Raw genomic sequence first — 72,089 nt, 5'->3', positions numbered from 1 at the left:
ACTGAATTTTTGTGGCGTTATAGATCATGTACCATCAAACTGAGAAGATAGCAGATTTGTTTAAATACAGAGTAAAGAAGAATCATAGCTAATTTGTGGCAGTTTCTGGCACACAGGGCCAATTTATTGTTATGGCCCTTTAAGAGAGATTTTTTGTGAACACTGTCCAGTTGTCTTCTTTCTCTGTGATTCCTCTTCCATCATCAATCCCTCATCTTTTCTGGACAACTTCTTTTCAGCTCCTTTGTCTTTCCTTAGGTTAGTTATCTGTTGTTTTCTTTTTCTTCCTTCCTAGATCTCATTGTGACCATGTGTCCTTGGGTAGGAAGGCCACCACTTGTTGAATCCGATTATCGCCTTGCTGTGTTCTCCAGAGAACCTCTAAGTTGTAGGGAAGAACCAATGCTGTGGGACCAGGGTAGCATGTCATGTCATGGTTCTGCAAGGAACCCTTCATCTTCCAGAAATGCCAGTACAGCACAGTTCAGTTGAACTTTAGCTAGGTTTTTCATGTTCAATGAAGCATGTGGGACACTTGGGTGTACGTGGGACACCTGTTTTCAGCTCCTAAGCCTCACGTTGTATCCAGAGCTTTTCTCTCCTCATGTACAAGGGTGAAGTACTTGCCATGGTCCAAGTATACAGTTTGTTTATTCAGGAGTGGGCACTAACAGACTCTGCAGAGGAACAGGCCTAGACAGAAGAGCAAACACAGCACGGCCAATGCTGTAACTACTGCTAGCAGTGTGACTCTCAGGAAAAAGCTGCTTTGTTCATGTTCTGAGACAGCTGAGAGACCTAGGCTAAGAGCAAGGGCCAAACCAGCCCCAAACCAGGCGGAGTACACAAGAGCTATTTCCTTCTGAGTCTGCACAGCACAAAGGAGATGTCACAAAGACAAGTGACTTGCTTGAGGCTCCACAGAAAATCAGTGGTGGCATTCAGCACTGAATCTCCTGAGGCAAATGAGGGCTTATGTTTCGAACCACAGTGCTGCTCCGTAGGCCTTCTATCAGCTCATTACATAATGTTAGTCTTATTAACATTGACCGGTTTTATCTAACCAGAGCCAATGAACCTTAGACTGCTTCGGGGAGGAGGGATGCATTACATGATAATTACAGGATGCTAGAGCTGTCCAAGAACATTTTAAGTTGAATGTATTTGATATTATGCAGATATAAAAAGACTGCAGGTGGCTGCTCTCTCAGCTTCACCTTTTGACTTTTGGACTGTGCCTCTACAGAGGATTTTCAAACATTTCTATGTGGGGACAACAGACAATGGAAGGCTGCCCAGATACAACTTGTGTCCTACTGGGAGGAGAAGAAATGACCATGTTCATGTTCAGCTTCTCTGTGCATGAGTATTTCATTTTGGCCAACAGACATAGAAAAGAAATAAACAAAAGAATTGCACTTTCAGTAAAAGCTCCTACTTAAATAGCTTGTTAGAACAAAGGGCTTCAAGCCATCTCAGTAATAAACAATAAGCTACTGATTGACTGTAGAAAAAAAAAATTAAAATTGTGGAAGTATCTTACTGTATATAGAAGGATTTTTAGTTGACCTACCTAAAAAGGCACGTATTATCCATTAGGTTTTGTTTTATTTTTTTTAATACTGCTAGGGGGGTGGGACTGAGAAAAACTGTTTTGCATTGCCTTTTATTAAGTGATGAATCTCATCAATTGTGTATGCTTTTATCATACTTTATTGTAGGGATAATTTTAAGTTTTATATGAAAACTTCTGCTATTAGACTGATCCAGTCTAGACATTGATTTCAGTGGGCATTGGAACTTTCTTAAATATATTCCCGAAAGGTTTCTTTCATCACTAGTAAACTTGGACAGCAGACAAATGAAATGGATGAAAAATACGTATTTAGATCATGGCATGTAAGAAAGGGATCTCAGTGCAATAGCCTGTCACCAAGATACTTGCTTTTGAAGTAGTTATTTATTTAGAAAATCCTTAACTCGCTGTAAAATGTATTATTACTGAGAAGCTTCAAAGCAAAACATTCTTCCTTCCCACTGTTGATTATTTGATAAAGAAAGGATTCTTAACATAATCATATGGTTAAACTGATTATGTAAAATAGCTTTTTAGCAATTAATATTTGAGTGAAAGCCTGCTCTGAAGTGAAACTATAATGGATCTTTGTTACACTATCAGATTTCATAAAGAGGCTGTTTAGCTAAGCTTTTTCTGTACAAATAAAACAATAAAAAACAAGTGTGAAAAACTCATCATTTTAGGACTTTTCTGCTGTGGAATCTCAGTCTCTTTGCTGATAGTGGGGCAGATTTCTCTGTAATTCCAAATCTTTTATCTTGGAATATTTTAACATAATCAGTGCTTTTTCACTGTGATCATAAGGTTTCATTAATTTTTTTAAAGCTGTTAAAAGAGAGAGTGGTACTTTGGCATGGATTCGCAACAAGCTTTGATGAGTTCCAGAAAAGTGACTGTTATACAAATACAAGGAATGAAAAGAACTTGTTATCTTTAACAAGAGCTTGATTGGATGTAATAAAAGTTCCTTGTTAATTTACTGAAGTTAGCAGCTATGCTGGTAATGAATTTATAATCAACAACATTTGATCTTCTGCGGAAGCTTTTGCCCCTTTCTCCCCCCAAAAATGTTTCTGGAGAGAGTCCAGATAATTTCCTTTAATAGGGATTAAAACTTTAAAGGAGTGTTGCTTTATAGTGACCCTTTTTGGCAGTTTATCAGAACACTTATGCAGCTGGTAAATGTAACTACAAAATTCTGTGGAGGGATGACTATTTTTCCTTAAACAATCTCTCTTCTCCCCTCCCTGCCATGGGCAGCACATTGTTTACAGCAACACTGACAAAATAAAGAATCACAAAAATGAGTTACGTGAACAGGAAAGCTTTGATTCTATGGGAATAGCTCCAAAAATTTCTTTTGTGTAATGCATGTTAAATGAAGTCATTATCCTAGAACTTTGAAATAATTCTACCCAAATAGACATAACTTGTTGTTTTTTTTTTTTAAGTAATTATGTTACATTTAGAGTTCTGAGAAATTGTCTGTTTTGAAAGGGAATTAGGACTGACATTCACATGCGTACTCACACAAAGGCTGTTGAAGTGTTGTGCTGCATTTGTAGAGAAGTTTTCCTGTTGACTCATTTTGATTTTACAGTCCTTTTTACAAACTGGTATTGTTGGAATTCAGTGTTTTAGTGGGGAGGAGGTTGTACATCTGTTGCTGTTTTGTTAATTTTTTAAAAGTCTCTCAATCACCTCTATATTCCCTTAAGTTCCAACCCCTGCCAAGTACTATCCTGGTCTACAGGGGTGAACACCAATAGCATAGCGACAGATGGACAGGGTAGACAGACGGCCCATATAATCCATCCTATGCTGGTTTTATAAGTCTATAAAAATGCAATAAAGAAAAGGGTCTCATTAGGTAGAGGCAGGGGGCTGATTGATTTGCAGGCCACACTCAGTTTATAGCTGCCTTCTGTGTGAAAGTCCACCTTACAGTGTGAGTTTACCCTGTTTGCCATGGCTTGTTTAGTTAGACTTAATTTACTTCTGGTAATGTTGAGCATTATTCATGTTTTTGTGGTGACTTTTACCCCAATTTGGCACCTAAGTATGGACTTACTCTCATTTTACTCTGTAGAAATAAAACCCTTAAGCCAGAGGTCAGGAGAAAAGCTGAGTGAAATGCTCCTACCAAGTGTGGGTTGTCTGAGAAGGCAGGAGCTGTTTAATTGAAAGGGAAACTTAATACTATCAAAGCTCTCATTTCAACTTGCATGTATTTTTCTGCATTGCAACAAACACCACCTCCAAATATTGGAAGGGCTAAAGGAAAAATACTTTGTACATCCTCAGTCTCACTGATTCTCAAAACAATACAGTTTATCTTTTGCTGTGGGAGTCTTTCTAGGGAAGAGGTTTTTTCCCGTAGAAGAAATAAGAGCACGTGATTTTAAAATTATAAAAAAGGCCGTGGGACTGAGAGAGCTGGCTGCATTAGTGATGCGGCTTTCTTCAGATAAGGCCCATCATTCTCAATGTTGCCAAACACTGCTGCAGGTGGATTCAGGGCGAGAGGCAAGTGTGCCTGGCCCCTGCACCGCAGAGCACAGGAGAGGCATGTTAGCACCGAGCAATGGGTAATCTGTTCGAGTACCTAGTCGTGGTCGTGGAGCAGGCAGTTCTTGACATGTGGGGAGCAAGGGCCAGTTCTTGACTCGGCTCCTGACCCTGGGCAAACTGGATTATCTCCCAGAGCCTCAGTTTCCCAATCTGCAAAATGAGACCGAGGACCATTGCTGTCAAGAGGTTAAAAGTATCTCTGTTTCAGATAAATATGGAAGAAGTTTTTATCTTAGATAAGACTGGGAAAGCAGAATGTGTTGCCCATAGACAATGTATTTTTTGGGAACTCCACCTAAATGAATGATGAAAAATTCCTGAAGGTGAACTGTTGATCCAGTCTTACAGAACTGTGGATATTTTTATTCATGTACTTGTTTAATATTTCCTTGAATCCAATCAAGCTTCTCCTTTGTCTATGAGTTCTAGCGATTCTTGTTCTGCATTAAATATTTTCCATTATCAATTTTGAAGTTGTTGCCTCTAAGTTTTATTGGATATTACTCATTCTTAATAAGAATAGCAGTTCATAAACATTTGTAATAATTTGAAGAAAGGACGAGTCTTAAATTAAGAATGCTTTTTAAGTCCAGTTGGTGGAAATTGTTTCAAAGTGTTCAGGATAATTAATGTTCCAAAAAAATTTCAACCTTAAGAAGGCTGTCATTTGGATAGTTGAAAGTTCTCACTGTTTACATTCATGACATTTTAATTCATTTTTTTTCTTTCTTACTGGATATCTAAAAGCTTCTCTTTAACCGTAAGAGAATAAAATGAGAAAATTGGCAAACTTAAAAATAAATAAATGTGTTCCAGCCAATAATGCTTTGCTAAATTGTATCATCATGCCAGAAAAGATCTGAGTCTTGAGTTCAGAGAATTTCAGTTACCATTACAAAACCTTCCATGGTGTTTAAAGTGTTTAAAGTCCATTGGGAAAAATCTGTCTGGGTATTTAGCTCAATCTCTATTATTTTTATTATCATCAGTATCATCATCATCATCAATCTCTATTATTATTGTTGTTGTTGTCTTCCCCCCCCCCCCCCCCACTTCCTTTTTATTCAAAGAAGCAAACAAACAAGTAACCCCCATGTGATGCAGTTAATCATACAACTCATCCCTACCCTTTGATACTACATATTACCCCCACGGAGTTGATTCTTCAAAGCCATTGACTGGGTTTGAGGAGCCAGTTTCTGTTAATTTTAATGGGGATTAGACATCCATCCCCTAAGGCAGCTTTGAAAAATCTCCACCAGATTCTTTATGGCTCTTCTTGGAGGCAACAAAATGTTTACCCAGTTATGTAGCTGCATTTCCCCAAACACTGCTAACATAAAGTTAGAGATCATCTTACTTCCTCAAGTTGAAAGAGTCCCATTTTTCTGCTCAGCCAAATTTTCTATTTAATTTCTATTGAGTCCTCTGTATGACATGGTTTCAAAGGGGAATGACAGTTTTGGAAAGGAACTAGTAGATCATCCTTTTTGCATGCAAGGAAAATGAAACCTTGCTTTTTGACATGCACCCTGTAACAGTTTATATCCTGTTCTCCTTTTCTAGACATTACATTGACAGCCTTCTTCAGAAAACTGATTTATTTCCATCCTGCTCTGAATGATGTATTTGAAACGTGCTTCACCTTAAATATGCAGGCTTTCAAAACAAAATTACTGAACCAGACAAGGGGGAGGGAACAGGAGAATTCCCTATTCCAACAGAACTGAAAAGCAGCAAACCCAAGTACATTTTCCATTCATTGATACACATACCCCAGATGTAGACTGAATTCCCTTTCTCATGCATTGCTAGCCTTCCATCTCAATAGGCTCTGGGAAATAGTAAGAGCAAACATCAACTCTTATGTTAGGCCATCTTCCTTAGAGGTATCTGCTCTGCAAACATTTCCTTTGAAAAAAGTAAGAAGTTTGCCATGTATATAAACAGAAGTATCCTTAGTTATAGCAACACGGACGGCTGCTAAATTGAGTTTAAATTGTCCTTGTTTAATTTATGTTCTGTGCTGTCTTCCTTGTATATATCCCTTAGTTATGTTTTTGTCAGTTGTGTTTCTTTAAATGTATTATAAATCTGTATTTCCCTCATAAACCAGTCTGGAAAAGGGCATCTGTACTGGAAACTGGTTTTAGTGACTTGACACTTTGGCTCTTTTATGTTGTGAAACGAGTTTTAATTTTCTTAACATAGGCCAGGCATGGTACATAAACCTCTTCCCCCCCAGGGAGGCTTTTATGTTTGATTCCTTTAGTGGCAAAGCTTTTGAATTTCTCCCCTTGATTGACTTGATTATGATCTTCCCAGTATATATCCTTCATGTTGATGAATTCCTGGTAGGGATCCTCAAAGGAGTTTACAAGCCTCAATGCTAGATGAAACAGAAGAATTAAGTTATCCCTGCAAAAGCTGCTACTAGTGAAAATGGGAAGTTGAATATTAGTGCTGCAGATTTATTTATTCTTCTGGTGTCTAATTCAAGATACTGGGGAAAGATTCATTTTTAGAGGCTAGGTGCTCTGAGGTTCCTGCCAGGTGACTCTGAATCTGCACAAATTCAGAACCCAGTTTGGAAATGTATGTCAAAACGCCTGTAAATGTTGTTCTGGCTTACTCTGCTCTTGTGCTTTGTTAATGCTGAGATGGAGTAGGTCTAACCATCCTTGATGAAGGTCTACTCACTTAGCAGAAAATTGCTGGTAGAATCCCACTGCTGCAGGGAGCAGCTAATCCAACAGTCCATAAGAGAACTAAGCAGTGTGTAGCTACCATGGGGACATGTTACAGCCCTGAATACCCATTTTGCTAAAAAGGATGCTGTTTGAAGGATATACGTGGCAGGCAATGCTTCTGTCCTCTGTTACTAAACATGTTACATCCAAAAAGCCTAGATTTTGCATTGGGAAATGTGTTCAAATCTTCAGAATATGATTAGCTTCCTTAATAATTGGCTCTTGTGGGTCGTTGCTGCCCAGCTTCCATTTGGCTGTAAGCACTGTGCACAAGAAGGCAGCTCAAGTCATCTTGAAACTCACTTTGTTCACTGGTGTGGACTCGGCCACACAGCACCAACCAATTGTCCTACTCAGAGTCTTTTTTAGGTGAAAGGCAGATTACCTGAGCATGGAAAGTGCTGTTTGAACTGACCACAATGATATAAGGGTGATAAATAATATACAGTGACTATGTACCATATCTATCCATTTACTTACACATATGTTCATGATAGGTGTGGCCAGGGGTACTCTGAGATGCTGCTCCTAGAGCTGAGACAACTCTGGAATATACATGCCAAGAAACAAAACCAGGGCAAGGTATTTTGACCCTAATATAGTTTTCATTGTTGGATTTCTAGTGTAAATAAAGATTCACAATTTTTTATATTCAGGGAAAAGAATCTTTACTGACTCTGTCTAACAGTTAGTAAGCCATCCTGATCAAAGGGTGAGTAATTTTTGGTACTTGGCTTTACAGTCTTTATGCATATATAACTTTTTGAAAATTAGCGCTTTTCTAACTGATTCAAGTTGGATGTCACAAGTAATCTAGCAGGGACCTAAGAAAATTTGGCAAATAGGTAGTGATAAGTCTGGGGGCTGCACCTTTAGCTGTAAGATGCCAGCTTTGCACAGGAAGGGGCTTAGAAGCATTTCCAGTAGGAGACTGGAGATAAACAGACCTGCGTCTTCCCCTTTTGTGCTTTCACAACCATTCCTTGTTTTTGTTTCATGTAAAATAAATAGAGAGCTGGTGGAATGGGGAAGAGAATCGGAAGTGTAAAAGTGAGAAAACTCATGGGTTGAGATAAAAACCAGTTTTAATAATAATAACAACAACAACAATAAATAATTGTAAGGAAAAGGAGAAAAATATAACAGAGCAGAAAAATAAAACTGAAGAAAGAAAAGTGATGCAAATGAAAACAATTGCTCACCACCAACCAACCGATGCCCAGCCAGTCCCTGAGCAGCAGCCCCCCCGCCAACCTTCCCCCCAGTTTTATTGCTGAGCATGACATGATATGGTCTGGAATATCCCTTGGGTCAATTGGGGTCAGCCGTCCTGGCTGTGTCCCCCCCCAACTCCTTGTGCCCCCCCCAGCCTCCTTGCTGATGGGGTGGGGTGAGGAGCAGAAAAGGCCTTGGCTCTGGGTAAGCGCTGCTCAGCAATAAGTACAACATCCCTGCGTTATCAACACTGTCTTCAGCACAAAAGAAACATAGCCCCATACCAGCTACTATGAAGAAAATTAACTCCACCCCAGCCAAAGCCAGCACATTCGGAAAAGGAAACTAAATGGAGAAAGGCAGGATGAATGTAATTATTTTTCACCATTTTTTTTTCCTTATCAGAAAGCTATGGTTGGGGCTTTTTCACAAATTAACTCAGATAGACTAGAGTTAATAAGAAAGAACTGGAAGGGCAGGCAGGAGAGACAGAGGTATAACTCGCCTGAAAACAGGCATAAATTTAGGCCTGGACATCTATGTGTATAAATTCTTTTCTAAACACATAAAATAGAAATAATACAGAAATGAAACACAGGAAAGCATGAATCCCTCACAGCGTAGAGCTCTCGCTCCCTCCTCCATTGGCTTTAAGTCTCTCAGCTGTCGTTTGTCATTGTTAGAGCTGGCTGAAAATTGTCCAAATTTTATGAAAACTGTCATGACCTTTTTTCCTGACTTGACAAATAAAAGGATGTTTTTTCAGGGTGGGGAGAAGTGTTATTATCTCTAGTGAAAGCAAGTTTATTTTTTTAAAACTCTTTTAATGGTTGTTGTTTCTATTTTGGTAGATCTGTGTGTATGGAAAATGATGCCAGAATGCTAACACTGCATACTGCCAGAAATCAGTTCTGATTTGCTTCTTTCTTGCTGTCCCATTATAAAAGTGAAATGATTAGGGTTTTAATTATTGATTATCTTATTCACATAAGTTTCTAATCTAACACTCTGGACTCCTGTGTGTGGTCTCCTGCAGCAGTATTTTCAAGGACTGCTGGCAGAAGAGATTTTTTTTTTACCTGTTTTGAATTTGCTGCTATTCACTAGGTCAAAGAAGGAGAAAAGCAAGGATTTGTTAAGATCTTGGGGCGTAGCTAGTTTCTGGTGGTAACTTTTTGACCTTAACATAGCGTCATGCTTACATCACAACCTGTTTTCCTGGGGAACTTCTTGCTGACTTTTGCTGCGTAATGAGGCAAATCCATGCTACAGAAAATTGGGATTGTTCTTCCCCAAATCAGAGGCGATTAATTCTATGAATGGTTCCAAGTGAAGATCAGAACATATCTAGTACAGAGCTATATTTTCAGATGGCAGGATTAATACATGAATGTGAATTGCATAAAAATAATTTCAGTGAGAAAACTCTTGAGTTAGCCCCAGTTTTTGGAATTTGCAGGCAAGAGAAATGTACAGTATGAGAAAATACTTCTCCATGCAGTTTCTGGTGAGGTTCTGATGTTTCCAGAGCTTTGTAGATATTTTCAGACCCCCCCCAAATGAAATCTCATGATCCAGATAAGTTCTGGGATTTGCATTTTTGGAGTGGGACCACAATGAAGTTTGAGATGTCTTGTTTGTTTGTTTCAGCATGTGCTGGGGATGATCTGCTCGATGACAGTGAAACTTGAGCTGTAAAAGCTGGGGATTGGCCCAGTGTAGCTCTTATACATAGGACTGGTAGATATCTGCTGTCTGCCCTTTTCCCCAAGGGCATCATGCCATTACTATGCCATATATATTGACATTTGTGAACAATTTAAGGGAATATTTTTGTGCTGGAACGAGGCATGTGGCTGTGAATATTTCATAGTCCACTCTGATGGTTGTGTGGGGGGAAATATGTCTGGAAATAAGGTTCACCCTACAGAGGAAGTATGCCAAATGTGGGAGCCAAGACCACAGCAGAAAGGCTTGCATGCAAACAAACAATGAAGTGTGGTGCAGGAAACTGCTCAAGAATTTGCAAAGTCAATCAACTGTAGTTGTTCAGCAAGACACAAGGCAAGACTGGTGTGGTGGTTTCTTCACCCTTTCTTTTCCTTTGTAGATCCTTTCCTCATGTTTGCCATCTGCACAAGTGTAAAAGTTCTTTCCCCCTCCTTTGCTTCCTTCTTGCTTACTGTCTTCTATCAGGAGTGGATGTCTATGTCTCAGAAGGGTAGATTTGAGGAAAGCAGAATAACCACTCACAAACACCCAGCTCTCTAAAACCACAGGTGCATTGTAGGAGTTTCAGTCATTGTTTTGCATCATTTTATTTCTCTTTTTATTCTTCAGGCTAACTTTTTAATAGCAACCTTTGCCAATAAGATGACAGAAAAAACCACTGTTCTCCAGTAGCCTTTAGCATTTTTTATTTGGTGTCCAAATTTTGGCTGAATTTGTGGAAAGAGAAAATAATGAGGAAAAATGCAGATGAAGTAAGGGAAAAGCTTCAGGGACTGGACTAGAATGTAAATGAAAGAAGTAAGATCCTGGGAATAGTCAGTTCTAGAATGGCTTTGACCTTAATAACAAGTGTGAATTGAAAAATACATATTTATTATTGCCTTGCTTAATGATGTAGTGTATTAACAATTTAACTGTCACCTAGAGGCACTTTCCTGAATAGCAGGATGGGCTAATGGGACTAGTGCTTCTCCACTGTACAGTGTGACACTGCACATTCTCCCTTCAGCTATGCTCTTTTTCTTTGGCATGAGTTTATTCAGTGATCATCTATCACCACTGCCTTTTTGCTGATATGATCAACTGTATAAATAAGATGTTTGGAAAGGAATGTGCTTTGCAGTCTGAGGGGCAGAGGAACTGAAAGGCAAGTAGGACTGACAAGCCTAAGGGAATGATAAGGCCTGTTAGCAGGAGTGATAGGGGCAGGGAAGAGAGTTACGGTGAATGGTACAGGGCTGAGACAGCTGGGCAGACCACGAAGCAGAAGGCTGAGTGCAAAACAAGAGTGCGGCTTCAGGGGTAAAGGCTGTACTGGACAGGAGGAATATCACATTGATATACGCTGGATGTGAGATTGAATTAGCTGTGGTGGTGACATGGGGATTATATAGTGCTACAGCTTCTGCTCAGTCACATGGATGAAACATATGCTCCACTGGGCTCCCTGCAAGTACAGTAGACCTCCCTATTCCCGCCCCCCTCCCAGTAAATCTGCCTCTCATATAATAAGTTAACAGGTTTTTAGAACTTCTGAATTCTTTCTTGCTGGGTTTATCACCAACATTTGGCATATTTTGTTAAGGAAGAAGTTAAGAAGGTTCATTTTTCATTGAGAAAATGAATATTTGAAAAACGACTCAATACAGAGATTATGGAAACGCCCACCAACTACTCCTGTAGTTCTCTTCCCCCCATCCCTGTTCTCCTTCGTGGGGTAGGTGAGCTGTATCTCTCAAGATGCAGCATGGACAGGTGCTCCTGTGGTGTGTCATCTCTCTCAGAGTAGGTTGTGCGTGATGGGAAATGTGATCTGATGAGGGAGACTTACAGAGGAAAGTGGGATCATAAAGTACTTGGACTTCAACTCTCACAGGGTACCAGAGAGATCCTCCCTTGTTGTAATACGTCAGCTGTTGGTTTTCTTCCCGAGCTTCCAGATTTTACATGGAAAGCTTTTGCAGTGACAGAATGTTTAGCTTTTTAATAAAGACACACATTCTGCACAACTTTCTAGCATTCTTGGACTCTCTTCTACCATATACGTGGGTAGGTATGGAATGTTTACATGGCTACCACTGATCTGATTCCCAGGGCCCACTAAAATGGAGTGTATTTCAAAACACTTGGCTTCTCTTGGGTACAGGAGAAATTAATGGTAAATGCCTCCAAAATGTGAGAGCTTTAACCCTTTGGTCCTTTAAAACCCAATTCCCATTGGTGCTAACTTCCCTTTCATTGCAAGATAATGAACCTTCACTTCTGTTATGAATCCTCACCTTCAGCGTGGGTTCTCTGCATAGCTCCCGTCGTGGTCAATTATCCGGTAGGAGAGGCCCACAACAGCAGAGACTATGCTTAATTATTATTGTGGGATCCTTATGCAATGTGCAGTTGCTGAGGCTCATTTACAATTCTAACACATCCAGTACGCCCTGCATCAGGAGTCCTGTGAACTGGACAAAAGTTAGAAAATGGCAGCGCTGTTCCTGGCCAAAAGCTCATTAAGATAGACATCTCCTGCTAGTGAACACATCATCACAAAGATGACACAGACAGCTCACTCCAAATGAGAAACATTCTTTTGTTCTGCCTTACTAGGGCTTTCAGATAAAAAGAATTTGAGGCTACTCAAAGGGCCAGCTGTGATATGAAGGGAACAGGTTTAAAATAGCTCTCAGGGGCAGTAAATGCTTAATGATCAGATCTTTCATTGCTCTTGAAACATTTGAGGAAACTCAGCCAGCTAAAATTTTTGTTGATTATTTTAACAGAGGCCCTTTGTTCATATTATCATGCAGAATAATTAAGCCAATGCAAGCAAGTCTGCTTAGCTATATACATAATTAAAATGTTAGGCTGTGATTAAATAGACTATATTGGCACAGAGAGCACCTATTCACTTCATAAAAGAGTTCCATCACTGCCTTAAGCTTATTGTCACCCTATTTTATTTGTTATTATTTTGGAAAAATGAATTTTATACAAGATAGGTAGTGGAAGATGGTGTGTTTCCAGTGAGGAGTTAATGAGATTTTATAATGGAGTAAAAAGATACAAGCATATCCAAAGTAGTTAGCTTATAGGGCAAAATTTAAGACATAAAAAAAGCACATCAGTCTATTTTAACTTCCTTAAAAGCTCATTTTGAAGTGGTTAAGTCAAATTTTGTCATTTCCTCCCTGATTTTGGCATCTCCTATGCAGTAGTCCAACCTTCAAATTGAAAAGTTTATGATTATGTAGCACCTGAAGCTTTGTCAGAAAGGAAAACCCGTTGATCTATAAAATATTTTAATCAAAAGCACTTTCAACTTATTGGACTACCTGTTTTAAGTCAAAAGCTAATTGTCAAACATTACATCATTCTGAGGTCTCCCAAGCCTAATCACCAACTTTCTTTTGGGATTCTGTCTCAGTTGGCAACTAGTGAAAATAACAGTTATGCTGTTGGCAGGGGCAGACTGGCTTTTCACAAGTTTTTGCAGAAATGGGCCAGGATCTTTTTTGATTTCCAGGGCAGCAGAGCTGGAATTTTACAGAGTTTCTCCCAGCTAGGGCACCAAGAGTTCTTAGGAAGCACATTTTGTGTCTCCTGCTTTTTTTGGTCACAAAATCTTGTTTTACCAGATTTTTTTCAGAGCAGAACAGGTATAAGAAGGTGTCCTTAGCTCTAAGACTGGAAGGATGCTGGTAGAGAGGAGACACTTGATAGAAATCAGGTTATTTTGATACAAGGGAGAAGTCTATATTTTTTTGTTAATATACGTTAGGTAACATTATAGACCAGTAGCAGTGGCTTTAAGATACGTTGGCTGATTGAGGCAGCCCCAGAAGAGATCCTGGGGTTCACCTTGACTGCCTTTCACGTATTAGACCAGAGCAGTCTTTATTTACAAGCAAGGTCTTTGGATGTGTTTTCTGAGATAGAAATAAAAGCTAGTCTGCTGTGTTCACCCCATTGCCCTAAAGTAGAACTCAAAGTGACAACTACTCTACTCTCTTTACTAGTCCTCTGGGCTAAGCAATCCCCTGGGAACCTCTGTTTGCAAATCTATTAAGATTTCACAGGTTGTTCAGAGGAGTAGCAATGAATGATTTGCAGTGGCTCTGAAAACTGCAATTTAAAAAGAAAATCTGAAGATGAGGAAAGTCTTTCTCCTTACAGTTATAACAGACAATATCGTATTTTTCCTAATTTTTTTCTTGTGCCTTCTGTCCAGATTGAAGTGCTCATTCCTCTGTCGGGTTAGATGTCCCTCTAATATGCAAATAGACTGATATACACAGAATTTGATTTGATAATTTCCTTTGAAATCCTACTTGATGTATCTTTTTCTACTGAGTTTCAGAAAAACCTTCAGAGTTTATTGTGACTATTATGTAGATTTATGGGGAAATGTATTTTAAGGGAACAGTGGCAGGCAGTGAGTTTCTGCTATGTTTGAGCTGTGTAACCCAAGATCTGGAGAAGCCCATTTGCCTGTTACTGGATTCTTGGCTTCAAGAATCTTCCAGCAGATTGATTTTGCTGGAACTTCATTCTAGAGGTACTGTTCTAGCAAATGCTCCTTTCAATATTTTAATCATAGACAAAAAGATTAAATGTCTCTTAAGAAGTATAGTACTTGGGGGAGAGGCCAGGAAAAAGAGCTCCAGTTTTCAACATTCAAATGCAGTTTTGCAGTTGTGAAGAGTTTCTCTGCTCCTCAATTTCTCTACGGTTTGCTTAACTTCTTGCTTGAAAAGTAAATAAGTGACTACGTTTTCTTAGGCACTCTATGTATTAATATGAGGCGTGATCATCACAAGCATGGTAGTTATGATAGCTTTGTCTGAATAAGAGTGATCTCATCATGAACATCATTTAGATGGGGTAAATAATTCCCAACACATGCTGACTATAAAGAAATTGGGAGCTTGTTATAAGCTGATGTCATGGGAAGAGCCCAGTCTCTTCAGCAGGGACTCATCAGGGCAAAGGTCTCTAGAAAATGTCTGACTTTGAATTAAGAAGAAAAATCAGGGTGGGAAAAGCTGTTTTAAGTTCTTAAGTCTCTGTAGGCTTTGACCATTATTATCAATTGAGTCTTGCAGTTATTTAGGTTTGCAAAATAAAAGAGGCTCTAGGCTGAATGTTCTTTGAATTCATAAAAAAATCTGCAGTTTTTTCCTCTCACTTGTGAAAACTATCCATAATTTATCAATGAAGTCTTTCAAACAAAATAGTAGCAGGGGTTTTACTTCCAGAAATTTAGCACATTTGCTGAAGCTCAAAATAACTTTTTTTTTTTTTTAATTTAGTCTTGGTTATAGTAATTTACATAGTGTGAAGTGAGTGAGAAGGGCTACTGGTAGGATTTAGTTGCATGATTTTACAACTGGTTTGCATTAATATAAATGGCAAAGTTAAACTTAGTGGATAATCAGTTCTGATTGTAAACATCCTCAAATGTTTTTTAATGCTGTCATTGGACCATTTTTGAAAGGATGCCACTGTCTGGCTAAATCTAAAAACAGAGGTTTTGTGAGACTTAGCTTATATGAATATGTAATATGGCAATCAAAGCAAGGAAATATTTTCTAATAGCACAGAATTGAAAACATGATCTCAGATACCAAAACACAGCTTTCTGGAACATATCATCACTTGGAGCTGTATATGTGTCTCTAAGGATAATTTTTTGTTAACTAAATAACTGTATTTACAGTCAAATCTTCCTTTTTCTAGGAAGAACTTTGTGAAGATTGATTAGTTGGTGACTGTTGTCTCTTAGTTTATGAGATAGTTATGCAGCCATAGCTATAAATACTTCTACATAATGTCTTTTCATTTCACTAATGAAAAAACTGTCCCAAGAGTTCACCTTTCTTGTTTGATGCTTCTACAGCATTTCCCATTCTGGCCTGAGTACACTACGAAAAGTTTATATAGAAACAATTTCAGTCTCTGTTGAACTGCAGCTACCTCAAACTGCATATTTAACAGCATACAACTGGGCCATGCTGCACAACACTTTAGTACAGGAAATGAAAATAAATACCGTATTAATTTCAAGCTAGATGTTTTAATGGGGAAGTCTGAATCTTCCCATTTAGAGATGTGGAACAAAAATACCCCAGTACATAAACCTTAAGCATCACTTGACTCCTATTTATGCCTCTAAAATTAGGACTCAAATTCATTGTCCCATCCTAGCTGTTGGCAGAGGGGAGAACTGAGCTGGGGAAGAAGAACAGGCTAAGAGTAACAGTGCTGGCTAAGGAACATTAAGTGGCTGGGAATCTGTCTGTGACAAATATAAAATGGACCTTTGGTACACGCTAAATACTAGAGCACACTAAAATGTGTTCAATGCCAGTGCAGTATGTATCAGTATGAGTTCTTCAGGGACCCCTTCTTAAAGGAATTGGGAGTTTTCTATTTGCTTCAGTAGGAATAGAATGCACTTCTAATTTACTGTGGCCTTAACACACCTGATTTTGTGGTGGTGTGATCCTGAAACAACCAAACAAAGCAGAATGAAACAGGAGAAGTAAATCTATAGGAGATAGAATTGATCTTGGTGGAGAGATCAACTAACTATGGGTGCTGTTTGAGAAGCAGTTAGCTACACTTAAAGCTTAGTGTGATTGTACTCTCTCTGTCTCTTGAGCTGAGGTCATTTGAGGACAGATTGGGAGTTTTTACTTTGAGTGGTAGTGAAATCAGGCTCACTCACTGCCTTTTCTGAACATGCTGAACTGTCATCCAGTGTGTCTACATTAAAAACTGTTTTGCAGGGTTAAAATCAATTATTTGTTTTTGCTTTGGATGCTTTGCATTCTTGCTCACAGTTGGGCTGGTGTTATGTGAGAAGGGCAGGGTTGTGGGTTCATACTCATATACTCATGTAGTTGCAGACATACTTTATCCAAGAAGTAAAACAGTCCAAAACCTCAGATCAGAAGACGAAGACATTTTTCAAACCCCAAACAAAAGCAATAAATGGAAATAAGGATTAACTTTGTCAATTTTCACCCCTCCCACAATAAATCTCCAAAATCTTGGCTTTTATCTTAGATGGATAACACAACAGGCACCAGAGCACACCAATATTACGCAAATACTTCATGTGCTATCAATTATTTTGGAAGTATTAATCATCTGAATTGTGAAATGGTTTGACCTTTTTTGTAATGGAGAGTGTATGAGGATGAGAGTGTTAGGCTGACACATTTTTTCTCATGTATTTGGGTAGGTATATTTAAAAGTAATTTCAGAAGAACACAGCAGTGAATAGGGCTCTCCTCTCGGTACCCAGCCCCTCCTGGCCTGTGGAGTCAGAGATGATCTGTGTTACATGAGAGGGGAATAGGAGTGAAGCAAGAAACAAAATTTAGCATGCTGCTAAAAAGCATTTGGATGTTACGAAATCAAGAGAATACATTCAATGGGGATGCAACCCTGAGTGTTAGTGACTTTCAGTCTGCAACTACTAGGAAGGCTAAGTGGCCCTCAGATAGTTAGGCTTGGAGAAGGGGGCTGGTACAGGAGATCAGAGCAGAGCAGGTATGCATGCCTAGGGTGTGCCCTCATGGAAAGGATTCTTGTAACAGATGCCTTGCTAAAATAAAAAGGTGGCTAAGATGAATGTGCAGGTTGTGATGAAATAACAGAAATTAATTTCATGAAGAATTAACAGAGGCATCTTGAATTTCAGATTTGATGTACTTATTGATTCAGAATGATTCTGGTGTGGAACCACTTTGAACAATCATCTTTCCCAAGGCTGATACTCTTCATTTTAGTTACACTGCTAGCCATGTGTGAGTTAACATTTTACACTTTCTTCTTGTGTTTTTTAATACCATCTCTTTTTAGTCATTAGCACAGATTGATTCCATCAACATTTCCCCAATTATTTTGAGCTTCAGAATATGTATTGCCCAGAAAGCAATATGTCCTGTAATATTCTCTCAGTTGTCAATCTCGATTTCTTCTTTACTTGGTTTCCATATATGGTTGTCAATGCTTTGATTTTCAAAATTAATCATGCTGGGTAGGTGCAAGCTGAATAAAATTGGGTATTTCCCAAAGGTCAAACATATCTCTGAGCAGAAAATCTATATATGCTGTCTCCCTGGCATACTATTGTTGCCCTACTAACAAGTCCCGAAAGCAAACAGTTGTGGCTCTCGAGACTAAACAATTTAAATAAGCTAATAGTTTGAGCATCCTGCTGATTGTTCTAATTTCTCCGTTTGCGTTACCCAGGTTGTGACAATTTCTGTAGCTTTTCAGTTTAGCTCGGATGAGTGCTAGTATAAGTTGGTTTGCAAAATTCTGCAGCAGACATTCCCAAGAGAAGACCTGGAACAATGAACTGCAGCACCGGGGACACCGCTGTCCTGCTGCAAGCCTTACGTGTCTGATTTTCAGATGTAGTGAGCAGTCAGGGCTCAGCGTCAACCCTGTGGATGCTGAGTTACAGCAAGATTTTACTGTGTTGGTCTGAAACAGACTTAAATGGGAGCAACATTACCACTCGTATGGATTAAACACTGCAGCATATTGCAACAGTTAATTAACTGAAGCGAACTTGTCTGTGGAGGGCAACACAATCCTGCTGAGTTTACTGGGACTCCCATGAGTGCGCTCCACAGAGCTTCTCAGGCCCAGTTGTAAGTGACGGTAAGTCACAACCGCTCATAACCTATGAATATCTCTTAGGTTTTTGATAAACTGGCATCTTAGGTGCACTGCTGAAGTCCACGTGGTTCAAGCTCACACTTGAAGTGTTAAGGATGCTGGTGAGTGCTGAAGCCTCAATTTGCACCCCGTCCAGCAGTCTAAGTGTTGAATCTGACTCTTCCATCACTCTGTACCTGATTCCACAGCAGGCAGCCACGCACTGCACCCAGCCGGGCGCGCGGGTTCAGGCTTTCTCTGAGGTGGCAACAGCAGGTCTGCAAACAGGGAACTGAAACCAGGCATCTTGACCAAACAGCGTCATACACAGAACGTCTTGTTTTGTTATCAACTTCAGAGTTTATTAATTTATCAAACCAGGTCAAAGTGATACAACAAGTACATAAATAATACCGTAACAGACATACGTCCCATGAAGAGAACGAAAAATATAACACTGTGTATTTTGTTGTCTTAAGTGACCAGAAACTGGAAAATGCAACACTGCATTTTACTAAATGATGGTTATGGGTTTTTTTTCGCTTTTCTTAAAAAGTGTTTATTATAAAATAAATACACAATCTGGATTCCACCTGTCCTGTCACAAATACAAAAAGCAGGTTGCCTTCTTCTTAAAAAAAAAAAAAATATTACAAACGCTGTACACTTTCCACTTAGTCTTTTTCCGCCAGCTACTGCTACAGACAGACGATGCCTGTGAGGTGAGAAATCAACTGCTGGTCTTCCCACCAGCTCACTACAGTTCCTCAGAACCTCTTCCTTACAATGCCTTCACCAAAGGAACGATAAGGTTAATTCGTGACCTGTTAGATTTCTAATACAGTTTTGCACTTCTGCGGCACATTTCAACCCAGTAGATGCCACGTGCAGTGGCTGTTGCTGTCTTAGGACCTCAGTTAGGATCTGCTGCACCCCTTTCAAACACCGGGACAGGATTTATGGAAGCAGAGGCTACAGTCCCGTGGAAAGGTGGTGGGACAGTTCCCTTAGCTCTCCCTGTAATGAACAGTGATACAGGACTTCTAATGGCCGGGTGCTCGTTAAGACTGCGCCGTGGCAGGGTATCAGTGCTACCAGGTGCCGGCGCGCAGGGCAGCGGGGCGGCGGGCTCCCCTCTGAGGAGAGCTGAGGGGCTGCCCTGTGCCAGACACGGCCGGTTCCGGCCGGTTCCAGCCGGTTCCAGCTGGTTCTGGCCAGTTCCGTCAGGCCCCAGTGCAGGGCACAGCTGAGCCCCTCAGCAAGGGGAAGGTGTGTTGAGGAAAGGGCAAAATGGGCGGCGAGGGGTGAGGGACAAAGTGTGAGACACAGCCCCGCCGCACCGAGGGCTGGGCAGGAGGGGGGAGGCGCGCCAGGCCCCCCCAGGGACAGCCCTGCGGCCATGGAGGGACCCCGGAGGATTTCCCTGCAGCCCACAGAGGCTTGGAAAGAGACCCCCGTGGTTCTTACTGATACCAGGTGAGAGTATTTCGTTCTTGCAAATCCACGCGGTTGCTGGAGGAGCTCCCTTTTTAGCGTGTTTTCCTGCTATGCAGTGGACCATGTTGAGCGCTTGGCAGGGAGGGAAGTATTGCTAAATATTATCTGCTCTCTGCCCAGGCCTAGGGACAACAGGGTGGTTATATGCAGGCAAGATTGCTAAGGACCGGAGATCACCCTGTATGTATTCTCCCAATTCCCTTCAGCCTTTCTTTCACCTTCATGTCTGTCCTCCTCACTTGCTCCTCTCTGTTGAGAAGCCCTGCATTACACTCCTCCCGACCCTGCGGGCAGCACAGGCAGGACCGGGGCGGCACGAAGAAGCCTGGCCCTGAGGCCTGCATTGCAGAGGGAGGCTGCCAGGGTTTGCTGCTCAAGACAAGGATCCCCTCAGGATGGTGAAGCTCTGCCTGAAATGGGCTTTTGGCATTCAGCACTGAACTCTGCCCCACCTTCGTCGCTTTAGAAATGGGTACACCCTGGAGTGCTGTCACTGGCAGAATGACAAACCTCAAAATCCTTGCTGTCAATGTTGATTTCACTCCCTGTGAAGACCCAGCGCCTGGCTCACACCATTTCCATAAAGCTTTGTTTCCTAGCATGTGTTTGAACAGCAGTATTCCTGTCTGCTTGTGGAGTAGAAAATGGGAGCAAAAGCAGGCAGAGTCACTTTGCTTCTTGGGATTTAATCCAACATTGCAGCCATGAGGCAGTGCAGTATTTTGGTGACTCTTCAGAGAAAACATTTTTTAAATTACACTTTTTCTGCAGATGAGAGCCACCTTTCTTAAACACACTGTAGACACACTATACTAAATTTAACAGAATCTCTCAGATTTGTTTTTCACAAAGATAACAGTTTCCACAGAACTGCTGTGCTCTAGAGGCCTGCTGTAGCTGTTTGTTGTTTGTCATGAGAGAGAGCTGTCCTTGAAGTCTGAGAATTGAGAGGTTACTCTCAGAAAAATGCAGAAGATTAGGTTTGTAACAAATCGGAACAAATAAATTAAGCACTGTCACAACTCTTAAGGAGTTACTAATCAGGAGTTTTAACCCTCTAGGTGTTTTGAAAGTAGGGCAAGTACTTCACCACCTTCTGGCAGTCACTTTAGAAGGCAGTTTATCAGCCAAGACCATGTGTTAATAGGGCCCAGAAGAATGAAGTTATTAGGGCTGTGATAGGGAGCTAACACTTTACATTTTTTAGAGAAGTGGGTGGAGGAAACAGTGAAAACCACTTAAAAGCGAACATTTGCTCAAATTGCTACAAAAATATAGTGATTGCCACTAACACCTGCTGTTCAGTTTATGGACTCAGTTTGCTCAACTACAAGACATCATCCCAAAGGCAGGCTGCTTAGGAGTTTGTTAGTTTAAATCTGTTTTTTATGTCTCCAACACAAGTGTTGTATCACTTGTATTTTTCCTCCACTACTAAAAAAAATCCATGAGTCATTTCAACACCAGAAATGGTATAAACTCAGCACAGGAAATAATGCTCTCCATAGCTCCTGCACATTTATTAGGTGTCCTTCTTTTCATTAGTTTGAATAACTTGCCAAATAATAATAATAAAAATGTTCTGTTTTCTCTTTGTAACTTGTAAAGAAATGCAACTCTGGGAAAGTACAGTCTCTCTTTCTCCTTCTCCCACCAGTAATACAGAGCCTCCTAGTCTTTTGGAGGAGATATTTGAACGGTTGACACAGACCACTACACATAAAGCAGCAAATTTGCTGTGCATGATGTGAATAATTACTGCATTATAGTTTTGGGTTTTAGGGCAACTGTTGACTTAAGCAAAATAAGCCTGCAGTCCAGCTGCAGATCCAAGTTTTCATAAGTTTTCTTGTGTTTCTCCCTCCAGTGCTGTCTCCCTTAACAGTGACCCTTTTCAGACTTTTCAAGGTACAAAACCTTTACCAAATCCTCGAGCTCAGTCCTGCACACTCTGTTTTCACACATTTGGCTGATCTGAGCTTCCCCCTCGCTAAATATTTTCCACTGGCCTGAAAACAAAAATACAAAGGAGACAGATACTGACTTAGAAAAGGGCATAGGGAACTTTGAAGACATTTACAAGCATTCTCTAGACCAACTGATTCACAATGGTCAAAGAGAGAATGTCCAATCCTCCCATGGAAAATATTCAGAGTATCTTACAATCATGTAACATATTCCATGCAAAATAACTTTGTTAAAAATAATAAACAAGGACCAGAATATTATTCCTTTCTTTAATTAAGTAGTACTGTAAGTTGACCCTATTTATTCAACCATTTATGACGTTGGATACTCTGCTTTATGACAGAGTGATGTAAAAATTTAACTCTAATGGCAAACCAAAGTATTTAAAAGTTGGGAAGCAACAAGTCTAAAAGTGTTTTACACACCATGAACTGTGCCTACCTGTGAGGAACACCAACTGTGTTTGCTGGATGTTAATATTTCTATACATTTTTTATAATGTTAATAGAAATGCCTGCTGTCCTGGTAACTAGAATACTGTATTACAAATAACAATGACAAACTTATGGAAGGCTGACAGCAAAAAATTAGGAAACTTTTTATATGAAAGGGTGTCTGCTTCTCACTAAGCCTGTATTATCAAGCATATATTGTTTGTGGGAAAAATACTTCCTTGCCTAATTAGAGACCTCAGAAAAAATGACAACTTGTAATGCAAAAGAACTGGGAACTAAAAATGTCTATATCTTAATTCAACTATCAAATTAAGTTTCATATCACAAGCTGGATGAAATACAAAAAAGAAATTGAATCAAGAGTGATAAAAGAACTACATGTCCTTTCAAAAGGCTGATTTTAATAATGAAGATATTGTTAAGAACATAGGAAAGACTTCTTTCAAATGTATATGTATGTAGGAGAACTCCTTGAATCATCTCTGAATTTTTCCCTTCTAAATGACTTTCTAAAAAATTGGGGTAACTTGACATGTTAACTTAAATAAATCCAAATTGTGCTGCTGTGCTGACATCAGCTGTATTTCAGACTTACGTCAGTATGGGCAGAAAACAGCCTATCCTGTATTTTATCAAATTACAGGAGACTAAGACAGCATGGACATGAACTACTGTTATATGTAGCTATATTTTACATTGCTGTATTTTGATTATTTAAATCTAAACTTCTAAAATATTGGAGCCATGTACTGGAGGAAAAATTACTACATGTTTGACTGTGTTGAGTAAAAAAGCGTGGTTTTTCAAGGCTATGATTATATGAAGAAAAGAAATTTGAAGAGGTCAAAATTTTACTTACTAGGGGTTGTCCTTGTTATCTGCTTGAAGTAAGGAAGTTCTTCAAATTCTCTCTTGGACACTTTTTCAACATAGAAGTGACGCAGAATCCCTTCACCAAAGAAATGAGAAGTGCATGTTACTGGAAATGTGGCTTTTGTTTTAAACCTGGGTTGCTGTCCTGCCTTTATGTAGAATTACTGCCACATTGAGTCACCTTCTGAAATAATCTTTACCAGCTACGTGGATTTTCAGCCTATTCTTTTTTATTCTGTCTGCCACCCCCCTTTTTTTGCTACTCCCCTTCTGTGGATATACAATTGCGGAGAGTTTATGAGGGGTATGACAATTAGCCAATTCTTTTCCAACATATCTGAACCCTTCCTTTGAATGAGTAAATGTAAGATTACAACAGAAGCCCAAATCCCAGTGTCTTGGAGAAAAACAGTATCATTTTGCAGTCAGATACCATTTTGCCTGTATGAGCTAGCAGGTAACATCACTGTCAAATCATCACAAGGCTTTGTGGCTTCTTGAACACAACACGGTAGCTATTCACTGTCCGATCGTCTGTGACTTCCTTTCTGCTCAGATTTTGGGCTTGGCTTTGTGGTTTAAAGTGCATTCTAGACATGCATCATTTCTCTGTAAAGGGCTGCACTATAAGAGGGTTTCCTATGAGGATCACCTGCTTTTTGCTTAAAGTAGATTAAGTAGATAGGATTTTTAGGAGGCTGGAGATAATTTTTATTATACTAAAAGTTCAGGATTTGCAGAAGTGCTTGGGCTTCTGAATGCTTTTCTATTTTTTTCTATTTTTACCAGTTAGTCTGGTAAAAGATACTGTTTCCATCCTTAACACATTTTTTGCCGGTATTCTAGACCGTCATGAGTGTAACACCACTAAGGCAGACAGGGCAGACTGATTTCAATGGAAAGCTTTTTGGTCCATCCTAAATAAGAACCTTCAGGCACTTGGTTCAAACCCTACTACATATTTCTCTGCAATAAATTACACAGGGTATTACTGACAACCTGTTTGTCATTGTGCTTTGGCTCACAATGAAGGGTAGGAGTTTACAGAACTAGAGTTTTGTTTGTTATTAATGGTTTTTGTACAGCAAGACTTGAGTATGTTGGAAGTGGCTGTAATAGGGATATCCTAAATAGCCAGAAGAACAGCAGTCTCAAGATGCTTGGATTTGTAAATTGTCCTGGGATTTTAATGGAAAATGATACACTGTTTAAAGAACTTGCTCAACTCACCTTTTCTAATTGTCCACACATGTATTTCTATTTGAGGTGGCTTTTCAGTCTCTACTGCAATTTTTCTGATGGTTTCTCCTTCCTCTGTGAAAATGGATTCATAGACGGGAAATGTCTCTTTCCCACAGAAGTAATCTTTGCTGTCAAAGGTTTGACTTGGCACTTCTTCTGTTTAAAAAAAGCCCAAAACACATACTACAGCTGTAATCAAGTCCTCCAGAACTTACTTGGCACCGGTAGCCGAGCAGGTTTAGTTTAAAAGTAGAATTTTTACTTGTATGGCCACACAAATCCATCTCCAGCTAAGCCCCAGACACTTAATAGTGTTCTATTCTGCTAGGTTCTGACAGCCTGTCTATGGTGGCAAGGTAATATTCATATTTATAATCCGGTTTCATAAGGAAATGAACTGTGTAAAACCATGTGGTCTGTAAGACTCCTCACAATTTTTCAACCTGTTGTCCACTTTTCAAGCATATTTGAAATAATGGTAGCAGTCTCAGAGGTGATAAAATAAATAAATAAATGAAACTTGGTGGTTGGACAGAGTGAAGAGACCCAAATCAATGCTTTGCTAAGGAAAAGGGCAGGTAGAACCTACAAGGTTTGCATTTTGGTTGGCAGCAGCCAGCTGGCCAGTACAAGCCTGAGCTAGCCACAGTGCACGTTATCTCTTGCCCACCTCGTAAAGTTGTAAAGCATATAAGTAGAAATTGTAATTATTCTGTTGGTAATTGGATGTTGGACAAGAATGTAAGAGAGATGATGCAACTCAGAAACTCGGACTCCTGTTTGTGGAAAAACCCTAATAACTAATACATCTCCATACATACAAGACAGACTGCAAGAAGAGGTTCAGCTTTCTTAAAAATTGGCACATAGAATCTCAAAGAAAAAGACAGTAACTTTCTTTTTGCTATTGAATTTTCTATTGAAGCCTGTTAGCCAGCTGACTGTTCTCATCTCAAATGAGCCCAATAAAAGCTGTGGCTCGCTGATTCACAAGTATCCAAAAGGATGTAGATACACACGTCCTGCCTGCCTACTGCCACTGCATCGTCCTTTTTCCCAGTAAGCAAGGCTAGCAAGAGAAAATGGGAAGTGTGCTTTCTATGAAGGATTTCTATGTACGACTGAACAACTCATTTCCGCCCAATGCATCACCAAACAAACACAGAAATGGGCCATACAGATTAGAAAAGAAGTTTAAAGGCACAGAAGGGAACTGGACATTCCTTTACCCTTTATATCATATGCAACATGGCTGGTCATTTGGCAGACCATCAGCAGATTCATATTAGCAGATTTTTCACTAGTTGTAGGCATTGATTTTAGCCAGTAATGTCTACATAAGTTTAATCATTAGTGCAGCATAGAAACAATGCTAAATTTGTGATAAGTTAGTATTTATTTTAAGGATTAAGTTACATAACTGACACCAATCAATTTATAATCAGATTTTGAATCCTTCTGGTACACTTTAAAAAAGAGAAATGATACTATCTCCGTGCAAATTTCACAAGTTAGAAAATTATTTGAAGGTTCTGTGGGCACTGGAGTGGGGGGAGGATGGGAGAGTCTTTTGACAGTAATGAACTTTCTGTGTACTTTCTTTGGAAATGAGTGTCAGGAAGTCATGCTAACAGTAGAGAGAAAGGCAGTGACTGAGCAGAACATACGTGCCCCAAGCAGCAAGCCCCCCCATTTGAGGAACAGCAGGGAAGAGCAGGGCTGGCCAGGCAGCTCTGCCTTTCTCACATGGAGACCTCTGCACACACATTAGAACAATGGGCACAGCTATTGCAATTTTCATTAGATCTTATTGTGACCAGAAGGTTTGAACCAAGCCCCTTAACATGCACAGCAAAAAGGTGGTCTGTGATCAACTTTGTTTTACCTGGACAGACTTTACAGCATTTTCCTTCTACTTTCTGAGGGTATTTGCAGGGATATTGTTCTGGACAATGAATTTTCTTACATTCTTGTTTGGTGATGTTGCAGGTGCACAACACGCACTCTACGATTCCAAAGGCCCGGAGATTAGGATGCCAAGATTCACCATGTGAGTACGTTTTGCCATTTGAAACACAAACTACAAAAGAAAAGAAAAGGAAGAAAAGGTACAACTGGAAAGGTATGTTCATTGGCTACCTCTCTATGAATATTCATTTGATTCATGCACATTTCTTTAAAGCAGTGTCTCTATGCATAATTGTTAGTGTCTCTGGCCCATTTCTCTGCTTGTTAACTTGGAGTTTCGCTACTTAAAATGAGTCTGAGCCTGCGATCCCCCTTTTCTGAGCAGTTTTGCCTTGATTGCAACTCTGCTGACAGTGGTGTCCATCACTGTTTTGAGGAGAACAGTGAAGGTGGCCAAGTCAAGTATTTGACTAGCTCCTCTCCAGTGCACGCATTTCAGTTGTGCATCATTAACCAGCTTATAAAACTCACTCCTCCTTCCCCTCCTAATCTCGGTCCACACAGAGGACACAGCATGCTACACTGGCTCTGCCTTCTAGAACTGAATCTGCAGATGACAGGATCATGACATTTGCTACTGAGTCATCTGCACAACTTTTCTTACCATTAGCGGAACATGGCTTTTGCAGCGAGAGCCATGCTATCAGCAGGATGGATTAGTGCCACCTGAGCCTTTTATTGCTTTTGCATGGGAGTTCCTGCTACACAACACATAGAACAAAGCAAGGGAATGTTGCAAAATGAAGTTTAATGTCCTTTGTGGAAATATATATGTCTATAGGTATATAGAGACATTTGGCTTTTGGAATCACAAGGAAACATTAACATGAAAGAATGCATATGGGACTGAAATTTCATTCCAATAGCATCTAAGCACCTCAGAATATTTATTCATCAGTGCCCTTGGGAGACAGAGAAATACTGCTGACACAAGGAGAGTGGAAAAATCCATGCCTGGTGGAAGCCAGTTTGGGTCACCCGGCAGTTAATAGGAATTATATCACTTTACACCATGTTTGCATTTGTCCTATAAACCTTGCTTCTTTCTTTTTAAATATTTTATAAACACAAAGAAAAATGCAAACTAATCCTAACAAGGTGAAAGAAAGGGCACTGCCTGATTTCTAAAAGCAACTGAAGTGAAGCTGGGATATGTTGTAAATATTTCCAATTCTTCTAATATGCCATCATTTTTATTAATGCTTTTATTTGTAAAATATGTTCCTATTTTGCCTGTAACTTTCAAAAGCAATTTAATTTTTATCTGTAATCTGAAATTTACATCTAACTGGTAACAGATGTGACCAACTGGCTTATACTTTACTGAGTTACTGAGATTTATGGGGAGTCTTTTTTGTACTGTATTGTCTTTCATAGGGTTATGCTATCATTTGGTTTATAATTTGCTACTTTTTAACTCTTTCTTAAGACAGGTTTTTATTCTGGAGGTAGGAAACAGTTTTGTTTCTCAAATAAAAGCAAATAAAGTGTTATCTGTATGCTAAGAACATGGGAGAAAAAACTATAAATGACAAAACTGCTAAGTACTCAGCTGCTCAGCAGGCTTCTCACATGCTTAAATACTATATTATTAATTATATTTATGCTTATATGGAGGGTTTTTTTACCAGCTAGAGTTCTCCAGATCCTTTATGGACATAAATATTTCATGATTTCGCCGTGACAGGGGAAGGGATAATACATGACATTGTGTAGATACATATTCTCTCTGTTTTAATGGTTTGTTTGGCACAGAACAGTTAAATAATTAGTCTGAGGTAGCAGATGAAGCCTCCAGTAGAAGCCAAAATATGGCAAATAACTTCTAGTTCCCTGATGCCCTGTTCTTAGTGCTCTTCATATTTAGAATGATAAATCTGTATCTATGCAACTGCACAGTATCTGCATGTCAGGATAGTTGTTGTGTGTTTATTTTTTAACTTGCTTAAATGCGTCTCAGGGGGCATGTGCATTAATTAATAAAACACTTGTTAACTGCACAAGAACAAAAGAAAATATATGGTCAGCATTCCTGTTTCCTTCATGGGGATCTCTCAGACACTCTCCAGGCAGTGAATGTCTGAAGTTGCGGCAGTTACTATATACTGCATCCAGAAATATGCTATTCGTCTGTATGCTCTTTATTTGCTGAAACAAATCAGTTAGAAATTGCTTTGATGATGTCTTCATGTGTGAATTACATGTCAAAGATATTGCACTGCCTGGAGATTCCTGCTCCTAGATTCAGCATAAAACACTGGCATGATCTGAATGTTTTTTCATGCTTGTTCAGGTGGATAATAAAGATCCTATGGCCAACATTCCTTCTGTTAGTTAATACCTTAAACGATTAGTTGGCCCTACTACAAGGGCTTTTAACTCTTTGTGGGTAGTTTCTAAGTGGATACGGACTGGCATTTGTAGATAGATGCTCTTCTGAACATGCGTTCTTACAGCTACTCCTTTTATGGCTTCTTAGGCCTGTTCCTGCAGACCTCTGTTCACTGAGGTACACCCACTGTTGGGAATTGAGCATCCCACCCTTTTTATTGTACAAAACCTGCTGTCCCACTAACTGGAGAATTGATATTTTCCCTCTATTTTTGTTCTTCCTGTAATGCAGCAGGAATATGGCTTAGTCATGCCTGGATAAGGTTTGCCACATGGGCTCTAAGTTCTGCTGTCCCCATAATGTAATATGTCCTATATTATATTATCAGAAGGCACTAAAGAATTCTTAGAGTGAGATTCATTACCTTGGTTGACTTTGCCTCTTACAGCTCAGGCATCCAGTACAGGCTAATTGCCTACTCTGCCTCTAGTATTAGTCGTGGAGGAGGAAAAGCACCCATTGCATCTCACTGTCTCAGACAACTAGCTTAAGGTGGGGGAAGTCATTATATTGTCTTTCTTGAGAATAATTTGCTAAGCCTTGGAGGCAAGAAACCTCTTGATCCTATGGCAAGCTTTACGGTCTGAGATTTGTGGGGCAGTTTAAACATACGCTGTTTGCAGCTAGTGAAGTTACAAAATAGGAGAGATGGTGTAAAGAAAATAACCACGAACAATTTCCTACTGGACAAATCAGTGTGTGAACAAGTTGGTGAATCTAAAGGTATCGTGGTGTCCTTTATCGCACAAAGCGCTCACTTCCCTGGTAACCACTGCATGTGTTCTCAGAATGACATAGCACAATCCCACAAAGTAATTCAGAGAGCAACATGATAGTGTGGTGCCTTTCCAGAGTGAAATGCACTGTTGTATGTGTAGACACAACTGATCTCAGTCAAGCACTAATTTTGTATCCCTAATAGTTTATTGCTTTTTGTCTCCCTGATTTGCATTGGGTCTCTTGATACCAGTGTGAATTTCCAAGATTCTGCTGCCTATTTTGAGAATGTGATTGATTCCTGACCCAGAGTAATACTATAAGAAGTACTTGTCTTTACCTCGTCCATGCTTGTGCTTGTTGTTGATGACGATTTGTACTATTGTTCCTGAAGCTTGCTGGGGATCTGGTAGGACTCCCCGGTTACTCCTGGCATTGGGAAATCGTGGAATGTTGACTACCTGCCTCGCAGAGCTGGGTGACAGGTCATAGTGGGAGCGATGGTATGAGTGTCTCTGGAGACAGAAAGAGAGCAGGAAAGTGAATGTCTCATTCCAATGAACATTCCAATGAAGACGCTGTAGTAGAAGCTTAATACAGGCAACAAGAATGTTGCCACTATCATCAAACATCATTAAATGTAATGAATGGCACCATACTAAATAAAGGCCATTCAGGTTTTGCAGATAGTTAACGTGGTAATGAAGTCATCTACACATATGCAGTTGTAACTCATCTCACCAGACATATATGTCAGTGTAGGTGTCTTTATCTAAGTTGGTCATCTGAAGTCCCTAATCAAGTCAAAGGACAGAGAGGCAATTTTAGAACCTGACCTGTTGTGGATCTCTGTATCATGAGGAGATGAATCACAACCCAGAAGGGCCTATTTTGCTCCATGTATTAAAAATGGTGTTCAGAGCTAGATATCTACTTTACTGTTGTCTACTCTACTTTAAGGTTAGATGAGAAAAATTGTAAGCCTGTCTAGTTTTCCTCATCAAAATTGCTTTCTACTAGGGCACCAGTGGCAGGCCATGTCCAGAACAACTGTCCAGCTTTGTGTTTGCTTGCAGCTTTAAACTCTCATGCAAGGCCAGGGTTAGCTTTGCACAGACTGAGCAGAACCGTACTAAAATCTGTGTTACAGACCGGGAGGTCTCATTTTATTTGCAAAGGAAAGTGGTGGTAGTAGTAGTAGTAGTAGCACTAGTGTGCAGCGGGTTTTCTAGGGCAAATACACTGGTTGTTTTCAGAGAATTAGCTTCCAAAATACCCATAGGCATGAAGGAATAGTGTATATTACAGCAGTTATTTTATAAGGCAAGATTCTTCTCACTGATCCAAAGACCTGTTGGTTCATGTATTTAGGTAGTGCACCTAATGCTTAAAAGCTCTTCATATTCTCTCCAAATGCTGTTATAAAAATAATCTCTTGAGGAGTAAGTTGTTAATGGATACTCTTAGCCCCAGAGATAGTGAATCCCCTAAAGTAAATATATACATGTGTATATGTCAACTGGGAAGTAAGTGTTTGCAATTATGATTTAAAAGTCTTGCTTGCATAGCAAACAAAGACCAAATCCAGAGCCCACAGGAGCTCATGGGAGTTTATAATTCGGCGTTATTCATGAATTCAGGTTGAGTTTATTAAGGGGTTTGCAGAAGTGGAAGAAACCTATTTTGGGTAGATTCACAGAACCCAGGATGAAGCAGTAGATATTCAGACCTGTTATCATCCTTTTCTCTTTTTTCCCCATTGTGTTGACATCCACAGAACAGCAGGAAACTATGTCTTTAAATTGTAGGTCACACTTACGGCTTCCCTGTTGGCTGGCTGCCGGAAGATATCTCCGTCGGAATGTTCCCATGATAATTCTCCATCTCCTGTATATGAAGCAGAGCAGTATCAGTTAGGGGAGTAATTGTGCAACACCTTGCAAGATATGTAAGGGAAAAGTCTCATGCAGCTTTACAGCTAAATTTAGGGTGGAGGTTGCATCAGTGTGTAGAAGTGTCAGTCTGTAGTCTGACTTTATTGTACTAGATTCTATAGAGACCAAAAGGAAGATCCCTTCCCAAACATCATGCAAACTCAGGATGAAGATTTACTATCAGATTTATGCATCTTAACAATATTCTATGGGCAAGGTAATTTCCAGCAACCATTTGCTATGTGATCTCAGGCAAAGGTGAGGAGACATGACTTGACTTAGCTTAGCTCACAGAGAAAGGCTAAATTGTGTGACCTTACATCTGCTGTGGGCTGAGGGAACCCACAAGCACAATTACTGTTGCTCAACTGACATGTAACTTGACTGAGAATTGAATCCTGAAGTATAGCCATTAATAAATAACATTGTATTATATATATCAAGAAAAAGTAAGCCATATTTTGTCCTGCAATTTTCCTGTCCCCATATGTATATGGTTGTTTTTTCCCTCTTATTTATGCTTCATTTAATAAAAATTGCTAAGCCACAATTCACCCCCAGGTATGATTACAAACCAGGGAGGTGCTTTCACCTGTGTGTCAAAGGTGGACTGTTTCATAAGTAGAAGTGATGGCCATGCTCAGTGCTTGACTCATTAGACACAAAACAGCAACTCTTACAGGAAGCCAGGCACATGCAATGAGTTATGGCAGGATGTAGGAGAAGTTGGCCCACTAAGACTGGATCCCATCTAACCTCATAGGATCCTATATTTGCATGTAGAGAGTATAAAATATTCAGCACTGCTTTTTTGAATCGGGCCAATAAAGTACTACAGAATAAGGCTCATAGCACTAAGGACACTCATAACAAAGAAAGGACATTCTGATTTGTCTTTTAAAAGAGAAAAGGTTCTGCTAGAGCACTTGTGATTTGTGATGCAGAAGTAATGAATGCTTTTGAGAGTCAGTGTGAGGGACTTGTGGAGCCAAACGTGATTCATGGAAAGGAAGGTTGGAAAGAAAAAGAAAGCCTCAGTTTCTATTCAGGAGTAGTGTCCAGCTGTTGTCTTTGTAAAGACAACTTCATAAATACAAACATAACTAAGCATAAGCTGTGGTGGAAATTTTAGCAGGGAAAAATGAATTCAGGCTAGAGAGAGAATATGGCTTTAAGAAGTTTTTAGAGATGTATTTAGAGGTGTTCCTTCATAAGACAAGCCATGGAACTTGAACTGATACCTGATTCTTGGAAAACTTGTACAAGAACAGGAGAAATCATTTAGTGTGGAGCTGAGCTTGGAATTTATCCCAGCCTTGGAATTCAGATGCAGGTACAGATAAGACTGCTTTGCTAGTGGCTCAAAGCCTAGCTCTAGATGTGCCAAGCATTACACTGGAATGCAGAGCAGTACCACCACATCAGGAGCCTTACATTAATGGCACAGATCATGGGCTTCGGTCCTCAAAGCAGGACAGCTGCTGCAGCAGTAGTAGCGTGTGATACTGGCTTGGGAAAGTCATGGTGCTGATGCAGGTATGCCTCCAGTTCTGGAGTTAACTCATCCAGATTTAACTCAATCAGATTCATTGTGGATCCACTACCTTAGTGCATACCATGTATTAGCATTTTATCTTCTCTGCTGTTTATGAGAACTTTCCCTTTAAGGGGAATTTGGATCCTGACATAAATCAGCATCTGAACCATAGTGCTCGGAGCCTTCTCTAGTCAGTAGTAGAGGAATGAATAGGAAAATCAGCAAATTTTAATGTATTATGTTAATATATTTGGCCATGCAGGGAGCAGAAACTGACTCTCAGTTTCCTCCCCATAGGCTATGTGCTATATCTTGATGCAAACATTTTGTTTAGGTTTGCATTTCATAAGAATCACAGAGGGGAGATAAAACAGCTTATGCCATATTGAAAAGGACAAAGTTAATTATGAGATAAATGATCACTTTAACATTTTAAAATAAGAGCAATAGACAGTGGAATACATTAAAAAAACCCTGCATCAGTGGAGGTCGTCTCTACTGCATAATCCAATTTAATCTCACCTCTCAAATGGCAATTCTAATGAACTTGGTTCTCATTAGTGACTCTCTCTGGCTGAAGTGACTGATTTCTCCAGTATAAGGCTAGTTTACAGCATAGCTATGTCTGATACTTCATACTTTGAAAGTCAGTTTGATTTTTGTAACTGGAAGAGGTTGGTTTCAAATACAGCTCAAGTAACTATAAGGGCACAGATACCAGGAATCAGATGATTAGCAAGGATTTACTTTAATTAACTGTCAATGTATTACATTTAAAACAGTATATCACTAAATTTAACTCTGGGAAGCCAGGACTATCACCTTGCGTGCTTGAGATCAGAAGGCTTTATAAGCAGTTCGCCTGGCAAAATGTTTCAAGATTTATAAAGATACTGTGGAGTAACATGGCAGAGCAGCAAAGAATGAGGAACAATCTCCATGCAAAGGAGTACTACATAGACATCCTCATCCTTGCTCTGACTGAGCTAATGTATTTAGGCAGCACACAGCATTGCCCTGCCAATAGATTAGTTCAGGTCCTACCTGGTGCCACACTTAAGTTAATTACCACTGCATCTCCTCAGGTTAAGTAGGTCAGACAGCTTGCTGCACTGACATGACTACACAGCTTCTATCCAGGAGCTTGTTCCTTCAAAGTGTGCTGTACTATCCCTGCATCATGCTGCATTATTAAGCACTGATGCACTCTGAAGTACCCTCTTTTTGGCTCAGCCCCTTCACTGCTCAGAGCTTTTGGTCCAGCATGTGTACTGAGTAAACTCCTTAGGACAGGGGCTGTGGGACTATACTAGTGTGTGTTTCACAACTGTAGCATCATAGGCAAAATTATACAACCGACAATATAACACTCCTTATTTTTACTATGCAATAGTACTAAGTTCACACAAGCAGCATCTCAAAAGGATATAGCTGCACAAAGGTGCAAGCAGGAGAGTTTTTCAAACCAGCCTGGCATCACTGATCTCATTAGAGTGGTACTTCTGGAAACCACAGGTACCTTTAGGTGCTTATCTGCATCTTTGATAGCTGGCCATAGGTACTTAAATATCCTAGAAGTGGTGATTCAAACGCCACAATACTAATAGTGAGATAAAATACATTTAGAAATTTCCAGATATTTAGACAGGCGTTTACGTTTAGACATTCAGAAAGGCTGGAAAGGCTCCTACGGTCAAGTTCCCTGTGTGTACAAGATCTAAAATGCAATTGCTAGTAAAATACTGAAGTCACCCAAGTACAGATTGACACCTAATTTAAACTGGAGTAATAGGCCTTACCCTCTGAATTGAAATTCTTGTGTCTTGCATAATTTGAGCAGGTCTGGTAGAACCTCCTCTTTTATTGCAAAGCTTTTCTACCCAGAGCAATAGTAGCTATTTCAATACATCATTTGGAGCCTTGATTTACCTCATTATGGGGATGCATCTTTATCATCAGTGCACTCTCTCCTTGTTTCAACTTAGGAAAACAAAAGCAGCAAAGTTACCCTGCTGGAATTTGAGGTTTAATTTCCCAACATGCATTGGATTGTAAGTACATGAGAAACTTGCAGATAGTGCCATTAAGTGGCAGTGCTGGTGCACAGACAGGGCTCTGACAGGGGAAGGAGTAAATTCAGAGCCTGTCCTTCTGTGATGGTACTGGAACTTACCTCTGCACACTGGACAGCAGGACTCCGGAACAGAAACTGGGAAAGAGCAAGTTAATTTGGGACAAGTCTTCAACCCACAGTACACATTTCCTTCCTGCCAGTAAAACACAAGGAGAATTTAGGAGGAGTCATTGATTATTCTGGTACTGTATAGGCATTTTTTATGGACATGCTTAAATCTAGTACGTGTGTTTACATAAATGCCACTCTAGTATGCAAAAGCAGAATATTAGACCAATGAAAAGTCTGAATAGCTTTTGAAAATTTCTTGTTGCACAGAGGAAGGTCCCTTTCTTTAATAAAACAGGGCAAAAAAGGAAGAGGTAAAAGTGGGTGGGTAGAAGAACTGCAATTATTGTAGGCTGAAAATGTACCTGACATTGTTGGTACTAAAATCACCCAGTGTAAATTCTCACCCCTGCTCTCCCTCAGTTGTGTCTTACCATTGAACTGGAGGAATAGCTTAGCAGTAACTAAATGTCATAAACTCTGTTCAGTACTTGGCCTGTTAAATTTGTAGTTAATGTAGAATATGATGATGATTTGATCAGAGGAGGTCCAGAGTTGCCAATACTTGATACTGAAGAGCTGGTTGGATTGAGAGGGATGTTTTGGTTCAGACACTGGTTCTGAAGAGTCACTGGGTGACTGCTCCAATATACTAGATTTGAATTGGTGACATCTCAGGAATGGCTCTGTGGCCCAGTGCCAGTTTACAGAGCTGTCCACTCCCAGCCTGTGGGGCTCTTTACTTACAGCTTAGTCCAAATGAATTCAGTCAGTGGCTTAGTGATATTTTCCAGTCAGGTTGAAGTGAAATATTCTATATATGCCAAGTAGCAATATTTTACCTGCTGCCTCTGCACTGTGTGCTCACTTATGGCAGATGCTTGACAGGGTAAGCTTTGTCCACTGGGTTTGAGTAAGAGGTAGCCTGGCATTTACCAACTGCTGCAGACTGGCTCTGAGGACTCTCATGAGTTTCAGCATTGATTCTTAATTTGCAGCCTTTGCTAGGTATTGCTTATATTTCAGTGTCATGTCTTCTAAAAAGGAGAAATGAAGCATAGAGCAGGGCTCTGTCAAATCATGTTACTTACTGAGCAGCTGCACTGGGCACACTGGTTTGCTTGCCTGTTTTGGAAAAGCCCTTCTGCCACAAACATTTCGCCATGATGGTAGGTGGTGCCATTGTATTCACAGGATTTCCCGGTGATTTTGCTGCTTACTGAGAAAAGGGAGTCTTCTGGAAGCAATGGGAAAGGAACACTTCATGCAAATGTTCTTGACAACTTGCAATATCACAAATACAGGGGAGGAAAAGCTTCCCTTCTCCCTCATTTATCTTTATTATAAAAGGACAAGTTTTGTCATGCTACAAAGTATAAGTGATATTCTCATGCTGCTATTTTGCTGAACTTTAACAAGTCATGCTTTGAGATGACTGTCCCAGTTAATCTTAGGATGTTGATGATCAACTGCAATGACAGCACTGACGGCCATGTCTCATGCTGCTGTATTGTCTCTTGCTCTGTTTGCTGTAGCATTTGGTATCAGGATAGATGGGTGCAGTTATGTGCCCAGTTGTTATATTTACATGGCTTTTTCATGCTTTAACAAAGAAAGCATTAGGTAGGTCCTGTATACACACGGAATCCCACTATCAGTAGCAGTGTTCTAGCATAGTTTCCCCCTTCTTAGTACTGGTAACATTTTATTAATGATTTGTAGTGTTGTAACCCATAGAAGACTTAGTTGCAGGTTAGCAGGTTGTGCCATAGGGCATGCATGATTCCATGCCATCCACAGGCACAAACCTTCTGGCAGAGGAGCACTGATACTGATGATGGAACTGCGTCAAGAGAAAACTATGTACTATGCAAGTGTTTGTTCCTAGTGGCCTTCACAATTCGTTGCTGTTGTTGTTTTTAAAATGGTCAAAAGTTGTCAAAGGCAGACTTCAAAAGCCACCCAAAAGGTGATTTTTCTCTGAGATGCATTTTAATGTCAGATGTGCAAATTGAGTGAATTTTGTTTGCAGAACTCACTGCGTATGACAAAGTGCACAAGATGGCAGTGTCAATTCAACCCTGAAACCTCCTGTTTCAACTCAAGATCATATCAAGTTCTGCACCACATGGGTTAAATTTTCTTCTGAGACATTAAGCTATCCATACCTTATGTTAAAACATCCCCTAGATTGTTTAACTATTAGCAGTTAACAAACTGTGCAAAGGGATTATACTTTACCTATGAAATGTAAGTCACTTGATACCTATTGGTTAGTGAATCTGGCACTATATATTTACATTCACATGAATTTAGCATCTCAGCATGGGAAAAGATATTTTGAACAAGAGCTCTATGGAAGTAACAGTGGAGTGTTTGTTCTCTGGAGGCTGAATCACTGCAAATTTCTAGGAATGCAGCTGAAATTTCATTCAGTGCGTTTGGGCTTTCATGTAAAAGAAACCTGACCTGAAAATTCAGGTTTTGCTGTAGCCCCTTTCATTATCTATCAGATAAACCCGGGGACACTTTTTTGTGAAACTGTGCCACCACAGAATGCACATTTTTCAGCTGGGAGCTCAAGTGAAAAAGCAGTTTTCTGCTGGCATGCACTGGCATCAAACACTGACATTTAGAGTTTTCCATAAAAGCATAGATCTAGTTACATTGGTCCATCAAATGTTAATAATATTTTGAATGGCAAATGTCAAATCTGGCTGTGGAACATACATGTACTACAGTATTTGAGAGTCTAGTGGGTCAGCAAAGAACATTCTGCAGGAGAACGGCAGGAGAAGTTAGCCATTTAGGGTTCCTTGCCTGACATTTAATTTCTCTTCAAGAGACTTACGTCACCATCATTTCTTGGGCTTTCCAAGAGTCATCTCATAGAAAGCAGAGAGAGTGCCAAACCGTTAGTTATCCCCTTGCCCCCTAGGCAACTGGAAGAGCAGTAGAACTGGAAAGAAATGGAAAGGAAAGGAGAATACAGATGGTTCTTGTCTGGATATGAGGCCCTGTTCCGGCAGCTTCTGCAGGACATTGCTGTGCCCATGTGGGATGCCTGTCCAAAAGCAGTGTTTGGCTTGTGGTCTGACATTTGCGAATACCAATACTTGAATGACTCGTCGTGACTCTTCAGAGTATTGGATGAAGAGAGTAAATTTTACTGCAGGTTTACCTTGGTGTATGCCACATTGCTCAGTGGATCACAATCATGATTATGATATCACCAAATGCCTTTAAACTGTGGCTTCTAAACAAGGGAAGGAAGATGGTGACATTTTTATTGCTTGGAAAATGACAGTGGAGAGTTGCAGTAGGTAGTTGTTTTCATCTATATTTCTTTTAAGTTGATCATAGAAGTTAGGCCTATAACAGCTAAGTCATAGCATGCAGCCGAAAACACATGTACATCTGCCTATCTTTGGAATACAGGATGAAATTCTATTGCTATTTTGAAGTCTTATTTGATGAAATAATTATAAGAAAAATAAGTTTAAATTACAGGGAATAAGACCATGGTTTAGGTCCTATACTGCACATACCTGTGCATATTGATTATCTTTTAGCACATTAAGTGAATGGGCCTATTTGGTTGCATAAAATAAGGCTTAGAAGTTGTTTTCAGATCAAGACCACATTACTGTTATTGCAAAAAAATGTATATGGTCATGTGTTGGAGGCAGCATATTGGAGAGCACAACTGATCATCTCCAAATACAGCATCTGTCTAAAACTGCAAGGAACCTTGTTTATACTGCATGTCTAAATATAATTTCTGTCTGGTGCAGCTTCTCTCTCTGCCTTTGCTAGTGTGTGACTGACTTTCTACAACCAGGACTTGCCTCGGTTTCTTTTCTAGTGCTCTTTAAATCATGGCTAATTAAGAGTTCAGACTCCCTCATGATATCATATTCTCCTGTAGAATGTGAAATTAGAGTCATTGCGGATTGTTTTAATAAGCACCAGGTTCGAACTCTGAAAAATCTTGGCATTAATATTTATATCAGCATGCATTAATCTGTGCCTTAGTTAAGGTATGTTAGACTTAGATTAATTAACTGCAAATATACTGCATTGCTCAAAGCTCTATTTGTAAACCTTCCTTCCTAATCAGGATTGTTCCCAAAGCCTTATCTGGCATTTTAATGGTGCTGACTAACATTGCTTTAATTAGCTGCCTCTGTAAAGTACCAGGCAAACCATCTGTGTGAATCCTTTTAATTAACTGGGTTCAATCTGAGCTTTTCTTTCTGGCATTCACAGCATGTCGGTGGAAGCAATATAAAACATACAGGGTAAAGATGTTATAGCATCAATTGAAAAGGAAGTATCTTTGTTTCTGTGGTTGGCATTTATTCTCTAAGGGTTCAGACTCCAATATAGAAGTTGACAGGCATGCTTACATTTGCCTGCGATTTTAGTGGGATCAAGATAAGACCATTAAATAGCAGTATGGATAGCACTGATTTATCCCCAACATTAGCATTGGGTAATGGCAGGGGGCTAAGACATGCAACCTAGGCTTCATGTGACTTGCTGTCGATTTGAACTTACCCTGTAAGTAGCTTTAAAGGTTGAACCTGGCTGAAGAAATCTTTCAGGTTTTATGAGCAGGCAACAGAATACAACTGTATCAAAAGTGGACTAGCTTCAAAACAATTATTTTTTTAAAAGCAATTGAAGACTATGGTGGCTATGCTTGAATTCTTATATCCAAGCATTCCTCTCTTCCAAACATTGGATTCTGTCCGCCTTCTGTTGTGTACCTAGGCTGTTTTTCACTGGCATACAATATGCACGAGGTTAATCCTGGCCTCAATGAACCCAATAGAAAGGTTTCCTTCAGGATTCAGCCTAGGTGCTCGCTTGAATGCTGCTTTTAAGATTATGTTTGAGATAGATGCTTGTACTAGGAGGAACTGCTGATCTATACAAACAAGATTTGTATCAATTCAGATCTGTAGTACAGCCTGATATAAAAATTCGCGATGAACTAGAACTCCATGTAGGTATAGTTCACATATTCCATGAACTATAGTCCATTTGACAGGGCATGTGAAGAAACAGTATGGCAAAAAGTTTTCCATGAACAGTTAGTAACTTAGTATGAAGTGCAGCACTAATGCTTTCCTGATAGTCTGGCAAAACAGAGTTAGGTATTAATTTGATAAACCACAGACATTTTATGGAAATTTTCTGGTTCGGTGGAATCTACTCCAATCACAGATTTTTCATGGAAAGCTGCCTGGGTTCCTGATGGTCTGCCCATGACTTGAGGTTTCCAAGGGCCAAGGTTTGAGGGCAGCCATACTATGTACACAGACCAGGGCTTCCCGGCTTCTGGAGCTTTCCATCTCCTGGGAGAAACAGATGCTGTGTCACATGGATCACAGTCAGTTTTGGAAACACCATTTTTTAGATTTTTCTGTTTACAACTCTGTTCCTTCCTGGATTGTAAAAGCTTTGTCGCGAGATGCTTTACCCTTACTTGGATATGGAGCAGAAGAGCATCAGTTATCTGCAACTAATCCCTTGAATAGCTTAGACAAATTCCATGGGCAGTTCCTGGTGTTTGAAACAGTAGTAACTTCTGTAGAAGTATTTATGTGCAGAGAGTGAGAAGCAGTAACTTGCTATGAGCAAACTAGCCTTTTGGGAAATGTGGGGTGACTTACTTGAGGAAGGGCTTTAGGATCCAGGCCCTACTACAGTTAATTAAGTTTTCAACTTGGATCCTTCTGGATAGTCAGGAAGCACAGGTACAACAGCTAACAAACGATTTTAGGGCACTAACAAAACTGGCAAAACCACCTCAGAATCAGTACAGTCATGGCACGATAATCAGTATGATGTGACATCTGACTTTCAAGACAAGAAAATCAGTTGCTTTTGGGTGGTCTTTGCGATTGTGGACAACGAGACCAAGCATCTTGGGTTTCTGAAAGTTACTGTGCTGAGTTTTACTGATCTGCAACCAGTAATAGGTTGAAGTGGTAACCAAGTGTACTCCCAAAATGGAGACTGTACAGGTTAGACAAGGAAGGTGTGTAGGCAACGTTCATGCTGCTGCATGCCCCTCAGCAGGGTCTGTTAGGACCCTGCACAGCACCTCAGTAAGGGTCTGTGGGTTTTTATTGCATCTCTGTGAGATACTTTCTTGTACAATATTCTGGCCATTCTTGTTAGTATTTAACTTAACACGCTCACTATTGCTTATTTTAGTATCAGAACATCTGGCAAAGATCATTTTTTAAAAATCCTACAGACTCTTGGCTTGCTCACTTAGAAACTATTTTTAAACTGCAACATTCAGAATCACCTAGTGTCATTTACTGAAAAAGATGGGCTTTTAACATCAAGCAGAAATGCTAGGCACTCAGCCTGGCTTGTTTTTTGCAGTTTGTCTGGTTTATTAACCACCCTTATAAAAACAATCAAGTGCTAAACAATATGAAATTAATCAGGAGGTCTAATGCCTTAAGAAACTTACCATACTGGGAATTGTTCTGCAGATAAGTCTCTCTGGTCTTTTCTAAGTAGACAGATGATAGATTATGAATTTTAATCCAGAGAGGATTTTATGAAACATGTTTTCTGAATCAACACAGAGCATAAGCATGTACAGACCAAGAGACTGAGGATTTGTTTTGGAACCCTGTTTACTAGACAAGCAATTGAATTCTGCTGTAACTCTGGGACAACTGTTTGCGTTGACCACTCTCCAGCATATTCACTTGTATTCCCAGTGAGTTTTGCTACTTACTGAACACAGTTGGGAGTGTCAGTTTAGTTGCAACAGGTACTTCAAAGCTTTCTAGGCTGTATCCTGGTGCAGGAAACTGTCTTTGGTCACCAGCTAACTGGTCATCTTCACATGCTGCTTCTGTACAGAAATCAGGTCACCCCAAGTTTTAACATAACATCATGTAAGGCCATATTACTTGCCTTGACATTTAAAACTGGCATAAGAATTGCAGGTTAACTATTCAGAAGCAACACATAAAGAGCAATTATGAAGGTCAAAATAAAACACAATTCTTGGAAATGTGCAGACCGTGACCGTTTCTAATGCCAAAGGGGAACATGACTAGAGTATGAGAGTACTTCTCCCTGTTTTGCTTATTGAAGATTTTATGAAACCTTAATCAGCTTAGGTACACACACTGTCCAACACAAGTGGGCAGCACTTCGATGACTTGACATCTGTTTTTGGAAAACTGCTTGGGTAGAGAGTTGCACATACTCCTAGGTCTCTTTCTTTAAAAAAAATATTGTTAATTCTCCTCCTTCATGGAGTCCAGGTCTTTTCCCTACAAGCAAAATCATTCTCTAGGGTAACTTACACATCAGTCAGTAGAGAGATACAGGGATGATTCTTGCTTATTGAGTCTATTTACTGATGTTTTTCATAGCAATGTAAAGGCTAACACAATGGGCTTCAGGTTCCACTGTGAAGGATTAATTCTAGGAGGCCCCAAAATACTAACTGAAGTAGTCATGAATACCAGTAATGGGATAACTTATTAATGTGCAGAAAATTACATTTCTGGACAAAAACCTGCAGGTGGAGTTGCAATTTACTAAGTGGGTTGAAAGAAATCCAGGCAGCAATGTTGAATAAAATGCTAACTTGCACTGACTGCAATTCATGCTAGGAGCTGGAAGCATAAAATGCAGGGAGGAGAGAGTTGCAGATAAGATGTTGGAAGCTTCCTTTGCGTTACGCACCTTGTCACCTCTCTAGCTTTCTTCAGCTGCTCCCAGAATGCAGGCTGCAGTTGCCAAAGGCCAACCACAATGTGAAAAACGCTGTATTTTTCTCCACCACTGAAATGTGTTTTTAACATGAAACAGGCTGTCACCCACAGGAGTTGTGCATCTGTCTTAGAACGGAATTCACTTTGTGTTTGTGTATGGGACAAGACTTCCCCAAATTAGCTAGTCTGAGTACTATCATTCATAGCAATAGCTGTATCCTGAGCCAGACACATGCAGAGTAGGAACTGTGCCTCCCACTCCAACTTTTGAGCTTTTATCTGAAAGTGGAGCTGGACTGGCAGCAGCAAAAACGGTTCTTGGTTTTTTCTGCCAAACACCCATGACAATGGGCTGACTAGTGGTTTGGTTTTTTTTTTTAATTCCTAGTGCAGAATCTTTAAAACTTTAAGGGTAACAATACACCCTAAGGTCCCACCTTACATGTGGTGAAGAGCATCTTTTACACCACAGTATAGATTAGTCCATTTCTTTCAGGTGGGTCCCAGTGAAGCCAGGGAACGATTTCTGGAAGGAAGTACTCCTCAGTGAATAATTCTGGGGACTAGGACTCTTAAGTAAAAAAGGTGTAGTGGTTTAATTTCAATTTTGGGGCAGCAATATTGAAAATTAATTCAAAGCACATGAGCTATGCTTTGGTTCAAAACATTTCCCTTTAGCAGGTAATGCTTTTGCACCTCATGCAGGAGAAACTGAACTAGAAAGAAGGTCCTGACAAATGTAGTGGTGTGCTTCATTCTTGATGGTGTACTCTAGTAATGCTCTGTCTCATTGGTATGTGGGGAAAGCCATAGCAAGTGATATATTGGTATCACATTGGAAGGCAGCAGGTTTGGACTCTACTTTGTAGTTGTGCATGTTTGCTTCCTACTAACTCACATTACTTACCCTTCTGTGTCATCAAGGACATGTACAATACTCGAGAATCTGAAGCTCCTTTGCAGCTCCTACTGACTGCAAAATACAGACTTCAGTCTGGCATCTTACTGAAGCAGGCCCAGAGTGAGGAACTGCCATTTACTCTTATAGTTAGTTTTGACTGCACAGCCAGTTGGAACATGTTTGAATCCTCTGTCACCCTGATGTACAGGAGAGAAACACAAAGCGAGTAAATCTAATCACTTCAAAATTCGCTTTGCAAGGGGACCTGGGCTAAACTCCTCTCTCCAGCTTTAAAACGGTATGTGCCTCCTTCTGTTGCTGGAACAGCCATTTTGACAGCTAGATAAGCAAGTATAGATGTGAGCAGTTGTGGAGCTGCCCTGATGAACAATATCTGAACTAGCCTCCTTTCACCTAAGGAATCAGGATTCTGAAAAAGCAGCAATGAGTCCTTTGACCCCTGCTGCCTTGGTGTCTGTGTTCCAAGGGGTTCAGCCAAAGCTCTTCCCAGTCCTGGAAAAATCGAAGTGCTAGTAACATTCCAAGTAGGAGATAAAGAAGCCTGCCTCCAGGCAGAAATCCTCGTGTGTTAGGCTCTTCCCTCTATTATACATAAGCCAATGGAATATGGTTATTATATATAAGAAACAGCTATTCAGTATGAGACACGTATTTGAAAGAGGAGTAAATATGTGTTGATAATCTGATCCTTACAAATTCAAACCAGAGCAGCCTAAGACTTAAAGAGGTGAGGGAAGCATCCTGCAGAAAGAGATTATGCAGCTTGCTAGGAGAGTGACAGTCAGCAAGATTTTGATCATAGTTATGTTGAATAAATCTGGAACAACTCTGTTGATTGAACTAACCCTGATGCTCTATGTTCAAACCAAACTGTATTTTTTTAAATATCCTTTAAAAAAAGATTCTCATGTTTATATGGGAAAAAGATCACATAAATAATAGTCTTCTGTGTTTATGCAGAGCATTTCATGCACAAATAGCAGTGCTTTTATGTAACACAGATCACTTGCCTATTTTCTTGCAGTTCCATGAAACTAAGGTACAGTGACAGCAGTAGGTTTGCTTTGTACCCGGAGATCCAATTAATGCTTATCTTCTGATCTATCTGTACCAGAAGGGCCAATGCAAAGAATCGTATAGCTGGGGATCTGGATTTCCTCATTCTGCCACTATGATTCACTTTTCCAAAAAGGCATTCAGTGCAGGAGATGTTCTGTGATCATATTTTGGCCACCTCAGCACGAGTGTGCTATGCTGGGGCTACTTGGTGAGAAGGGCCAAATGCAGAGGGGATAAAGAAAACAGAGAAGACAGGGAATCTCTGTATTATAGGCAGCAAGGGACATTGTGGAACACAAGTGTCATGGTGACCTGGGATAACGCATGCTCTGGTTTTTCCAGAAATTTACCAAACTTCCCTCAGTATCTGTGGAGGTCTCTTGCATATGTTTGCCTCAGAAAGGCAGGAAACCTGTCAGCTCCATCAACTCAGTTACTACGTATTCCTGACCTGCTCCTAGTGCAGCTTCAGGGCTGGACAACTAAACTGAGCCCTGAGTGCCATCAGCATGTAGTGGGACAAACTGCTATTGCAAACTGGCTGTTGCAAGGTCAAAACCTCCAGCTGCTGAAAGGATAAATGTTTTTACTACTACCATGTCAAAAAGGGTAAACCACAAATATTCTAGAGCTACTTCATCACCAGAACTAAATCCTGATTCATCATCTCATGAGAATACAGGAACCTCAGATAGAGAAAACCTATTACACTGTTTCAGTGCAAGGTTATCTTCTAGGGATCACCTAGTATTATTTTAAATGACCTTTGTGGCTGGAGGTCCTTGGGGGATTATAGCAGAGCATAAGAGAGCAAATGGATTTCTTTCCTATTAAAAATTCCTTTGTTTAATTTCTTCCCTCTACTTTTGTTTCCACTCTACATGAATGTGTCACCTCAAGGTCTGATCTGAAGTGCATTGAACTAAATAGATTTGGAACCTGGCCCAAACACCTACTCTGTGTGGTACAGCATAAAGGCAGTTTCCTCTTTCATCTTCTGTCTCATATTTCTACCATACTCCTTAGCATTTCTAGAGAGGGGACTATATCACAGTCAATAACTGCATCTGTTTTCATAGAAGGCTGAGTCCAAAAACTATCAAAGCTAATAGAAATCTGTTGATTGACTACAGTATACTGTGGATCAACTCTCAGTCCATCTGCATTTAGCCTTGTGCCTCAGCCATGCATCACAACCCAACTTATTATAAATCCATGATTTAAAGAAACATAGATGATGTGTGAAGGTCCCTTTAAAAAACAACAAAAACAGTGCAACAATGTTGTTTTTAAAGCAGTGGCTGAGGCTGACAATAAATTTGGATTGAAAAGTTGTGCACTATCCAAAAACTGCAAACACAAGCTCTAAACAAAATCCATATGTGCCCCTCAGAGGTGCAGGTGTCAAAGATATTAAGCCACAAAATGCTTTACATTAAAAGAACTTCAAGGACCAGGTTAAGCTCTAAAAACTCCAAGGTAATTCAGAGTTAATCGCAACAGCTAGTCTTTAATATGGTCAGACGGTAGAAAGTGTATGAAACTCATTGCTTGAAGGAACTAGTAGCACCTTATCTAGACAGTATGAATTTTCATACAGATTCAAACCAAAGATGTAGTTTCAGTTTAGACATTCAAAAGGCTGTTGGTTGTTTTTTAGCTTTCTAGAGCTAAAGTCAAGCTCTTCACATTATTTTAATATATATTCTGCAGCTTAATTTCCTGTGTTTTCTTTTATAGTGGCATAAAAAATTGCCCAGCAAAACTCTGAAGGAGTCATAAAACACTTTCTAGGTTGCTCCATTTTAATTCCTGCTCTAAGGTTGAACTATTATATGAATCTACCAATCACTCTTCCAGCCAAGGAGACAAATTAAATGAAGCTTTAGTGCATTTTGAATCCTCTCTGAAGCATCTTTGAAGCTCTTGGAAGTTATCTTGGAAAAATTCTGAGCAGCCTATCCTATCACGTCAGTCCAAAGAATGGAAGTTCTAATTCTGTCACCCATGTGGGAAGATACATATTTTTTCAGTGCATTTTGGATGCTGATTTACAGATATATTGTTTGAATTTTTTTTTATGGTCATAAAAGCAGAATGGAAACAAGCGATAACCACAGTCTGGCTGTGATAGCAAACATTCCTTATGAAGCTAGTAACAAATGCAGATCACAAAACAAACTGAATTATCTGAGCGCACGTCAATAGGAAAAAATTAGACATCTCCCAAGAATTCCTATATCATTATATTTCCAAATCAACTTTACTTCCAAATAAACAATATATTTGAACTATCTGACAGCTACCCATTGTTGGGACTATACAAAAAACAGAGCATCTCACTAATCTCTGGTGCTATGTAACTTCTGTGAGTCTTTCATATTCCAGATACGAATATCTACCTTGTTTGTATATGTGCAGTGACCATAAACAAGCATGACTCTGTAATTCTATGGTACCTCCACAGGAACCAAATGTGGACTGGAAAAAATGGAAATTTGCTCTTATCAATAGATAATAGTAAGTAGTTCTTCAGTTATTACTATTAGCTGCTGTGTATATTGGCATACCTATTCCACAGTCTCCTGTACTGTGGCTGCCGAGAGCTTGGGTGACAGGTTATTTTTAATTTCTTTTTCATTACCTGGAAAGTGCAGAGGTGGGAAGTGAAGGCATAGCTACTGGGCCTGCAGGCACTGCAACAGCATGGATTAAAGGTCTCAAGAGATTCAGATGCTGAGGTAAAGTAACAAGGGAGGGCGGAGGTGAACAATGAAGGGGAGCCGAGTATGCAGAATTTCTTCCATGAACTGAGGCTCATGTCAGACAGGTGACAAAGTGGGCAGGATGCTGAGAACGTTTTTCTAAAATCTGAGATATGCCTGTAGCTCCAAACTCGTATTTCCGGCAACAAACTGTTATTTAAGTGCCAACTATTTATTCCTTGGTGTCAGGAAGATGATCCTTGTAGGACTCATTACTAAGGTGGTTATGAACTTGTTAAATACCATGTATCAGTTACAGAATATATAGATTTTATTCTTTGGATGAACAGTTCAGACAAGCATGGATAATGGTTTCAAATGATCAAGACTTTCAGGAGTCTAGCTTTCTGTATTATCTCACAGACAATTCAGCTGCTTCCAGAAGTGTGGATAATGTTATATAAGCAAAGAATAAAACCAGTAGGACTTTCAAGCTTTGCAGTTCATTTTCTTCTGAAGTTTCCTGAATTTTTTGTGAACATTATTCCTGAAGTTTCCTCACTCTTTATTCCAAAAGTAATTGTACAGAAATCTCTTTCTGCATACTGAGTTTGCTTTTTCCTCACGTCTTTTAGCACTGTGTTTGTACAGAGACACTTCCAGGGACTTTCAGTTGTATATGCGGTACACTATGCTGTCACTGATAGATTAGACGTTGTAGGTGACATTTAGGTCAGATGTTTGAACTCCTTCAATGCTAATTGTTGATGGCTACAAAAGAGGTCTGTGAAGGTAACCCCAGATATTATAATTTTATACTTTCAATACCTAACTTTACTGATGCTTGTGCTGCCCTAGATTTTTTTTCATCTGAACATTTCTGCCAAGATTTAACCATTCTCAATCAGTGAATTACAGAGATTGTCCTTTACTGTTCCTTAATCCCTGCTAGTTGGAGTGCCCTTCATGTGTCAAGCACGGTGCTGCCATCAGCTGTGTGTAGGGGACTAAGGATTCACTACCAAAATCACTTACAGGGTAATGTTGTTTTCCACAGGTGATGGATTTGATAAGATTTCTTCATAGTTCATCAAGTCTTTCATAAAATTACAGCTGTTACTGCTCTGTTGTTTTCATCTCAGACTACATCTAGGCCTTTAGGAGGCACCTTTGTAAGATGCCTTTTTTTTTAATTACTATCTCAAAATACACTATGTATCAACGTTCACTAGCTATAATATTTGCTGCTGTCAAATTCAAATTTCAGAAGAAGAATCATGAAAGAAAGAAATGATATCTGCATATCATTTTTCTCATGAGAATCTCCCTGTGGCCTTCTTCCTTAATCCTTTCACCATTATATGAGAGCTCAGAGATTGTTTATACTGCTGCATGATCGATGGTCTCAAATATTTTTATGAGGTAAGATGGAAAGTGGGTGTTTTGGCAGCACAGTTCATGAAGAAATTCTGCTGCCTGGGGACTTAGGCAATAGAGGGACAGATTAACATACAGAAGGGAAAAGGTTTTCTGTGTTGGCAACTTGTCAGGGTTGAGAACCTTGAAGATCCTTCATGGTAGGGCAAAGATCTGATCTTTTGGACAGTGGAGAGTTCTAAAGTTTCACAAGTCATATGTGAAGTCTGGATCCATCTCCAAATTCTCATTAAATACTTAGGTGTTTGAACCATGCATATTGGTTCAGGCACAACTTTTAGAAGGATGATATGCCCTTTGCCAGGTTACTCATAAAAATTCTTGATCTTGAGTATTGCTATAATAGTCTGTTTTCAGTCTGGAATTCAGGATATGAAGTGTTTCCGACTTTAATTTCAGAAGTGTAGCATCAGTCAACAGAGGTGCATTTTATATGGGAGGTAACAACTGTTCTTTTACTAACAGCATAGAAAACAGTATCTGCTCAGTAAGAGACCATGTGAACATCTCTTAGAATTACCATATTCGTGTGGTTTTTTTCTCTTTCCTATACAAGCCTCACACCCATCTATTTAAGGCAATTAAAACTCCTTGTAACTTCAGTGAGATCTGGGCCATGAGTTTCTCACTTAGTGATATGAGAAGCGTAGGTGGTAGCAACAAGAATTGTGCAGAGAATGGAACAGTTGGGCACAATATGCCTTCCTCCATCCCACAAATATTTGTGAAATAGATCGGGTTCTTCTGAACTGAAGGGTAAGAAGACTAGAACTGAGAGCCTGGCAGCTCTGGTGTGTGAGCTGGGTAGAATACAACACCTCTTCACCAAATAGTTTACTGTATGTGCATTCTGCAGTGGAAAATCATTCCACCAGAGCATTCCAACTGCCCAGGTTGAAGATTTTGGTAGTAATTCAGTGCAAGATGCATTGTATTATACACACGCTTCTGTGTTTATATATACGATGTGTATCAGGTCAACAGGTGGTGTACATACTCAACCTTGCAAGGCTGAGTCTTTAAGAATATCTACACTACAGAGTGCAGTGTGTTACCTGGACTAGCTCAGTTACTGGAAGAAATTGAGAAAAGGTAGCACTGAGCTCATTGCAGGTGCATTTTTCCTGCTTCTTAAGCGAGTTTTGCAGTACAGTGAGTTCTGCACTGTCCTAACTAGGCTGCTTCCAGGATCCAAAATCGCTAGTTCAAAGACACAGGTATTACTAAGCCATGCTGCAGTCTATTGCGCAGACACAGCCTCATTTATTTTTAGGTGATATTCTCAGACCACTATTGTGAGATACCTGATCTGATTCATCTTTGTATTTAGTCCACCTAGGTATATAGGTACCACTTGGCATTTTGTTGTTATTTCAATATCTAAAGAACAATGAAAAGTACATCAGAAAAGTGGTTTGAATTTGATACAGAAAAATCATAGTACCAAAGGAGCTTAAACTTAAATGTGTTACTAATCATGAACGTTCTTGGAAACCAGTGTGTTTAGTCAGGGCTGCAAGCTTAAAAATACTAGAGCCATATGGGCTGATTCATACATCAGTGTGCAGCCTTATCTGCTGAGAAATCAAAGCAGCAAGTGGAATATGGAAACCCCTTTTAAATCCTGCAATTGTGCATTTTTGCTTCTGATGTAAGCTTCCCCCATCTTAGATTTACATATTCCAGAGCGTACTCTGGATCTTTAACTAGACTCTAAATGCTTTGATTTGCAATCATTCCACGTAGAAATGATACGATCTACAATAAATGTTCCATATATAAAGGCACTGTCCATAGTAGTGCCATAAAAGACAGCTGCAGCTAAATGCTTGAAGAACTTGTACATGAAGTTTATTTTTATGACAGGAGGCAGGAGGTCTGAAGTCCACTCAAGCTCAAGAACCGCTCCAGCTCTGAGAATCATGGTGAATTCTCTCCCTGACTCTATAAATCACCTCGCCTCTGACAATGCCTGGAGCATCTTGAGGTGGAGGGACAGAATTCAAGCTTGGAAGCATGTGATGTCCTTTTGGGTCTCACTAATGTGTAAAAAGAGTCCCAATGAATGTGAACCTACTATTTTTGATCACATATGTGTAATGACAAGTATCTAATTCAGATAGTAAAATACTTTTCAGAGCTGCAAAAGGGAGGAATATCTAGTTCTGTGTAAGACACAAGGTCTGGATTTTGCCAATGCTAGAAAGAATGGGTTTCAAAAAAAAAAAAAAAAGCAGTGAATCTGTGATAGAAGCTGGTAGGATTGAACCACTGGTGAAAAGTAGAAGATGCTTCATAACATATGTCTGACAACTACTTAAGATTCATGGTGGCTGGTGCCAGGGAGACAGGATACAAACACTGCATCTCTTTGTGTCAGCAAGTCCAGTGTCACTATGGATGCAGGAGACATTAATTCCAAGGGGAGAGCAGTGCCAACTTTTCTCAAAGGAATCCCTTCAACAGCTCCTCCACTTAGGTAGTTATGAAGTTCAGTTTCCAATGAAAGTTGCTGCCTCCTGGCATTACCTCTGCTTCATTAAATAAGGAGGCAGTTATTTGGGCAGTTACACTCTACAAGGCCTGCAGAAAGGCAGGAGGAAGAGCCCAAAGTCACTGTGACTAGCACTACTCATTTCTGAAATGCAGCTTGAGAAACTGAGGGGAAACATACGTGACAGAATATAATGAGCATTTATGAGAGTAATTCGAATGGATGGCTGATGGCCAGAGCTCTGGCACATTCCATTAAAAAATAACCAGGGAAACCAGAGAAGTGAATTTCCTGCATATCATGGGATGCTGCACAAAAGACATTGTATGCCATACACATAGGAATGGAAAGCTGGCATAAAATGTGCAAGAATGCTTGAGATTCCTATTCAGATCAGGCATAAACATTACCACTGAAGATAGAGCACCAAATACAATGTGCATAATCACTGCAGAAAGCAGAATGCAAATAACCCCTGAAATCACAGTAGATTCCTGGTCCTCTTTTGCCTAACATTGGTGCAGATCTATCTGAATTACAGATTCAATTAGGCAAAAAAATAAACCTTTGTGGGACTCTCATTTTTAATGAGATGCTGCCCAGCTAGCAATTTAATGGCCCACCGTATGTAGAAAATAGACTATAGATAGACTCTAGGAGCAGTTAAGAGAAGACAATGGATCACAATTCAGGAAAGGCTCATTCTGATAATTCTCTGGATTTATCAGTTTAAACACACAGTACAAAATTCTAGCTGAAGGCTGTGAATAGCAAGAACTTAATTTGGTAATAAGGACTTGAGAGTTTACAGGGGCCCTTCATCTTCCTTGCTAGGTCACTAGAATGTTTTAAAATCTTGATAGGTGTCACAACATTTACAGCCTCATGAACAGAAAAAAGCCAAACAGTTCACTGCCAAAGAGCACTTGAAGCAAAACCAGTCAATCTAGAAGCATTTTTATGTTTCTGTACTAAATACTGTACAGAGATATTAAAAAAAAAAAAAGAAAAAGTTCCTGACCCCAAATGCCAATTACATACTGAGAGTGGGATTTTTGTGATTTAACTTAAGCTGTCAAAAAAGTAAGCATCTAATGTAAGCTATTTGCCTGTGCTCCCTCAATAATCAGTGGAGAGAGGCAGGCATCCCCAGGGAAAAATTCTTCTCATTCTGGCTAACAGGATGAATCACCTTCTGGGGACAGCATGTTTCCAACAGCTATAAAGGGTATCTAGATGATTCCCTTGCCAACTGAAGTCTAGATTAGCTGGAAAAATAGACCAGGTTTTGGGCACACCGGCACTCCAGTCCTCCTTTTGATCTGAAAACAGAAAAGGGGTTCATGTCCCCAGCATCTTGCCACTTAATCTAACAGTACTAGTTGGTCAAATAAAGCATACTACCTTACAAACTTCCTTTCCAATGTATTAGACCATCCTAGATAAAACTCTACCATCAACTAGATGCCAAAGTGTTGGATCTAAAGTTGAATGGGATGAATCTCATCCTGGGACACAAGAAGAGTGGCATCATGGCATCAGAGGAGTTACGCACTTGAAATGCTTCTTCTTCATCACTCCAAAAAAGGATTCTAGATATCTGCATCACATATTGATATACACATCTGATAGACAGATGTATATGATTGTCAGGACAGATGAATCCTACCAAAAATTGACGTGTGGGTGCCATTTATTCTCCAGTAAGTGCAATGAACACACTCCAATGCCAGCTGAACAGCAAACTGCTTGTGCACTCATGTCCCTCCACCATTGCATATTGCCTCCTGCTCACAGGTTTTGGTCAGGGAACAGCTGTTTTCCTCAGACAATGAAACTCTCTGGAGAAAGTAAAATAAAAACCCTTTCTATGATGCTGCATGAATACTCTTTTATAAGTGGAAATGAGGGGTGCCACTAAGACAGACATTTAGGGAAAAGCTCCAGTCAAATCTACCAGCCATTAGGCCACGTCGGGAATGTTATAACAGCCTTGTGAAAGATCCTGCTTAGTCTCTTTCATACAGTGGCTCTTAATAATGAGCATATAATAAATGTACAGTCTGGAGGAATTTACTATACAGTATCCAATTGGATTTATATAGTCATAAACTTCTACAGTACTGCTTCTATGATTTACAACATTCTCTACTAATTATGAAGCTATGCCTGGATTTGAGATATAAAAGGCAAATGTTACCAGACTGGTTGTGCAGTGATACTATACAAATGCACATTTGCCACAGCAATTTTGAATTGCTTGTTATCAGAGAACCATTGCAAATAACAATGTATTTTAGCCTGCTCTTATGAAAAGCACCAAAAGCAGAAACCTAGGAAGTTTGTGGGATGGGGTTTTATTGCGATGGAGTTTAGAGATAAGGGAAGGATTGGGGAGCAGATGGTCCACGGACCCCATCAGTGAAACTTCTGCTAACCTTCCACCTGGATTGTAGGGGACTGGACTTGGTAGCTTACCTGATCCCTTCCCAAATTTATACTTCTCATTTCCTAAAAAGGAATATATAGGAACTATAGGAAATACTGTAACTTACTGTAGGACAAGTGTCTCATGACCTATATGGATATAGAAGGATGTTTACTTCACAGAAGTTTCCCAGCACAGACATTTAATTTTGCTGTTACTCAGTGTATTAAATAACTATTTCAGAAAGGACTGTATGTCATTAGTAGGAATTACCTGGGCATCGTGGGCAGCACAGCTGTGGCACATGCACAGGGGAAGGACAGTGTAGACTTGGGCATCTTATTCTGCTGCACAGTACATTTCCATTCTGCAGGTGGAACATAATACAATACTTTAATGAAATGGGCTGTCTTAAAAATTTCTGTGTTCTTATTTACAAAAAAAAAAAAAAGCCTTTTTACAACATTCTGATTTCACTCACACCAGGGTAAGCCCAGACTACTTTCACTGCCTCTGAATTTACGCTGGAGGTCAGAATACAGCAGAAATCCATACAAACCTTAAAATCAGAGGAAGTGCCTAAAAATGGATTGCAACAATCTTCATTTGTGTTTTTCTTTTGAGCAGATTATGCTTAGGAATTGCATTTCCAAAACTAAGACACAGATAATGAATGGTAGGTCTCTGAGATATCCCCTACTGAGGGTTAGTTCAAGACCGCAAGAGACAATAGCATCTGCAATTGTTCCTGAAAACTGTGGAGAATCTTTTGTTTTCATTTTATGGGTTCCCCAGTAGACAAAAAACACTAGTTGGTAAGTAGCCATTTTTCTAAGGAATATGAGCAAGTCTTGGGAATAGCGTTCATTATTCATGTCGTTAACATAATATTCTTTTTGACCACATCTAAGTTTGATTTATAATTAAAACAGGGAATTTTCATTCTCCAGTGTCTGTAACCAGAAAAGACCATCCATTTCAAATTCCCATTTCCCATCTATAATTCATCCTCCTAATTTAGCTCTGAGTTGCTCGTGTTTATAGCAAGAACGATCTTTTAGCATGAACACTGATACTATGCCATGACTGTAGTTTTAGGTGGTGTCAGGAATAAACCCCCATCACTTTCATATGCCTTCTGGAGCACTGCAGTGTTTCCAGTGGAGGTGCAGACTTCCTTAGATAGCATATGTATAGGCTTTTCTAGCCATCTCTTTCAAAATAATCCATTGACTCCTAAATATCTGCAGACCACAGGCTGGAATCGTACTGTTAGATCACTACTACCCACAAACTACATTTGTGCATCTGCTTTAGAAAGAGACACTAAAAATGGTATCACCATCTGGTTCCAATGATGATTGAAATTAAATATACTGATTTTATAGAGGAGGAGCAAATTTTAGGCTGTAGACTCTTTGCGGGATGGGGCCTATCACTGGTCTGCACAGCTCCTTGCCCAGCAGACCATCAGCTGAGAGCCTGTAAAGCACTACTGTAGAAGAAAGGCTGGCACTGTCTGCTGGCCTGGCTCCATCCATGTTGCTTACTTGTCCTGTTCCATGGCCTCACTCCCTTTTTAATTATTAGTCCTGTGAAATCTCCCGAGGTGAATGTTTACTTTCTGTGCATGATCAGCTGTGATAAAAATTCTGCAGGCCTGCTTCGCTCCTCAGTGCTGCCTGCAGTACTCCACTGTTTGCAGCAGGACAGAACTATTCTAACTGATCTTGTGGTTGCTAAGACTGATCTTATGCTTAGATTCACAGTGACATTTGGGAGACCAAGCCCTACTGACTAGAATAGGACTTAAGCTCCTGTAGGTGTCTGTGAGCCAGGGCCACAGTTAGCATTTCTGCATCAGATACCCAAAGAGTAACAATGCATCCCTCTTCCCAAGCTGTGTTATCAGTGCTAAGGGTGGAGAGCATTCACTTTAGCCCCTGACTATGAACACAAGCAAAAAGCTGCTGTATTTTAGAAAGTAAAATAATGATCTGACAAATTGTGAGTGCTCCAATTTACCTGACAGTAACAGTCAACAGTCTCCACTGTGTACTGGGTGGGGGGAGGAAGGGTTGTAAAAGAAAGCGGGAACAGGGTGAGAACACTGAATTATGTTTAGTTTTATTCTGGTTTAAGTATGTAATTATAACTTGTAAAAATACAATACTACATACACACAAAAACAGGAAGGCTTTTTTTTTTTTTTAATCCCAGGCTGAATAATTTGGCCTCTGTTTAGTTAGTTAATTTGTCTCGCCTTTTTCTTAAAGATCAGAAGCGTATGCATTAGGGGGGATGGATAGGCAGACTGTTGTTTAGAGATGGATCAGAGATCTTGGTCTGTTGCCTGGCTGATATGACTTGTTTTGTGCAGAGATCATATGGATCATGATGTTTGAGGCCAGCAAAGAAATCTTGGCCACACTGGGGATGAAGATTCCTGGGGATTTTTTTTGCTTTTCTCTGCAGTGTGAGGGAGTAGGTTGCTGCTTCACACTCTATACATACCCTTTGCCTAACTGATTTACTGCCAGGGAATCATGGGTGGGTTACACTTAGGTCTCTCTTATTTGCTGTCAGTAGCACACTTTAGTTTCACTTTTTATGCTGTAATATTTGGTTTAAGGTCTGTGCTTGTGCTATGTCATGGCATGTTTTCTAATGCTTTATCTAGCCTTAATGTTGTTAAAAATTATAAATTATTGAGAGTTTCCTGATGGTCTGGAGCTTTTACTGTAGGTCAGTGTTCTGAGGACATTTCTTTTGGACAGGACAAAGCTCAAATGAATGGCTGGATGCTGCAGTTGTTATTTGGAGTCCTCCTTCCAGGCAACAAGAGTCACATCCCAGAGATCCCTCAGCATCCTCACTGCTGAAATAACCCCAAGTTACATTTTGCACCCTCAGAGTACAACAGAGGTAAAACAGAGCAAACAAGGAAGTAGAGTCCAGAACCACTTCTGAGCTGCATGTACTGATAATTAGCACAGTTTCCTTCTTTACTAACCTTGTTGCCCTAAACTGTCACTCTGTTCTTCTGTGCCCATGTGAGAGGGAAAGAAATAAAATATACTCATTTGTTGGAGCCTCACAGTGCGTGGGTATGCCTGGATCACAGCAGTGCTGTTCTCTAGGGGAGCATTCCATGCACTTTCCCATCCCCCCAGACTGTCTAACATCTTCCTAAAAATCATTGAGCCATGATTTGTATCCAGATCTCTAGGGTTTCCAGTGAATTTCATCCCCACCCAAGACAGCCTTCCAGCAATTTAGAGTGTTTTACCACACATGGACTCTGAGGGCGTTTTCAACTTTGCATATAGATCAGCAAAAGTGAGTGGAAACTCCTTTTTGCTATAATCAGGGACTTTTCCTTTTCTTCCTACTACATTGCTTTTTCCTCTTACAGATGCATTCTGCTGCACACATCTGAGGTAAAGCCAACCTTGTGGGACTACTGTTTGTGCATCTCTGCACTAAATTGTAGTAGCAGATCCCTCAGAACAAGTGCTGCATGGAGGCCCAATATTTTACACTTGCGGGGGGGAAATAGCCAAGAAAACTTTATTCTGCATTAAATACAGCAGACAAAACTCAGCATCTGGAGTGCCTCATGTGTTAGTGATCAAGATCCCTTATTCTTTAGTCATTTTGAAGTACTCCAAGGGACATATTCTGCCCTCATTTTCCTGACCCCCCCCAGCTGCATTTGACATACTTATGGGATCTATGACTGCTGTATCTTCCTACCAGGCATTAACTGATGGTAGCCAAGGACCTCTCCTTTCACGTCCTACCCAATTCTCTCTGTTCTCCATACACTTTTCTCATTTTTCATCATCTCATTCTTCTTTCATACATTTTTACGAACAGTGATATCCAAGCCTGTTCCTTCAGCACTTTAGGGCAGCAGATGCTTTGACTGTGGAAATTCCTCTGAAGATGCAGACATTGTACATAGAGCAAAACACTACCAAATTCAGGTTCAGCATAATCCTCCATATTGATGGAACTGCAAGGATTATATTTAGGTAGTGGGGTCCAATTATTCAAGATGTAATGCTCAGCATTGACAAAGCTTCTGGCTAGTTAAGGAGCTGTTTTGTCTACACCATGCAAGTATTTTTTGCTAGTATTGGCCTTCTCTGTTAACGTTTTCCCTTCACTAGGATCACCTGCCTCCATTTCCTGAAGCATGATCAGGACCCACTAGTGAAAACAGGTTTGGGCTTTGTCAAATTGTAGATACAACATAAAGGATTCTAGTCAATTAAGCATGTAGAAGAAGTTGTAGGATCAATAACTCAGCAGTCCTACCTCTGAGCAAAGACAATTAACGCAGTAAACAAGGCCATAGGGTTCTAGGTAAGGATGCCATCTTTCTCCTACACGATACTTCTTATCTTGAAACACACAGTATGTATCTGAATCTGTAAAACAGTAAAGAATTGAAAGAGATATGAATGAATGTTCGCATTCCATATTTACAAAGTGTTTTTAGGTGTGCAGTGTTCTCTGTAAACTATGTTTGTGGATGGTACATAAAATTTTGTAAAGAATTACAATTTTTTCTTTCACTGGAGAATCACACAACGGAAATACCCTTAATTTCATGTGCTATTGTTTCTAACCTCCCAAACCAAAATAAATGACATGGCTTCCCATCTTTCCAAAATTGCAGTTCCTGAAATAGCTGACAAAATGGCTTTCATACAGGCTGAGTTTATCCTTTCACCTGCAAAAACACAGGCTAAGATCCTGTTTAGGTAACAAAATTTAAGTGCTTGATTGCTCAGACAAGTTTACAAAACCTTTTCACTGCAAAACCAAAGCAATTGGTTTGACTCAGGAAAATCCCAGGTTGTACAGCAGAGAGATTTTGAACAAGGGGTCTGCAAAAGGAAGATAAATGCACTGTATTTACACTGTGTGTTCAGTATCTCCATATTTTAACAACATAATAAAAGTTTGTCCTAGTATTTCAGAACAACTTGTGCTGACTTACATATGCATCAGCATTCAAAATATTTTAAGATCTTTCTGTTCATTAAGCACTGCTAATCTTGCAAGTGCAGTTTTGCAGATATCCATCCACGTATCAGATATTATTGCCCCGTCTCTCCCTGTCACATTATGGTTTCACACTGAAAACTCAAATCTCTTCAATAAAAGGGTGTTTCTCATGTGTTTCCATGAGAGAATTCCTTCCTGTAATCTTAATGATGTCCAAATTCTGCTTAATTCATTACCCTCAGTATAGATGATACTCCAGGGTATAAAACAAAATACCTGTCTTCCAAGTGATAATCCAAGCAAGGGACATTCTTCACACTTACTGGGCTAAAAGAAGGTAGCAAGAGGTAGGGATTATTAATAGCAACTGTGAAGTGATCCGCTTTCACTTTACACAAAAGCATGACAAATGAAATGCAGGATCAGAAAAAGTAGACAGCTGAACTGGAGTTTGGTAATTTCTCACACTGTGCTTTCTTTGAACAGGAATACCTGCACATTGTTTTCTTGTGAGTAAGTTCAGTGGAGAAGGTAGCCTTTTTGGAACTCACTCTCTTTTTTTTTTTTTCTTTTCTTCTCTTTTTTTTAAAAAATCTACTTCCATAGAAGCAGAAGCTGCTGATACTGAGGCTGAAAATTTTAACTACTTCTCAAGGGCAAACAATGTCTTTTGTAAAAAGGTGGCCAAAACCCAGCATATGCAGGTGGGGAGAGCATTCCAGAGAGCTAGTAACGAGGCTGTAGCAGTCAATAACTCCTAGATTTATTTGGGTAATTATTCCTCCTCGCCATGCTTTCTGAAATGTGTTAACATCTCCCACGGATGACAGGCTTTGTAGAAATACTCCCTTTATTTTGTTTGTATTCTTTTCAGTTCTTCTCATCAAGTTTTTGACAGTGCTTAGACTCTTAATTTTCTCAAAGGATGTATCTAATCCAGTTCATATGGGGTTGTTTTTGGAACACAACAGGACAGTCTTGGACGAGCTCTACACTAGCTGAAAACTTCAGTACAATAGTATTACACATGGGACAAAATCCAGATAATCCGTCAGATGTTTACAGAAGTCACTAAAATGGAATTAAGCACTCTCTTGATTCAGGATATTTGAAACAAAACAGATTCTCCAATTGATGTGTTATGTTCTTTATGATGCAATGAAACCTGTACAGCTTTAGGAAAATGTGCCCCGAACGTGGGTGTGACCTAGTTCTACTAAATGTGGGATTAGAAGGAGGAAGAATGTTAGAAGGTTTTAAACGCAGTTCCACAGTTTAGGACATTCATGTTTGAAGATCTTTCCTGAACCACATCTGTCAAATAGAAGGAAAATATCAAATTTGGATGAATCTGACAGCTTTGTTTGAAGTCTACTTACGTTTTACTTGTTCTAGTTTACCTCCATCTATGAAAAGGAGACAGAGCACACCAAAAAAGATAAAATTAAGATCTTCCAATATCCACTTTTTTCTCATCTTTATCGACAAAAGGAAAAGAAAGAGCCTCCAAAGTAGAGAATGTTGAGCTGTTGGGAAGAAAAGATTAAATTAATTAAACTAAAATTCCTGTAAGATACTTAAATTCTCTGACATGATTTCATCCAGCACACAGAAATCCTAAATTGCCAGAACTAAAAAATCTGTCTATATCATGGATCTTCATTTCATGGAAACAGCTTTGGCTTGAGGTCATTTCATTTTTTGGAAAAGGGGCCACATTCCCATTCATGAAAGCTGAAAACTTTATTACTTCTAATAAAGTCCTTATTTTATTCCAAAGCAGAGAAATCTGGCAAGTAAGCAATCTAAATTCTTAAAGTTCTCTTTCACAAGAAACTAGTTTGGGAGATTTTCTTGTAGAGCAGCTCTTTTGGATGTAACTTAGGAAATACAGGTGTCAGTTGTAACATGTTTGCTTCATCGTAAAATTAACCTTGGGTATACCTGGTGTATTGGCCCTGCACTATGGAAATCCACACTTTGGGTGAAATGCTGGCCATGCTGTACTCAATGGGAGCTTTCCTCACTGCATCTAACAGGCTTCCAGCACTATTCAATTCACCCCTCCTCCCCTCTCCCAACTACTATTGTTCTGGGATTGTGTATAATTAATTTTTCTCAAGTTAACCCTTCCATTGCCTTGATATCTGAAAGTAGAATGGGGGAATGACATGTCATCTTCATTCTTGTAGACCTTTGATGTCAAAACCTTGCCTATGGAGCAAAGCTTAATGTATTCTTCTCTGTGTGGTGCAGAGATGGTATCATACTTGCTGCATGTGCCGTTCTGTTCATCTTTTTCTGGCTTTTAAAAGGTGAATTATTTTATAATGAAAAACCAAGGGAGAAAATAATTAACTCAAGTAGAATTTATTTATTTTTGATAGCCAACCTAAGATTCTAAATTGAGCAATATGTTGATGCTTTACTGTTTATCAGAATTCATTGCAAAAGTATTATCTTCCCAGAGTACACTTGTCCATAATTTACAATGTTGGAAAGATTTGGGTCTGATTTTAAGAGCCTTGATGCGGATTCACAATTAGTTTTACGAAAGTTAAAAAACAAAAGAAGATTTACTGTTGGAAAAATAAACAATCTGCTTTGTAAACTAATTTGACCTCTTCGGATTTCATGTAAAACGTAGAACTATACATGAATATCTTTCAGCTCACAGATAACCAAAGCAGAAATAGTAATTTATATACATATATTTAAAATTAAGCGGTGGATAACTTAGAGAAATTAACTGAACAGTAAGTTAACAAGCACTTAAAAAGAAAATCTTCCTATTAAGACTGTTGAGATCTAGGATACTGTAACAAAGGGTGGGTGATCTGATTTTATCAGAGTGTTTTTATTGCCTTTCCTGTTGGAAGGGTTCTCTACATTCCCAAACCACAACCAAAATGGACATCTTCCTTAACTAATCAAATCTATGCAACTACTCGGTCTATACTCAGTAAGCTCATTCAAAATAATGCAAATTGCATCTGAAAACATTCAAAAAAATAACGCTATTTTAAAAGCACACTCCCTATGCAGTAACAAAATATAACTTTCCATTTATTTTGGAAGCTGGGAATAATATTCCAATTTCAGAAGAAAAGTTTTAAGTCATTTTTTCCTTTCAGCGTGTTCAAATCACATAGGACATTTTTAAGCCAAACAACCTTTTAAAAACTTGTTTAAAATTAAAACCTCATCCTTTAGTCCCAGGACACCACGCATGCATTGAGAACAACAGTAGCACATCACTGGGACTGAATGTTTAAATATTTTGGCCTTCTTGGGGGCTGCTTAAGCAAACGATATTTATAAATGGAGCACAATTATCCTTTGTGCAGCACTTTACCTGTTAGCTAGATTGGTTAGTTTGAATAGAAAGGCTCAGAATTCCATCCATTTTAAAAGTCAGGTCTTCAAAAGGAAGAACATTTTAAAACTTGGACTGCTTATGCTCAGAAATGCTGTGCAGTGATGTGAAATGGAGGAGTTAATAACAGAAACGGGATGGAGACTTTTGATGTCTTTCTTAATTCTCTTTAATTTCTGTATTGTTGTTACTCCAAATATAAACACATACTTTTCACTGTTAGCACACTCCCTTTATTTCCCCAAAGGGCAATGTCCTAAAAATATTCCTGGATTTAAATAATCTCAGTTAGGATTAACCTGTTAATTATTGGTGTGTTTTCTGCTCAGTAGGAACAATGAAAGCGATCCACTTCTTGCAGGAATTACTCGCTGAAGTAAGGCATATGGGTCCATTTTTAACGCCTCGCCCCCCGAGGAGCCCCGTTCAGTAACTACAAGTGGCAGTGTCCGGCCTCGCCACGTTTTACGGTGAATGCGAAGGAAAAAAAAAAGGCAAGCAGGGCTGAGACTAGCTGGAAGATGCCGGGAAACGCGCGGTGCCTATGGAACGGCGGAGGCCGGGGCCGCTCAGCCCGGACGGGCGGGCTTTCTCCTCCCTCCCAGGGAGCGGGGGGACCGCATCTCCCTCCGCTCGCCCCAAGGCTTTTTATTCCTGCCAGCCTCGCTGCAAGCCTGCGGTTTGACCGTCGGGGGGTTGGTTTAAGGAGGCGAGTCTCCTGGCTCTCGGGGCTTTCACGCAACACTCGTCCCTCGGGCGCCGAGCCTGGGGAGCGCCCCGCAGCCCCGCGGGGCCGGGGCCGGGGCCGGGGCCGGGAGAGAAGCCGAGGTCGAGGGCTGCCGAGGTCGAGGGAAGCCGAAGTCGAGGGCTGCCGTCGGCGGAGCGCCGGTCCGAGCCGCGGCGCTCGCCCGGGGCCCCGGCAGCGCGGACGCCGGGGCCCGGCCAGGTGCCGGCGGTGCCACCGAGGGGGGCGGCGGGACCTCGGCCGGCCCCTACCGTCGGCGGGGCGAAATAAGCCGGACCGAAAGCGCGGGAGGCGGCGGGAACCCCCGCGGGGCTGCCCGTGCCGCGACCCCAGCCCCCGGGGCAGCGCCCGCGCCCCCCGGGCGCAGCTCCGGCAGCGGGACCGCGCCTTCCCCGGGGTCTCGTCTGGGAAAGAAAAGCTCACAAACCTGGGGCAGGGCTGGAGGCCGCTCCGCTCCGCTCCGCCGCGGGCCCTGCAGACCGCCTGCCAACAGCGGCTTCGGCCGGGGCAGCCGCGCGGCTCCGCTCTCTCCGCTCCGCCGGGGTACGGGCTGGGGGGGGGCTCCGGCCGGGCGGCTCCGCGTCCCGGTCACGTCGCCATAATCTTCTCCCGCGGCTCGCCCGGGCTTTCGGGTCTCCCCTTCGCTCCCGCAGCGGCGGCGGTGCGGGGGCAAGCGGGGGAGCGACGGGTCCCGCGGCCGCCGCCACCGACAGCCGCCGACCGACGGACGGGAGCGGGGAGGCAGGAATCCGCTAAGCCCGAGCTCCGCGGACGCCGCGGGGGGGGACGGGCGCTCCGAAGGGACCCGGGCTGCCCGGCCCGGGACACCTGCCACCGCCTCCTGCCCCAGCGGGGAGCGCAGCGAAGCCCCGCGGCCGGAGGATGCTCGGCGGCGGGTCCTGCCCCGCAGCCCCGCCGGCACTGGAGCGGCGGCGGGAGGAGGAGGAGGAGGAGGAGAAGGAGGAGGAGGAGGAGTGGAGGAGCCCGCGCCCCGGCGGTCCGCCTCCCGCCCCGGCCCCCTCCTCTCCCGCGCCCCGCTCCCGCCGCCCGGCACAGCAGCGTGACTGACACGGCCCGGGGTGGAGTTTGCTCCGCTATGGGGGGCCGGGGGGAGGCGGGGGGGCCGGGGGCAGAGAGGCTCTCTCCAGGGCAGGGGGCTCGGCGACCGCCCTTCTCTCTCCCCGTCCGTTCCCCCCCCGCCGTGCGGGAATCACCTGCGGGCCGGCAGGACCCGCAGCCCGGCGGGCGGGGTCTTGCTCCGGTGCCTTCGAACAGAGCTGCGGGCTGGGGAAACGCGAGGCGCTCCGGGCACGGCTCCCTCCTCGGTAACCGAGCCCCGCGGGCGGTGTTCTTCGAGAGAGGACGCTAGCCCGAGATGGCTCTTTAATGGGCTTTTCGCAGGCGGGGTGCCCTCCGGAGCAGAGCCGGCGGAGCTAGAGTCCGCTGGGATTTGTCAGACACCCTCTGCCGATACCCTCTGGTCTGATTTATTGTGTTAGAAGGTTTCAAGGTCACATTGAGATTCTGGTGGAACTAAATTAAACCCATGACTCATGACATTATATGCTTGGTCAAACATTCTTTTTCTGTCTTGTTGTAGCCCCTGTAACTAATAAGAAGAGATCAGTGAACCCTTGACAAATGATCTGAGAAAAAGGGTGAGGTATGAAAAGACATCATGTGGAGAAACAAATTACAACCTATTTCCCCTAGGGTGGGACCAGGGTGTTTGGGGAGCACTGCTGGGAGGTCATACACCTCCCAGGCTTGGTAGATATTTTCAGAAGGCTGAAAATTGAGCAGAACTTTCATTTCTTCCATTGTAACTCAGCTGGACGAAATATCGAAAATACGGCGTATGGTGAAACCTTATACTAGCATGAGGAAAGAGCAGTTGCCTTGCTAAGGGTTCTGTAGTGTGACTTCACAAGTAACCAGGGCTGTGCGTGAGTAAAATGGGACTTTATAACTCCCAGTATTAAAAAAGGAATAGAGAAAGAAACTGCGTTCTGGAGCTAAGCGTTTTGAAAACACTGCTCCACGCCTACTTCTGTGTCACTGCCACTCTTTGCCTTGCTATGCAAGGTGTTCCTAAGCAAAAATCAGCACTTAAAGCTCTTAGTCTTGAATGTGGTGTCTACTGCTGCAGGCTGATCGCTTTGGAAGAGCCAAATATGTATGAAATAGGGATGGGCAAATGGGGAAACAAATGGTAACTCTGAATCAGAAATATGATAGTAATTTGCACTTTAAGGCAGAGAATCTGAGCTCTGCAAGCTCTGCTCCTGCAGAGTTATATCCACGCTCTCGGAGAGAAGACTTAAGCGCGTACACCCATGCTTCTAAATTGTGGGGCCATAGTAATGTTGTTCCCTTAGATATTGTGCTGGGTTAGGTTGTGCAGGCTCAGCCTGTGAGATGAATTGCATATGAACAACATATGCACTCAGATTTACGACTGAACTGACCCTGTTGCACTCTGCACAGAGCTGGACCCAAAGCCAGTTAGAGTCTTCCCACTGACACCGCCATAGGGTGGACGGACTTTCCCAGGAGCTGCCTTTGGCTATCTGGGAGCCCACTGGGGGTGGAAGTAGTAGTAAATCTTACTCTAGTACCACTTCATCAGTGCCACTGATACTGTCTCAGGAACTGAGTTCAGACACCACAAGGAAAAATGTAGAAGTGAAGGGTGTAACACCGAAGGTAAATGAAGTCAAATGAAATGAAGATCATCCTGTGAAAGGAAAGGAGTTTGTTACTGGAACAGTCCAGCAAGATGTGGTAGATTGTGTACATCCCTTGGTAGCTCTAAATTTAAACTAGATTGTGTCATCAAGGATGTTTTTTGGATTTAGTGCAGCAATTGCAAGTGAAGCTCTGCACTTTTGTCCTGCTGTCCTCACAGGAGGCTGAAGTGCTGGTGACTCTGAATGTGGCAGTTTTTCTTCCAAATAAAAAATCAGTCCACTCCCTACAGTGTTAGAGCTAAACTGATATGGCATCAGATTTCAGAGGAGTTAATGAGATAGTAAAATGCCCTTAGTAACATCATTAAAATGACATTCCTTTATAGAAAAGGGACATTGCATGGGCTGTCCAAATTCCGGTAGAATGTTTTCATTTTCTGAATTCCTGTGTTACTACAGTTGGATGAAGGCTGGGTTGTCCGTGCTGGGTCTCTAATCTGCGAGGTGTTTGTTCTGTTGTTGATGTCATTGATGAGAAGCTCTATTCTTTTTATGGATAACAGTGGCCAAAGTGAACATACATACGGTGTCATTTTCAGAAGACTTTAAGCATCCTGGGGAACGTGAGCATCTGTTTCCCTCAGTGTTACTCAAAACCAAATACACAATTTGTAATTCTGTCTAGAAGAGAAAAGAGTTTGCAGATCTTTGTGAGTAGGAATCCACAGGTCCTTGCAGGCAGGCTTGGTAGTTTAGTTTTGTAGCATCTACATGACTTTGGCAGGTGCAGCTTTGGGCTTGGGCAGAGCTCAGTTTTACTGTGTAGACATCTGTGTAGAACAACTTACCCAACACGGATACCCACCTCTGTCAGACTTCCTCTAGACAGCCTTTGTCACACGTATTTCCTTCTCTGCGCTGATACAAAGTCCAGTGTGTGTACATTAAGACAACAGTAATGGTTGCAGTACTCTTTACGCATCGTCAGTGTAGTAGTAATGAGAAATGAAATGTTTTCTATAGACTCTGTGACCTGAATTCTTTTGCAGAGAGATTCTTTGGAAAGAAATTCCTTATTTGGCCTGAAGATGCCTTGGGAACGTTGCTAAAGATGCCAGCACTTTCCACTGCATTCTGTAAGACTGTTTCAGAAGATGATGCTGTCTGATGGTTTCTGGAGATACTAATTCAGGTGTAAGACCTTTGCTGAACACAGACATATACAAAATGGAGCCCTTTCCCTTCCCTTTCAGAACATTTAGGTTGTAGAGAATTGGCTGAAAGAGCCTTTCTCTCAGGTGAGGGCTTGGGATTCACTGAATGGGCAACATGGTGGAAACCCAGACTTCCAAGGGCAGGATGCCCTAGTCTCACTCCTAGTCCTGATCCTGCTGCTGAGGCTGTGCTGTTCATCAGTTGCTGGGATGTTCTGGAGGGCTTTTGAGCGATGACAAAGTTTAAAATTGCCAGGGTCTGCTTTTTTCTTGGTCACGTACAAAGGCTACCTCTGTTTCTTGTCATACATCTTCACATGGCATAGTGTCGCAGCAAGTGTTACAGTTGTTAGGACAAAGGATAATGTGACACATGCTGGACATTGTGCATGAGTGAAATGTTCACAGGTGGCCTCTTGGTGAGCGACCCTTGCTGAGCTTGCAGGGTTTGCCAGCGCCCGTGGATCCTGGTAGTGCTGCACCCATGCCTGAGCTGTTCCTCTTCTCCCAGCTCTGCCTAAGTATCCCTGAGGAGTAAGTACAATTAAAAGCTAGTACTGTTTGTGTCTTGCCACAGCCCATTATGCTTTGCCTTGTCTCGCAGCTAATACAGCCCCATGTTAGGGCGTCTGTCTTACTCCCCCTTAGACCACAGCACTCGTGACTTAGCAAACACCTTGCTCTGTGCTCTTGCTCAGCAGTGGGCTGTTACTGCAGTTTGTGAAGTTCAGGGCTGCTGCACACATGTGAAACAGAGCTCCAGAGAAGCATCAAATACGTAGTTGTTACTCTTCCTGCTGCCAAGCAGAACTTACTGCTTGAATATGCTCTGCATCCTGGGGTCTGGAGAGTAAAGAATTGCTCCCAATAGTGGGCATTAGAGATTCAAGGATGCCCTAAGTTTTTAAGAGCACAGAGAGTTAGCCATGCAATTCTCATTAAAGATAATGGAAGTTAAGCAGCTAATAAACTGTAACACTGACAGTAGAAGTCCATCTCCTTGTGCTGTGCTTCCCAGTGACTGAGCAGTATGTAGGTATCCTGCTATTATTTCTCAGTTCTTGTGGGGGAAAAAAAGCCCAGGATAAAAGATTCGTGCCAATGCTAACATGTTTATACACCATGTGGAGTTTTCTTAATTGAAACAGACATTGAGCTCTGAGAGATGTTAGACACATGACACAACTTCCATTTACCTCCCTGTCTTTTTTTTTCCTTTGCTTTCAAGAAAAAACTATTATCTATGGTCAAATTTTCACTTCTAAAAAAGTTTGAAAGGAAGTTCTTAAACTAATGAATGCCTTTGTTTTTTGCGTTCCTGTAAATTAAGTAGAGCACTTTGGAAAATGTTTCTTAAGATGCTAAAAATTATTCCCAGGATTTTATAAAAATCTCTAAATTACTTTTTGTGGTTTGGATCAGCCTTCCAACTATCATACTGGGAATACAATCTGGATGTTCATCAAGCAGTCTTCACATATACTGTTAAACAAAAAGGGCTTCAGATGTGCATGATTTTGTGATTATAGCATAGGATGGTCATGAGCATTCTCCACCCTCCTGTTCATTCTGTAGCACTGACTTCATCCGTGGTGGGATTTCAGTCCTCTAGCACTAGAAATTAATTTACTTAGCAGTGAGACCAATGGATGTAGTGAATCTGAGATTTCCATACAGTTTGCTAAACAACAACAACATTACATAAAACGTCAAATTGCAGCCCAGTTCCTCATTACCTTGATGCAGACGTATTCAGCTGAGACTGAAGAGTAGCTGAAAATCTTTCATTGTTCTGCCAAAAAGTGCAAATAAAATATGCGTCTCTAAATTTCAGTTGCAAATACACAGGTGAGAAGAGAGTTGCAAGAGCTGCCAGTAGCAAACATGAAAATGCAGGAGAAGGGAACCACTCGATTTTTCATTCCGTCCTAGAGCAGATGATGCTTTGCTAGGTGGGATGTCAAGAATACCAATGTTTAGGTACAGAATAGATACAAAAGCACTCAGAGTTGAGGCCCTCCTGAATTTTGCTTTGATTTCAAAGTGCTCATCTGCAGCTGTTTCTAATCTAATCTAATCTAATCTAATCTAATCTAATCTAATCTAATCTAATCTAATCTAAAATAATCTAAATCCATTCCAGATCTTTATAAAATGCCTATCACCACCACAGTGTGTGTGCAGCTGTAATGGTGACCCTATAATTCTCTCTCATGCCTGTAATGTCAGAGAAAGTCTGCAAGGCAGTTTGTAGGAATACAGAATTTTTTGTATATTCGTGAGCTGCATGAGCTTCACCATGGTGTGTCAAAACACCAGTACTCAGTGGTTTACTGAGGGTGAAATAGTAGTGAAGGGTTATCACCAAGATATGCAGAAGCAATTATTACTCAAACTTTCAAAAGAGCCCAAGGAATCCGCACAAACTACAATGAAATTGTGAAAGGGCTGATCTTTGTGACATTCCCAGTAAGTTTTTCTGTCTGTCCTGTCTTTCCTTGTACCTTCTTATCCAGATAGTTGAATTTCCAATTTGGAAATTCTTGACCAGGTACATCTTATTGTCAGTGGTGCATTGTAATCTTTGACAGAAACCACTGATTTCTAATTTTTTCCCTTTGTATGTTGATCTAATTTACCTTTTTTAGAAAAAATAAAATTATTTAGCCATGCCAGATTTGGCTTTTTGTCTTTTTCTAGTAATAATAGTAGTAATGAATTTCTTTTGCATTATTTAATCTTATATTGAAATGTAATGGGTGTTGGAGGCATAACATCAATACAGTAGTTGAAAATAGAGCTCTAAATCCCTAGTTGATGCCGCATATTTGAGGAAGCTGAAAGTGGCATTTTTTTCCTTGAGATACAAGTCCAAATCTTCAGTCCAAACTCTCATCTGTAATTCTTGCATGGACAGCATTTTGTGGGTGGGAAGCCTGCACAACATACAATTACTGCTTCTACCAAAGTGTAATACTATATAGCATGCAGTAGCATCTTGGTGACTATTTTCAGCGAGTGAAAAGCAGCATCAGACAATCCTTACAAGTTATTATTTCAAAGTTCTAGGAGGAGCTTCACCTTCATTGTTTTTTCAGTACCACACATTCTTGAAAACAGCAGAAGGTGATATAGTTCACACGAAAACAGCAGACCTTCCTCCCTGCCATTGGAACTGTTGACTAGAATCACACTTGGTAGAAATTTGCAGGAGTTTAAAAGAATCACAGTTATTTGCCCTTGCTAAGGATACAGCTATGCATGGGAAAAGCAGTGACGAATCTTACAGATTGATCATACCATGATAAAGATCCACTTGCTGAGGCGTTTCTTTACAGCTGAGATCGACCAGATAAACTCAGTCAGTCCTGTCTTCCAAGACATGACAGAAGGAGTCAAGGCAGACTGAATGAGGCTCCAATTGCAATTCAAATATACTTTTATAAAACCATGATTAGTGCTGCTAATCTCGCCTTGGTAAGCCAAAGACAATAACAACGAGGTTACCGAACACCTCGGGTATTATGTAATTCTTTTGCTTAGAAACTTGCTGGTGTGAGAGTGCTTTTGAAACCCATTAGTAAAACTGAACTTGCCAAATGAGCCTTCTCTAGGGAGAACAAAGTCAAATGTGTGCCAGCATGGAGCCAGAGCCTGCCAGGGGCTGAGCACTCGCAAATCCCATTGCTACCAGCAAGAGCTGAGGATGCAAAGTCCCTCGTGTAACTGAGCCCAGTTGTAAAATGAACTAATAGCTGTGGACCTGTCTTTCACATTGATCACAATATTGTGTATTTACTCATAACAGACCTTAATGCGTCGACTTGCACTAAACTGTGATGCCAGTCTGCTGGATTCTGATGGCACACTTGGGAAAAGCCATGTTGTCCTCTGTCTCGCAGCATCCGGCTGACCATGAGGGGCACTCACCAGCACTGAGTCAGGCCAGACTGTGGGACCACTTGTCTCTCTTGTCTAGTTCATAAAGCCAGTCTTGAACTTTTCTTCACCAGAAGATGGTGATCCCTTCACATGAACAAAGTTGTAGAGAGTGAAAAAATTAGCCGAATGGTGTCAAAAAGCCACAATGAATTTTCAGCAGAGGATGGGAACAGTGGAAATTTCCAAGAGGATACTGGTGAAATTAGAAATGGCTCTTTGAGAATAACTTTCTACAGAAAAGAGTTTAAAATAAGGAAGAGGGGGGGATTTCCTTTCATCATTAAAAACATCAGTATGAAACACATGGAGAAAAACAAACAGTGAAGACACTGTTGCTAGTGGGCTGGCTTTTTATGTATTAATGGAACCTCACAGAACAAGAGTTTCTTTTATTCTTTTTATCCCAGCTCCCTGCTTGCAAGGTTCTTGTGTGAACATGCAGCAGTTTCCAAGGCTGTGAAATTATCAGACCTGGACCAATGCCAGTACAAACCAATTTATTGGGGTCCAGCAATTAACTAAAACCTAGAAAGCTTGATTAATTGTGGCACTGCTCAGCAGGGAACATTGAGAAAAAAAAAATCAGACTAAACTCCATGCAGTGTCTCTGTTCCATATACCAATTTACACTATATGTAAAGAAAAGTTTCCTCTCTGTAAATACCCTTAGTATATTATTTTGCACCATGTACAAAGAATAATTATGATGCCATTTGAGAAAATGCTAGTTGATGGCTCTCTGGACAATCATTTCATAATAGCTCTTATCCTGTTATTTTTTGCTGTTGAATTCCTATCTTATTGTAACCCAAACAATGGGATATATTATTTTAAAACGTTTTGTTAAGCTTCTCTCTGGAGGGACATCTTGAGAATCCAGCACTGCTCTGTTTCTTTATATTTCCTCAAATATTGATGTGTGCAAGGAAGGTGAGGGTTTGGTAGCTGTTCAGAATTATTTAGGATAGAAAACAAGCAAACAAAAAAGTTGAGCTAAGAACCAGTTTGCCACGG

The 72,089-nt window shown here is 40.6% G+C and overlaps 1 protein-coding gene across 2 annotated transcripts; it reads right to left on the bottom strand.

Moving 5' to 3' along the window:
* Nucleotides 1-18,866: 18,866 nt before the first annotated feature.
* CHRDL1 (chordin like 1) lies at nucleotides 18,867-63,745 on the bottom strand. 2 transcript variants are annotated; one of them, XM_075054057.1, is made up of 12 exons: nucleotides 63,657-63,745; nucleotides 60,488-60,634; nucleotides 58,413-58,525; nucleotides 54,363-54,456; nucleotides 36,373-36,518; nucleotides 35,273-35,366; nucleotides 31,448-31,515; nucleotides 29,969-30,143; nucleotides 26,437-26,631; nucleotides 24,540-24,707; nucleotides 23,296-23,385; nucleotides 18,867-22,022 (listed from the first exon to the last, which is right to left on the bottom strand). In XM_075054057.1, exons 2-12 carry the CDS (start codon nucleotides 60,582-60,584, stop codon nucleotides 21,892-21,894), a joined length of 1,371 nt encoding a protein of 456 aa, XP_074910158.1. In that variant the 5' UTR covers nucleotides 60,585-60,634; nucleotides 63,657-63,745; the 3' UTR covers nucleotides 18,867-21,891. The 2 variants fall into 2 exon arrangements, with proteins under 2 accessions (XP_074910158.1, XP_074910159.1); XM_075054058.1 differs by having other exon boundaries at nucleotides 36,373-36,515.
* Between the last annotated feature and the right edge of the window lie 8,344 nt (nucleotides 63,746-72,089).

This window comes from Buteo buteo, chromosome 22 (genome assembly GCF_964188355.1).
Source record: "Buteo buteo chromosome 22, bButBut1.hap1.1, whole genome shotgun sequence".
Classification (NCBI taxonomy): Eukaryota; Metazoa; Chordata; class Aves; order Accipitriformes; family Accipitridae; genus Buteo; species Buteo buteo.
The sequence above is the reverse complement of the archived record's forward strand: the minus strand, read 5'-3'. Positions and strand labels throughout refer to the sequence as shown.

What these genes read in the sequence shown, in the direction of transcription:
- CHRDL1 (XM_075054057.1), bottom strand. Translation starts at nt 60,584, where the DNA reads ATGAGAAAAAAGTGGATATTGGAAGATCTTAATTTTATCTTTTTTGGT. An exon ending in TTAATTGTCTTTGCTCAGAG is followed by an intron (nt 54,457 to 58,412) that starts GTAGGACTGCTG and finishes TTCCACCTGCAG; the next exon opens with AATGGAAATGTACTGTGCAG. An exon ending in CTGCTGTCCAGTGTGCAGAG is followed by an intron (nt 31,516 to 35,272) that starts GTAAGTTCCAGT and finishes CTTCATATACAG; the next exon opens with GAGATGGAGAATTATCATGG.